Source organism: Anopheles stephensi, chromosome 3 (genome assembly GCF_013141755.1).
Source record: "Anopheles stephensi strain Indian chromosome 3, UCI_ANSTEP_V1.0, whole genome shotgun sequence".
NCBI lineage: Eukaryota > Metazoa > Arthropoda > Insecta > Diptera > Culicidae > Anopheles > Anopheles stephensi.
Genome location: NC_050203.1, coordinates 38,815,592 through 38,887,680, shown reverse-complemented (window position 1 = coordinate 38,887,680; position 72,089 = coordinate 38,815,592). Strand labels below are relative to the sequence as shown.

The 72,089-nt window shown below is 42.3% G+C and overlaps 1 protein-coding gene across 3 annotated transcripts; it reads left to right on the top strand.

Moving 5' to 3' along the window:
- The first annotated feature begins 25,830 nt into the window (after positions 1-25,830).
- On the top strand, positions 25,831-58,578 carry LOC118511891 (lachesin). 3 transcript variants are annotated; one of them, XM_036055519.1, is made up of 13 exons: positions 25,831-26,195; positions 27,358-27,584; positions 36,929-37,298; positions 48,352-48,458; positions 50,466-50,673; positions 51,430-51,591; positions 52,204-52,332; positions 52,718-52,808; positions 54,554-54,637; positions 54,738-54,847; positions 55,140-55,199; positions 55,678-55,875; positions 57,237-58,578. In XM_036055519.1, exons 3-13 carry the CDS (start codon positions 37,184-37,186, stop codon positions 57,347-57,349), a joined length of 1,377 nt encoding a protein of 458 aa, XP_035911412.1. In that variant the 5' UTR covers positions 25,831-26,195; positions 27,358-27,584; positions 36,929-37,183; the 3' UTR covers positions 57,350-58,578. The 3 variants fall into 3 exon arrangements, with proteins under 3 accessions (XP_035911412.1, XP_035911413.1, XP_035911414.1); XM_036055520.1 differs by having other exon boundaries at positions 25,831-26,221; XM_036055521.1 differs by lacking the exon at positions 27,358-27,584.
- Positions 58,579-72,089: the final 13,511 nt, after the last annotated feature.

The following is a 72,089-nucleotide window of genomic DNA, read 5'->3' as shown; positions in this document are numbered from 1 at the left end:
AACACTGTTTCTACCGGAGCTAATTCACATGACAGAACAGGAGAACGACTCCCATCCGGATCTATCTAGCTATGAGGAAAATTAGTCATGCAAGCCAGTTATATGGCAGGCCGAGACCTCTCGAGGTTGGAAAGCTGCAGAAGAAGAAGAAAAGTAAGAAACACTGTATTTTTGTCCACTTCGTCAACATTGATGTCCCATTATGCCTGAAAGCAAAATATTCCACGTTTGCTCTCTAGACTTTAAAAATTAAGGTAGGTTTACTCGACTTGCATTTGTTAATGTATCACGAGATTCTACTTCAAGACATGAAAGTTATCTTAACTCTATCTACACCGCTATTCACTCTTAGGTGTACAACTTCATCGAATCGTAAGACCTCCCAGTGGCGGATCAAAGTTTTTGGAACCCGAGCGGAATAGCAGTTGAGGTTGACTCTAATCTCACTAATTGTGACTCGTATGTGATTAAGACCAACAGGATTTACCTTGTCCACGTCGGTGCCCCTAACCGACAAGGCCCTGTGCGGTTGCTCCTTGCTTTCCTTCATTGATCCGTCACTGACACCTGCACAACTTCATTATTAGCTGTGTGCAAAAATAATATTTTATTTTTTATGCTAATAGCATAGCCTAGCCGTATTGCTATAAATATATTACTAAGAAAGATAAGAGTGGCTTAGCAATGCAAAGTACGAGCCAATGACCGTTCAGGGTTCAAATCTCATCCGGACCGCTCCCCAGTAGTGAGGATGGACTACAAAACTACGTGGTACCATTAAGTCTAGTAATCCAGAAATATAAGGGATGACCTAAAGGAAGGTTTGGCAAATAAGAGACCGCTAACGAGAGATAGCTGAAAAATATCCTTCCTTGTCCTTGCCCATGCACAACTCTTGGAGAAAATAACGGATCACCCGATACATTTTGGATTTCTTGATTGATAAAAGGCCGCATGTGACAGCATCTTCATCTTATTTGACTTTGCATCTAGATAATTTAGTCCTGGGTAGGCCGGTTTCGACACCCTGCTGTGTGAAGATCGGCGTCACTAACGCCTCTGGACCGCTGGACTGCCCGATTAGCGGACTTACCTGTCTTCTTTTAAAATATGGCTCTAGATGAGGCTTCCCTAAGAGGGAAATTTCGGAGCCTATCCACATCCTGGCATACGATGATGACATGAGATATAATTAGTTTGAAGCTAAATATATTACGGAAAACGGGTTCTGTCGAAAATTGAACAATTTCTCTTAGCCGCACTCGAGAGGAAAATGCTCAATATTGCCAGATGATCTCGCTAATACGACTCGACTGGTTACGATGGACTGGTCATATCATGAGAATGACACCATAGTCAGAATGGCACATAGTCCAGACTGTGGAGTTCTTTTAGGTCTTGCACGTATACAGAGGAGGCCTAAATTCAGATGGAACGAGGGTATTGATACAGCGCAGTAGTAGACCGTTATCACGAAGTTCTGCTTCAGAGCAAGGCCGCGAAACGGCTGTAACGCCTAATAAGTAAGTAAGTTTCTTATTGTGTGAGTAGACTGTAGTGTAGTGCCAAATAATACAAATACAATGCGTTCTAAGAGTAAAGTTGAAGCAAACATCAAATCATATATAAAAGAACAAAAAAAAAACGATTCTAATGCATCAAAAATGAAACAAACAGAATAATACAATTTCCTTGCAAAGTAACACAAAAACCGTGTTCAATGCGCTTCCACCTCACTGAACTCGCTGAACTGCTAAAACAATCTTCGGAAAACATGAAAACTTTTTAATTTAGCAAACGTGCACGAATCTGTCTCCAGCCGGCATGATCTAGTGTGACAAAGTACTTTCAGGTTTGGTGGTGGTGTGTGTGAGAAAGAGGGAGAAAGAGAAAGAAAGAGAACAGAAAACGCGTCTTTCTTCTATCGTCACAGTTCAGGCTACGCTTCTACCGCAATCTGCTCAAACGCGACCGTTCTGTGAATTATGCTGCCGGAGTAGCTAAGACGGTGGGTCGTAGGTGGCAAAGGTTAAGCTTATCCAAAGATGAGCATCTCCTCTCCAAAAAAAAAACGCAAACGTGAAGATGCGAAATCGATGGGGAAAACTTTTCCATTTCGTCGCCCATTTCGTCGGGATTCGGTTTATCGATAAAAGATAAAATCATCATCAAAACGCCGCCCTCATCGAGGTTCGCAAGGTACGCACCGCACTTACCATTACCGATTCTGCGGATTCATCCCTTTTTTAAAGTTGCTCTTGCCGCCGGCGGAAAGGCTAACGTCTCATTCTGCCCCTTTTTGCGGGCTTCGATGTTTGGCTGAGAAGAAAGGTCTCACCCTCATGCTTACGACGAGTGGCGCAACGTTTGTCGCTCGCTCGGAATGGCAAAATTTCTGCCTCCGTCCAAATATTTACTTTCAATTCCGCGGCAACCGGTGGCAACCGGCCTTGTCTTCGAGGTGCGTGTGGAAATCAATTTGCAGGTAGTCAAAGTAGTCATCAAACGTCACCGGTTGAGCCGCCAGCGGAGGTGCTGGTGGCGTCGGGACGGGCCGTTTGGGTGCCGTTGAAGTTTGAGTGGTTGTGATTTATAAGTTTAGATTAGTTTACTTGGCGATGGGCTACGGTAGGATCCCCAACACCGAGTAAATGTTGTGTTGGTTGTTTTTGTTGTTGAATTTTCGTGAGAAATTGATACATGCTTTGGGACGTGAAAGGAAGATAGATGGAATTTAAGGGAAAGTAGCGAAAGCGTTAGACGAGCTACAGCTGGTAAGGGATTCGGAGAAATTTTGGAGCAGTTAATATTATAAACAGAGCCTTAAACTGACTACATAACTAAGGGCCAGATGGCGTTCCGATCATCTCCAGTATTGATAATCGATACAGTATTAGTAAACATTTATAATACTTTGCTTTAGACGGGAATATTTTCCAGTAGCAAATTGGAATACTGGAAATCGGTGTTGATGGATCCTGTTCATAAAAATGTTATCGTTAAAAGACCACAAACTATCGGGGCGTGACGTCACTTGGTGCTGTGTCAAAGGTGTTGAAGCTCATGCTCCATGAAGCAATGCTTTCTGCTGGTATACATTGCATGAGTCCCACGCCATTTACATTTGTGCCCAAACATTCCACAAAGCTCATCGAATTCGTCAATTACTGCACGCAGATTGATACTCTCTACAGCGACCTAAAGGCAACCTTAGACTAAGCGTCTCATCACATGGATTAGAATCGGTGGATGGATTAAATTATACCGGAGAGATACGTCCGGTCGATCATATCGTGTAAAGTTCGGAGCTTGGGACTTCAAGTAGCCTCCTACAGCAGTTCCTAAAGGGATTCCCCAGGGCAGCAACCATGGTCCACTGTTGTTCCTACTTTTCATCGATGATGCCCCCATATTGCTGGCTTGCTTCAATATGCGGTTAGAGTATTCAGCTCTTGGTTTTGCCGTCATCTTTTGTCGATGTCTGTTCAAAAATGTCAAGCAATGTCCTTTTCGAGATTCTGCCGTCCAATATTATTTCAGTAAAAAATTGACAAATGTTTTGCTACAACGTACTGAAAGAGTTAGAGTTTGAGGAATCCTTTTTTGACAAGACGCTCAGTATAAGACCTCAAATAACAAATATAATTGACCGTGTTATCCAGATGCTAGCTCCTATCTTTGGAATTATCAAAGATTTTCGCTAGTTCGATCAGAGTTGCAGTCTGCTAGTATTGTTTGGTGCCCATCAACGCAGACCTTGACCTGGATCTGGTTGGTGGCTGTATTGATAAGAAGCACTATCACTCCTTACCTCCGCGAAATGTTTTGCACTCTCTAGTAGTTAAAGGCCATGGAACATAATTCGTATAAGACACTCTAGAGCACTGATACGATAGTCAGATTCCTTAAATGTCAAATGCAAAATATCTTGCGTTTGCTTCTATCACTGCGTTTAAATTGGCATCCGAAACAAAGAGCACACTTATTAAGACATACGATTACCAGCAAATTGATCTGTTGTAAAGCTAATATTCAAAGCGCATAAGACACAATAAGGCTTGAATCAATTTTCCGAAAACTCCAATAAACTCTCATATTTGTAATAAGAGCTCTCGGGTTTTCAATAAACCAATTAAATTATTAAAATGGTATAGGCCTTTGAGGACTTAGGGGAACAGAACATCATCAGAATAATGATGCCAAACTATAAAATTATAGTTTATAGTTTATAATCGCTTTAATCAATCTGTTTAATAGAGAGTCAATTTCCGCTTTAAGTTTAGCTTTACAAACCATCCATTGAATGCAGCAGGACACAGCTATAAACGAAATAATGGCAGCGAATTTATAGTGATATCCAAACATCGTAGAAACTTATCCCACTTACAAAGAACCTGTACGTACTGACCACTTTACTTCGCAACAGCCACACAGACGTTAACAAATTGTTGACGATGTTGGCGGAACACAAAAAGCAAAAAAGCCGGCAAAACCTCCCCCACAATAACGAGGATTGCACTTTGTTCGGTCGCATACACACGGTCGAAAAAATGCAAAACCCCGACCAAGCTTAAAAAGAAAATCACGATTTGGTCCATTGGAGATGGTTCCTTCGCGAGTTTCGGGTTAGAGCGATGCATGGATACAACCGCCGGCATTGTCTTGCTTGAATCCTGGCTCGCTGCAAAGCTTTGCAGTCATGAAAATGGAGCATTGTAGACTTTGTTGTCCAATTCTCGTCGTCGCAGCTATCCGTCCCAGGGCCGCTTCGCCCGTGAGATGGAGGCCTTCGCTTTGTGATTGTTATTCTGGTTCAGGTGAGCGAAGCGGTAAAACATCATTATTTATACATTGGTCGAGTATCGATTTTACACAAGTATCTTCAGGGTATCCGACTCGAAGTTGTTTCGCTTGAGAGCGGTGGAGCTTTGGGTGGATATGGGTTAGCAGCGGTCGCATGGGAATCCAGGAATGCGATGGGTACAGGAAGCGGCCAAGAAGTTCGCCCGGTTGGAATGTGGATGGCTGACAGAGCTGCCAGAGAGAGAGAGAGAGAGAGACAGAGAGAGAGAGAGAGAGAGTTGGAGGTGAATGGATATTAAAGCGTTTTATTTGAGATTCAGCATCAACTTTAGTCGGGAGCGTTCGGATGGTTCGGGGCAACCCCGGCGGACGGTTCTGCTCGTCCGGTGGATCGATTCTGTGTGATTGAATTTTGATAGGGGTCAAGAGGGATAGCCTTATCGCAAAGTTTGATCTTGGGATTAGCAAAGTGTCCAGCCAAATGATACAAATCGACGCTGGTGCTGTTAGGATATTGAAAAACTTTAACCCAGAAAAAAGGGGACACTGTTGTGCGTCCCGTTTAATATCGTCAAAGTAAAACAATTGCAGGAAGCTGATCGACACTCCCGGGCGGGCTCGGTGGTAGTTATCAACCGATGTGTTGTGTTAGAATTGAGCAGGTTATCCACTATTACTGACGCCAACTTTTGATTTAATTCCACCCGTTATCGCAGGACAGATTATGCTGCTTCCAGAGCTCCGTTCATCATTCCACCACCAAGGCACCAGGACGAGCCTGAGCTGACGAGGCTGACTCGGGTCATCTTTCGTGCGGATATGCATAAATAATGCAGCCATCGTGCAGCTTCGACGGCACACAAATAACATTACACGTTTTCCCCGATAAGACCGGGAAGTGTTTCGAGATGATCCAAGTTTTATCGCTCCCGCCGTACGAAACCCATACGGTGTGCATACTTTAACGTTTTTAAGAGCCCTGACAGGAGTAAACTATCAGGACACGTACTCCCCGACCGTCGATACATAAACCTTAATGTTGGCTGCCAGAACTTTCTTCGCTGGCTGGCCGGTTTGGGGAAGTCATCGCAGCGACGTGACGTCCGGCGACCGGGCCCGGGCGGCGTTGTCGATGTTGTGTTTCGCAGCATTTATTGTACAACCAGTGAGCGATACGAGCGCCTGAAAGTTGCACACTTGCAGCAGCAGAATGTTCATCCTGTCGTAAGTGCATCGATGCAATAAAGAAGAGATAACACGTGGAGTGCATCATGCTGCTGCTGCTGCCACTGCTATGGCTCTGCGTGCTGTGTGTGGAAGTGTTTGAAGCTGTGCTCGTCCGGACACGTTTCGGCGAAGGATGCTTTCGGAGTTCGAACCGCAGTCATCGACGTCTGCACGGGTCAGCGTATATAGAGATGTGTGCCGGTGTCTGTGTTGCCGTTTGTATGTTTGTGTCCGTTGGCTGAAGTGCAATTATTTGCGACATGAAGTGACTGTCGCTAGCCCGCATGTTGCCCATGTCATGGGTAGCTAACGTGTTGGAATTAAGGAAATGTTCAAACTCGACATTTATCGGCTAGGGCAGAGAACAAATGAAATAAAAATCCTCGCGCCCCTCCCTCCAGCTCTTACACCGCCCATCTTGTGATCTCCAACATGTTTTTTGGGATTGGTATCTTCGTTGAAATAGCGAAGGACTCACAAAAAACGCTCTTCTTGCTTTGATCGTTACCGCACGAAAGTGGCGCCCTTGGTGCTACATGTTTGCGATTAGTATCAGATGCCGTGTGGCGTTCTTAGACAATCCCGGGAGCAAAGTTTCTTCAGCATCATCTTCATCATCATCATCAGCGCCATCATCGTTAGAGTTATAGACGTCACAATATTTTGTGTAAAATTATGTGATAAATTCATCACCTTTTTTCGCCCTCTTTCATCGCGCCGCTAGAGATTAATCGGAACGACGGTAGGCATCATCACCATGGTTGATCCATATCAGATGAGATAAATTTTAGCAATGCGTCGCACGTCCAACGAGGTCCGGGAGCGTTTCGTAAACCCACTTCCGTGGGACTCTTCCCATTACCCTCGGGGGGTTGGGACAGGGCGTGATATGGTCCTTTCCCGGGCAAAGGTACCATAAATTAGGCTTAGCCGTGTTCGCTCGTCAGCAGGACCACTTTTCTTGGATTATCACTCACAATGACAAATACGGCACTAGCGCAGCAGCGCTCTAGCATAGCAAATTAATGCTCATTTTATCTTGTCGCGGGTCGCTGCTAAACTGGCTGGGCGATGGGTTTTGTCTTCCGGTTTGATGGTACACCGCGATGAATGCTAGGTGAACTGTGCGCCACTAACATCAGTATCAGTAATCGCGACGGATGATGCTGTACAAATGAGTGAAATTTGGGGTGATTTGGGTGCGAACAAGTTGTGCACCTCATCAGACCAAGTGTTTAAGATTATTTTAGTTTGAGAAGTACGCTGTAAAACAATAGCATAATTTGTTAGCGAATGTTTAAGGGTACAACAGAATTCTACAGTTGAACCAATTACTTTTAGACTTATGAAATTTGTGCTTATAAGAGATCGTAATTGCTGCCTTACGTTAAAAATTGGGTGGTCCGGTGGCCGAGATGACAACGGCGCCAGTCTTTACACGGCAGGACCTGGGTTCAATTCCTATCCAGGGTACCCTCCCGTACGCAGGGGAGTCTACCTTACTGCAGGAAAAAATGGTATGTTTTATTAGCGGATTTTGAAGTCAAATTCGTTCATTTTAACCACAATTTTCTGATGAAAAACTCTAATGATTAAGTATTGGTCACAAAATTATTCAGAGGTTTAGATCGTACCTTTTTAAGAGCTAATTTCGGGGTTAGGGCTGAACATATTTTGCAGCGTCTGATAAGTTCCGCAAATGGAGTAATTTTGGAACACTCTTTCGCATGCTTTTTATGAACATACCACTCACCATAGACTCTCAATTCTTGTGTTATACTGATTATATTTAGGGGAATAAAATAGTTATACGGTAGTTGCGACAGTGACTCCAGTTTTCATGAGGCAGAATCAGTGTTAAAATCTCATGTAGGACGTTCCCCCGTTGTGAGGATTGACTCTCCAATTAAGAGGTATCAGAAAGTCTGGTAAATCAGGAATGGCAGGCCTGACCTAAGAAGCTGTTAAGCCAAGAAGAATGTTGTAATTCTCCTCAGTCTGCTGTGAATAATTACTGTGAATGTAATGATATGAAGCCCTTGATAGAGAAACGTTTTTAAGTTGTTGTCGCTACAAATTTAGGTATACCAAATTTAGGTATTTGATACTGGGTGATCAAAATAAGAAGGATACCACACTATCCGGGATTCCAAGTACTTTACTTGACTTTATACTGACTCGTATTTGGTAAGACAAACTAGAATCAGTACTAAGGAGATAACTGCACCCGAAAGGATTGTTTGATCTAATCAATAAATATAGCTACGATGCAGCCCATAAACCATTGGCAGACATGAGCAGGGGTTGTAATAAATACTATAAGTTTTTCAATTTTCACTCCATTGTGAACAGGAAGAATCGGGTCCACTCAGAACAGTTTCGTGTTAATTTTAGTTAAAATAAGGTACGGCTAGGGAATATCCTCTAGGATAATATATTATACGATATGTAGAACAATTTTTTACTCACTTACTTACTTACTTATCAGCCGCCACAAGCCACATGGATCTTGGCCTGTTGCAGAAGTTCTCGATACCGCCCAATGTATAGCGATAGGGTCTATCAATTCAATATACCAGTATTTCTGGCGGGCTAGGTCTTTCGGGACCATTTTCATTAAATTACCAGCCAACCGCATCCTGTAGGAAAATACTTAAAATACGTAAATCAATAACTTAATAATAAATTTAATCATTAAAGAATAACTGACAGGCACCTTTTCATATCTATCTCGAACAACAATAGATATTTTATTCCCATGATTTATTTTTAGCCATATTAAAAACTTCTGTACCTCATTATCACATGCCAGCGAAACTTTGCCCATGTCCAATTTAGCATCCACAACACAACACGAGACGCATGGAATGTTTTGTAACGCAACCTAATTAGTCATCGGGCAGATGATAACAGTGTTAGGTTGATGTGTGAGCTGACACACGTGAATGGTGTTCGTTTTGCCACCTGTCCGCTATGATTATGCCCATATTTAATCTCTAAATTTTCCCCCAATGGCCTCCTTGCGCTAGGTCACGTTTCAGCCGCAGGGTACCAATAATGCGAACATTAATCTCATAATGCTCTCAAAAAAAAAGGCATTATGAAAACATGCGGCAGCCCTGTAGGCTGCTGATGTAATAAAGCTAGTTAATAGTTATGACAACCGATTAAGTTTCATCGGAACAACATTGTACCTGGTGGGTTGGAAGGGGGTTTAGGGTATGAAAAAAAGCTCTAAATTCTCAACATTGTAATATATATTTTCAACAACGAGAGACAAAAACGCAACACCAAAAAAACAATGGCGTCACTGACAATGACAGTTAGTAAATGCATCATGATTAGAATAACAGAGAAACATTTCTAGTAATGAAATTCACTGAAAGAAAACCTCTCCATCTTACCATTTGCCCTTTTACCGAACGCGTGCGTTTCGAATTCAATTCGTTTGTCATGTATGATGTATTTCTCATCATCTTAAATGTATGTAAATTTCCGTATACATGCGCTTTTTTTTGCCCGTTCCCCGTTCTCAGCCTACCCAGTCTATTGGATTCCTCGCACAATTGTACCTGTCAGTTGGGGCCGAATTCTACAGCCGACTCCTGTCTGAGAAGCTCCGGCCCGATTGCTTCGGAAACCAGCGAAAGGAGCGTTTGGATCGTTCGGTTCGTTGCCATAAGTGCAGCGTAATGCCGCATAATCCATTCTCACCCTGCCTTGACGCTAGCCGAGCGATCATACTCAAGGTGACGTATCGTGACATTCAAACTGACACAAACCATCAATCATGAGGCCCACGTAAACATATGCTCCCGAACCCAACCAGCTCGCTCTTGCCCACATCCGCCAAGACGGACTCGCATCCCGGTCTCCGGATGCTGGGAAGAAACGGTTTTGGGCTGAGAAAAATGTGCAACCGGGAAAGTTTGGTACGGTAGCGGGTGAGCCGTTACGCCTGCAAGGTGGAGGAGAGAGTGATTTTTTCAACAGGATAAAAGAAGTGTTTCTTCCATTTTATAGCCGGCGTTTGTCGAGGTTGGGCTTCCGTTACACTACGGAGACCGGTTGCCGGGAGAGTGATCGTGCACGCAGCCGAAGCACGATAGCGATACATGGGGCGTAAATGTGCTCTAGATGACAAAGCATAAATCATAAAATGATGTACGCCTCCCACATCAACGGCGACAAAATAATCATGATCACGAGGTTTATCACCGGTGTACAGTAGCAATAACGTCAATGCCACCGTTCTGCCGGTGCTGTGGCCACCTACCGTTTGCTGCTGGAAGAAACGGTTTTGACGTTTGTTTGAAGCGTTTGGGTGAAAATTCGCTGACTCCTCGTGCTCGGTGGAGTGCTCCCGGGGCCGGGCTAGAACGTACTGGTGTTATGGCTTTTTGAAACGTGCCCTGTGTAATGTAATCACCTTTCTGTGGGTGTTTCGGGCAAGCAAAGCTTCGTGGACCGGATACGCAGCGAAGGAGAGTTGTTGGAAAATGAGCATAAATATACGTTCATAAATAGGCACTTTAAGACATGATTGTTTGATTAATCTGGTTAACGATAAGAAGTGTAATGAGTTGAGTGACTGTTTGACGGGGTTATATGATACTGTACATTATTGTTAAATATAGTCAACTATTTGCCAACACATCCGTAAACAAAACAATATCAATTATTTGTAATAAATATGGAAAGACTATAAAATCATTTGAACGGATAATACACTGACACCAATTCGTATAGCTGCACCTTGCATATTCACACAATTCTTTGGGCTTTTATGACACTTCTTACCATCAGTTTGTTTATTCGTTTTCCATTATTAAAAAAAATCTTTTAACTTCGTGACATTAAGCTAGCTTTTAATCTATATTTTCCTCAATTATAGAAACTGTTTTTCTTTTGCCACCCTCATAGACTTTATTGCTGGAAGCTATTTAATTTAAAATAAGTCATTTATACTTGACTAAAATATTGTTAGAATCAGTTTTGAAAATAAAATGATTCAGACCAATTGGTAAAATAGCGAAAAAGAAGGTGTATTCTGTTTATTTAAATGAGAAATAGAATCTAATCGCTTGGTTTGAAGAACAAATATGATCAGTATTTGTACTAAAATGAAGCAGGTTCCTCAAAATTTAAGCATGTTTTTTCAGTATTTAGGAAATTTTCAAAAATTTACAGTTGTCGAACCTGAACATGCCAGATCAAGAAGGTACCTTAGGTTACACGATTTTCTCTACGTGGAAACTCATCAGATGTTAAGCCTTTATTTACTGTTTTAAAGGTTATTTTTTACCAGTCTGGCTGATCATGAATGGTGAAAATATGTTCATTGTGGATAGTCGAAGTGAATCTGTAGACTAAAAGCTTTTTTCTGAGCAAGGTCCAGAGCAGCTCTTAAATATTTGCAATGTGTTCGAAATATTTTCCTGTAAAATAGACTAAAATGGACCAGGTTGTGGACCTACAACTGATGAATTGTATTTAAGACCAAGTACTATCTAAACAAGCCCTCCCTTTTTTCCAAGCATTTCAGCAATTTTTCCAACTATTATGTCTAGAGGGAAAGAATCTTAGGAGAAAAATATTAAATTGCTAAGCTGTTCTGGTCGTTGTTTGCATCAATAATTAGTGGAAAATATCCATAGCATGATGTTGCCTCGAAGTTGCACAATAGACCATAATAATAGAGCGCAGTTTTAACAGTTTTGAAAGAAATGGATATGGAAATGATGAAACATGCAGACTGAAGCATGGTAAATCTCCATCAGATCATTACATTGATCATAGCTAAGATGTACGTCACGCTCTTTACATTAATAGGCCTAATAAAGCTACAGCCTGCAAAATCTCTTCTATTAATTCGCTTTAAATACTTGCTGAACGACAAGAGTTGCTTCTGACGCACTTTGCAGCATGAAGCAACTCGCCTCTTCATCGTTTCAAACACTCAGTAACAAGATTAACAGTATGCTTGTGGAGGAAAATGATCACTTTTCATTTCCCGGGCTGCAATGTTTCAGTTTTCGTTGCCGTGCGGAATACTTTCTTCCCCCCCCCCCCCCCCCCCCACGTTGGCCCGAGCCAAATGGAAAATGACAGCTCATTAGCCAGTCAAGTTTTCACCGTATCACGTACGGTCGTCGATGAGTCTGCCATCGTCATTTTATGATCCGCGCACAGTTCACCATCGCACCAGGCAATGCCTTATAATAATGCACGGCAACCGTTTGACTTGGCCGCGGTAAGGTTTTGTGTGCAAAATCTCGCGCTGATATCCTTTATCGCCTGGGCTGTGTGTGTGTGTATCACATCATTGGGGTGCGGGTTGGGACAAGGATCCCGATGATGGGTGTGAACGACGCCCGCGCTCGCTTCTTGACAGTCTGTCAACTCAACCCTTACGATGACTTGACTCAATTTCGCCGCACCGGTCTCACGCCACCTTCTAAGGGAGGGAGAAAGAAGGTAAAGTGAAATCCTATCACTTTCCCCGAGAATAACTTCCTCCGATTTTAGTGTTCTTGTGTTCCGGAAAATCCGTTGTACCGTATCGTGTTTCTGCGTGTGCGGTGCGCCGGCACGGCAATTGCGAATCCCCGTTCCCTCGCGTGTGTGCGTATGTCCTTGTTGTGCCGGCTTCGGGGAGCGGAGTTTTGTGTCGTTTAAGAGATTGGGTTTTGTAATTGAATCGTTTCGCCGGAGTACCGGAACACACTGGGTGCGGGGTAGGCGTGCGCAGGCAGCAGAAAAGAAACAAGAATCCAACGCAGCTTAAACACGCCATCAGCTCCAGTGCCAGTGGATGAATTTCAGGCCCTGTTAATTAGTGCGATATGCCTCGGTATCGAGTTGCGAGAATGTTTTTGATATTATCCTACACGCAAGTCATGAAAAACGGGTGAACCGTGCAACGCTAATGTGTTTGAAACCAATCACGTGCCGCTAATGTGCCGTTTAAGAAATGTTGCCAGCGTTACCGGCGAGTTGGAGCACTGCGTGGAGTCTCAGCATATTTTGCATAAAGGCTCACTTTAAAGCAAATATTATTTGAGTGCAAAAGTACTCTCCATTGGCAGGCATCAATCATTGCAAATGATTGTGGGAAAATATGGCCAAAGATTGCTTGTGTTTGAGTACTTTACTGCTCTTCTGCTTGGAGACATCGCTGATAACATTCCAGTTTTAAATCCTCATACTTTGAATTCGTGATCAAACTTTAACCTGCCAACGAAAGATAGTAAATATATATGAAAAAAACTTGCTAACGAGCAGTGCGAGAAGGAAAAAGTTGGACAAGACCCACCAGAGATCATTTTCACACGTGCTCCAATAGTGCGCCACCGTTTGAGCTCTTTGTTCCCAGACAAAGTTGCGATCCAATTTTACAAACATACTGTTTTTTTGCCAATCCGGGCTTGATGTGTCCTTGTTGCGTGAAACTTGTTGGTTCCGTTCCCTATTCTCACTATCACCATCCGAAATCGGACCGGACCTATCAAATCAAACTTGTCCAAAAATATCAAAATCCAGCCTGGCGGCAATGGCCACTTGCAAGGCTCATCTTGAATAGCCGCATCACCCCATGGCGGCACGGTAAGGTGCCGGGCGGTAGGGTTCACCAGAAGGAAGCTGAAAGTTTTGCGTCTTTTGTCGAAACAAGACCATTGCCAAAGTTAGCCTCCGGAAGGCAGTTGCTTGGTGGCCCCCTCCCCCCTCCCTCCCGGTCAGCCACATGAAGTCCCTTGCAGGCGATGAGGAAAAGAGTTTCGGCCACCCGTGGGGCCGAGTTTCGTTCGGGTTGGGATATTTCCGTCGAGCCTTGCTTGGTGTAGCTTGGGCACTTGCCACCCTAATGATGTCCCGAGACGGCGGTCGGGGGGGTTGAGATGCTCCTGATGATTATGATGATGAAGAACAATCTAATTAAGCCTGCCTCATTTTACGCTTGTAGGGTGGCTAGCGAGGAGGGGTCCCGAGGCTTGGTTTTCCCCTTCCACGGCGAAGGAGGATTGTGGAAGGAAGAGAGCGCAAAAATTGGGTTACTTTAGCGTGAGTTTTATGTTAAGTGCTTCTTTTGAAGTGGCAGCGGCTCGAAGCCAACCAGCTCCAGCCGGGAGTTCTAGTGAGGTGTGAACAGTTTTTCTCCCCACCTCACAGGGGGAGTCGATCGTTGGGTTCGGCGGATGGTGCGAAAGTTCTTAAATGAAGTGCAAAATGAAGAGTATTAATTTTAACTTACCCCATCCCAAAAAACGTCCCAACGTATTGTTGAGCGCAGAAATGGTGGGGGGTTTTGTTTTGTTTGTTGTTGTGGGCAAACACATCATCGTCATCGTCAGCAGTTATTGTTTCAGAGGACTGTGGAAGATGTTTGGAAGAATTAAAAAAAATAGAGAGATGTACTCCAAGATAACTGCATTCTTGCACATCTTGAGGTGAAAGATGGAACGGAAGGTTAGAAATAAAAATACATGGCAATTAACATAATTGTTATTCCAAAATAATGTAACAGTCCAACGCTTGTGTGTTGACAAACAATTCCGATTGGCAACGATAACGAGCCCAATAAAACTGTTTCGACAATTACTAACGAACCACACCGGCGAACCACAATGCGTGCCCCGGTACGTGTCAGCTAAATGGCATGGTCCGCATGCCCGCCAACGATGCGTTTTCGAACACGTGCGAAGATTATGGGCATTTTCTTTGGGACACGATACCGTGCACGATACGTGCGTTTCGTTAAAATCTTTCGCCATCATCATGACCGAGTCGGTCCTTCGGTTTGGCAATGGCCGTGCTGATGGCAAGGCAAAAACAATTCGATGTTTCAATTTTCATGGAAATTCAAACAATGGGTCGTACCGGAGTATCATTGGATGGGTGGATGCGTATGGTGAAAAAAAAACGAGAGAGAAAGAAATGGAATTTCATATGATTGCTTTCACCGGGAGAGTGCAATAAGAAATGGCGCATGAAGCAGAGGAATCGATTATTCTTAATTTATATGTGTGCTGACAGTGCTGTTGCTTGCTTATCATGAGTGATTAAAAATTGACTAAAGAATTAATTCGCTTCACAAACACATGAACAACGGCTTGTTTACAGTGTGGGAAACTGTTTAGCTTTACATCATGCTGTGATCATAAGCTAATGATAATTGATTATGTTGGTATTGTTTTTGGCTAATTAATTAATTACTGCCAGTTTAAAGTTTTTTGCTCATTTTGAAGAAAAAATCCATGATCCATTTGCAAATATAGTTGTTGATTTTGCTTCGGTCAACATACAAAATTAAAAAAAAAACTTGTTGGAATTGATTTTGAAGGAGAATTATTTTTAAATTTAATATGCTGAAGAGCTATAACTATTGTTAATTTTGGTAAAACTTTTCATTAATTATATGGTCATAGTTAGGTTATTCTTCTTCTTCCTCTTGGCCTGTTCTGGTTAGAGCAATATCTTTTAGAGAAAGTCATGCCAGCAATAAGTTCCCAGGAAACTCTACCCAGAACTGCATTCCTCCAAGATTTGCTGCATCTGACCTTCGACGGATTATGCTTCATCTGATCTAGCCAACTGATCAGATCAGTCTGATCTGGTGGGGCATGAGTTTGGCATCTGCGCAACGTGCTCCAACGATCGTGTCCTTCCAGTAATATTGTAGAGAATTTACTGGATGTGATATCGTGATTGTAGAGCGATAGATGAAACACGTCTGGTTTCTTTGCGAGTGTGAATTCAATTGTCCTTTATTCTTATGCATTAATTAGAGTTCATTACAAATTCATCATGATTCATTTCTACCCTATAAACATTTTCGTAATTCGAACATTCCGGCCACCAAGAATGAAATTCTTTAGAGTAATTAACAAACAAACGTGTTCGAATTATTATTCAGGTGAGGTAGTAGGTAACAATGCTAGTCGTGCTGTCGGTCGCACGATGTACTTGTCAGGTGCCGTTCGTAAAGTGACGACACGGATGACGTCGTCCTTGCCGGGATGGAGTTTAACAATGCGCCCCTTTGGCCACTCGGTGGGATGAGCATTATCTTCTCGTATAAGGACTAACTGATTTTCTTTAAGCTCAACTACTGACCTGCTACCGAACGACGATCGTGCTTGTAATTGTTGTGTATATTCCCTTTGCCATCGTTGCCAAATAGATCGTACATAGCGTTGCACTAACTGATACTCGTTTAAACGATTAGACGCAATGTTAGTGTAATCAATATCGGGAACAGATTGCATGTTACCTCCGATGAGGAAATGGCCTGGTGTGAGCACTTCAAGATCACACGGATCTTCTGACATTGGAACTAAGGGTCGCGAGTTTAAACAGGATTCGATCTGTGTTAATAATGTAAGCATATTTTCGTAGGTTATACTTGTTGTCCCTATGGTTCGCAGTAAATGATGTTTTGCTGACTTGACCGCTGCTTCCCAGAGCCCGCCGAAGTGGGGAGCTCGCGGTGGTATGAAACGCCATATCATGCCGTTCTCCGCACACCAATTGAAGATGGATTTACGATCTTCCTCATTCTGCTTCAGCATTTTGTAGATACGATGTAGTTCATTTGCTGCTCCTTTAAACGTTGTAGCGTTATCTGAGTGCAGCTCCTTCACCATTCCTCTGCGTGCTACGAAGCGACGAAGTGCTGATAGAAATGCGGTTGTTGTCAAATCGCTCACCAATTCAATATGTACAGCTCTGGTTGAGAAACAGACGAAAATTGCAATATACGCCTTGCTTGGACCGCGATTCCGAACATTTGATTTGATTAATAATGGCCCACAGTAGTCAACGCCGCAAATGGAGAATGCTCTGGTTGGGGTCACTCTTGACTCCGGTAGATCTGCAACGCTTTGTTGGACTAATGTTGGTTTGGCCTTGAAGCATTGAAGACAGCGATGGTAGATTGATTTCACTAGACTTCTTCCTCCTATCACCCAAAATCGTTGTCGGAGCGTTGCTAGCAAAAGTTGCGGTCCGGCATGTAATAACCGGAGGTGATATGCTGTTGCTAAGAGAACTGCCATAGGATGGGTGGCAGTTAACACGATGGGATGTTTAACCGAATGCGATGCTGTCATGTTGCCCAGCCGGCCACCAACCCGAAGCACTCCTGTTTCGTCCAAATATGGTCTCAGCCACTTCAGTCTTGATGCTCGGGATACTTGTCTTCCTGTTGTTAAGGCGTGGATTTCGTCGTCGAACGTATCTTGTTGGGCGAGTTTACATAGGGCGATTTCGGCTTGATGAAGATCTTCAGTTGTGATGGTTGCTTGGACGATATCTGTATCAGCTACATCTCGTTTGTTTTCGGCACGACACCCCTTTGGATGTTGTGAAGAATATGCCTTGGTTCTCAGGCACCGCACGTATTTGAATATGTATGCTACCACACGGCGAAGTTTGTGGTAACTTGAATACCTAGCGAAGAGTGTGTTGGAGAAGGCTCGTGCGATAGTGGTGCAAGTGATGGGTTGAGCAGCCTTCCGCTCTTCATCTGCCAATTCACCTTCATCGTTAGACGGAATAAACGTTGGCCAATTGCTTTCATTTTGTGCCAACCAATGTGGCCCGTTCCACCACCGGTGTCGATTGATCAGATCCTCAGCTTTTATACCACGTGATATATCGTCTGCAGGATTGTCCCTTCCAGGGACGTGCTTCCAGCTCATACCGTCGGTGTCCCGTTGAATCTGTGCCACACGATTAGCCACAAACGGTTTCCAGCGACTCGGCAGTGATTGCAACCAGTATAGTACCGTGGTGGAATCAGTCCAGAAATACACCTTGATGTTGAATCTCGTTGCGTTGATGATCTTCTTGTAGAGTTGTGTGGCTAACCTTGCGGCACAAAGTTCCAATCTTGCTATTGAATGCGTATTTGTCAACGATACGACTTTAGATTTTGCCGTTATTAGTTGTACTGAAACATACTCCTTCGTTTCTGCACGAATGTACCCGCACGTTCCATAAGCTGACTGTGATGCGTCTGCAAACATGTGTAGTTGAACGCTACGTGCTTGCACCAGTGAGACGAATCGAGGTACTCGGACCTCTCGCAATCGGAATATTCCTTGATGGTATTGATTCCACTCCTCCTGAAGCTGTGGTGGCAGCGTGCTATCCCAATCTAACGCCGTTCCGTTCCTCTTCAGAGTCCTTAGACGTTGCATAAACATTTTTGAAATGATTATGGTGGGCCCCAGTAGCCCGAGTGGATCGAAGATCTTCGCGATGAATGATAATGCTTGGCGCTTGGTTAACGACATTGGTGGAGGTGGTAAATCTACTTGAAACCGAAATGCGTCGTTTCTTGGTTCCCAAACCAAGCCTAATGTTGAGACGGAGTGATCTTCTAGCTCGTGAACGGATTGTATTGCTATATTTTCTGCCGGAATGCCTTCTAATGCCTCTGGACAGTTTGATACCCATTTTCTAAGCACCATTCCTGCTGAATTCAGCATTGCAGTTATCTGAGTTACTTTTTTTACCACATCTGCGATATTGCTTGCTCCAGATAGAAGATCATCGACATAGAAATCGTGCAGAACAGGATCGACCGCATCAGGAAAGCTCTGCTGATGATCACGTGCAATTTGTTGAAGTGTTCTGGTGGCTAAAAAGGGTGCTGATGCTGTACCATACGTTACTGTAGCCAGTTCATAAGTAGAGATTGGGTCTGTGGTGGATTTTCTGTATCGTATGCGTAGCAAACTTCGATCTTCGGGGTGATGTAGTATTTGACGATACATTTTTTCGATATCAGCGGCTATAGCTATGGCATGTGTACGGAATCTCAGGATGATGGAAAACAGATCTTCTTGGACAATCGGGCCTACTAGTAATGTGTCATTGAGGGAGTAGCCGGACGAGGTCTTGCATGATGCATCAAACACTACCCTAACCTTGGTAGTGGTACTGGAATCTTTGACGACAGCGTGGTGCGGTATGTAACAATGTGCGATTGTATCATCTACAGGCTCGGGAAGCTTCTTCATGTGACCGAGGTTTTCGTATGCTTCCATGAATGCACTGTAAGCTTTCGCCATTTCAGGATTGGATCTCAATCGACGTTCTACACTCAGCAAGCGCCGATCCGCAATTTCTCGTGACGCACCCAGGGTTGCACCGTTAGTAACATTTCGGGGGAGTCTGACCACGTACCTGCCCGAAGGTTCTCGATTTACTGTTGATGTGTAGTATTCCTCACAGTAATTTTCCTGTACTGAGAATGCTGGTCCGTCATCAACAGTTTCTAGCTCCCAAAAACGTTGTATCATGGCTTCGAGTGGTTCTGATACGATGGCGGCACTCAATAACGCAGTCTTATTGGATGGTGTTTTCTTGTGCGTTGCATTTCCGGCAACCACCCAGCCAAACGGTGTTTCCATAAGCCATGGTTTGCCTGGACCAAGTGCTCGTTTGCGGCCTGTATGCAGTTCCCAGAAGGCCTCCCCACCAATTACCACATCGATCTGGCTTGGAGTGTGGTAATTTGGATCAGCCAGTGTAACGTCAGGAATCTGCCATGAAGAAACATCAATTGGAGCCGAAGGAATGTCTGCTGTGGGTGCCCTTAAAATAAAGAATTCCATTTTAGTGCTGAATTCTTGATTTTGAGATTCAATAGTAGCCACGATAGAGTTTTTAACTTGCTGTACTGCTTGCCCAATGCCAGTGATGACGATGTTGACCCTTTTCTGCGGCGTTTGCAGACGTTTAGCCAATGACTCCGTGATGAAGTTTGAAGTAGATCCGGAGTCTAGCAGCGCTCGTGCTTTGATTTGCTGGCCATGGTCGTCTACAATGGTGATTATGGCGGTTTCTAGTAATACCATGTCGCCTTCCTGGACCTCATCTGATTGTGCTGACATGCTGATTTTTGCCGGAAAATTCGGTTGACCGAAAGGTGTGGTTGTTGGTGCTGGTGATGTAATATGCAGCAGTGTATGGTGACGCGCGTTGCAAAACCGACACGAATATTTTGAATTGCACTCAGGAACCTGATGATCCATTGACAGGCAGTTGAAACACAACCGCAGCTTTGCCACGATGTCCCGACGATCCTTCACCGACTTTCTATCGAATGCTGGGCACGTGCGCAGTGGGTGTCGGTCCGAGCAACCCAATGAACACGATGTTGGTTTCACTGTGACTGTCTTCTCACGCCCTGTGGTCACAGCATAGGATTGCGAACGACGATGTGATGGGGATGATGTAGTTCCTTTGACCACGGCACTCGACTTGTGTTTCACCCCGGCCACCGTGATCGCAACCAGCTCCTTGCTCCTTTCCAGGTTGAGTGTTGATCGTAGAATGCGAACTCTGTCCTGTAAAAAACTGATTAGTTCCGAATACTTATCTTGAGGCGACGTTGACGAGTGTCGTTCCCAAGCCAATAGTGATTCGGAGTCCAGTTTTAAGAACAGGATGTTTATCAGCGGCACGTCCCAAGAATCCACGGGTTGATCCAGTTTCCGAAGTCCATTCACGTTTCTCGTGAATTCGTCCACGAGTGAGGCTAGGTCATCCACGTTGGTTCCGTCCACCGATGGAAGGAAATGTAGTCTCCGGTAGTACTCGCGACACAACATGCGTTTGTTGTCGTATCGTTTCAGTAGCATCTTCCACGTTACGGCATAGTTGTCAGCCGTCAACGATGTGTGCTCGAACGGCCGAGCAGCATCACCTTTCAAGGTACCGAGCAAGTACTGCAGCTTCATGATCGGTGGGATTTCGGGCGAAGAATCGATCATAGCAACAAATCGATCTCTGAAAGTCAACCACTTTGTATCATCACCGTCGAAAGTCGGTAGCTCGACTTTGGGAAGACGAATGTTCACTGTGCTTGAGCTGTTTAGAGCTGCGGTGCTCGAAAGCAGCAATGAATTGTTCACTGTATGGTTCTCCATTGGTTTATGTTTGAGGAAGAAACCACGCAACTTTCTATAACGTTCGTCCATATCACACCTATCGTTGATGCACGCTTCAATAGTATCTTCTTTGTCATCTAGTTCCTCTAGTTTCCCGATCGCGTTTATGAAACTATTATGATGTGAGTTCAACTGTTCTAGGCATGTGGACAACTCATCGACTTGATTTTCATCGTACCTCAACATAAAATCCTCTAATCGCGCAATATATGCTTCGGATTGCCTTTTCTTCAACAGAACATTTTTAATTTTTTTGTCCATAGTGAAATATGAAATATTTCGCACTCGATACGCACTGAAAGCTTTGTTGTATGCAAAATTGTACGCAAGTCCAAGTACGCGATTCACTTAGCACGGTTGCAGTAGTAACAACACCTTTACTTTACAAGATGGTGGTGAGATGACGCTATGAAATTGGCGCGCGATGGTGATGAGGTTGTCGACCGAAGCTTGGATGAAGCGACGCTTCCACTAACACAATTATCGAAATATAAAGCGGATGAGAAGGACGATTGTTCACGGAAGTCTGCGTTGACGGAACGCGGTTCACTTTCACACGCGAGCACGGATGACACAAAAACACACTAGTAATCGGCTGGCAGGAAGGTCCGTGATAATGATTGTTCACAATATTGTTCTATCACTGAGCACAGCACTAACGATGTACGAAAGTTACACTCACACGCATATACATACATGCACACTCCGTGGGAATGTTTCGATCTCTTGATGCAGAGTGACCACACACGGATGTTGAAACGAACAGACGCGATGATTCGAAAGGAATTCACGATGGATGGGTATCGTGAATTTCACAGTAGAGTAGGATACTCAATGTTCGTGCCCTTGATAGCGGGGCGATGATTGTACTACACCGTAAGCCTAGTACAACCGGAACTGGCTTGCACAAAACTGGATGAGAATTGGTAACACGTAGTGCCCTAATTCACTATTGTACAAGGATACAAGTCACGACACACAATCCGGTTCGAAGGACCAAAATGTAGAGAATTTACTGGATGTGATATCGTGATTGTAGAGCGATAGATGAAACACGTCTGGTTTCTTTGCGAGTGTGAATTCAATTGTCCTTTATTCTTATGCATTAATTAGAGTTCATTACAAATTCATCATGATTCATTTCTACCCTATAAACATTTTCGTAATTCGAACAAATATTTTAATATTATTCAGACACAATGTATTGTTCAATTATCTCGATTGCTTGATCGATACATCCTTCAATATTTTAGCTAATGCCAGTTTAAACTTTATCAACCAGCCAATCGGCTTGAGTCAAACAAGCATTTTCGCGAAGTGTTATAGTTGGTGTAAGAAAAGTTGATAAATAAAGCAAACTTTCTAAAAAAGGCTTTCTTGCAATAACGATGAGCAAGTGAACAGTTGCTTAGGCTGCTCATAACACACCGTTCACTCACACACCAGGAAAGACAGATGCTCAATTGGCAAAAGCATGATGCTCCAAACATGGCGTCGTTCGTCGCGAACGAACCTCAAATTAATATATTCTTAAATCTGCAAGTCCTGCTTACAATGAGATAGCTTAACAAAAAGTTAGGATGGGTCTCTGCAGCGTTTTGTACCATGCCTACATACGTAGAACAATACCCGCTCTTATCTTTGCTCAGCTTACTGTTAGCTTTATTCTGTTATGTTATTATTTAATAAATAACTAATCAAAAATGCCATGTAAAAAACTTCTATAGCACCAACAAGCAAACGAATCTGTCTCACGTGTCAAGAAAAGCGGGACTTCTCTTAAACTCAATTGAAGGCACTGCTTTTTCAAAGCAAATCCAAGCTAATCTACACAACCATACGATATAACAGAGTCGTTATTTTTTAATTAATTTTCAATAATCATAATTTAAAGTGAAAAACAAGTAAAGAATTAATAAACAAATTTAAAGGGGACAATGGCCTGAGTGAGTAAAATAATAACATATTGAGTTTATTGTAAAATTTGACAAAGCCAAAGACTACGATTTTTCTTGAAAATAGGCTCGAGGAAAGAATCGGAGGCTTACATGATGAGTTAACTTTAACCCTTTACCTGGAAGTATTCTGATGCATGTGGTTAAGATTGAAATGTCGCTTAGTAATAGAGGCGGTATTTGAGATCTCGTGATATCTAAGACTTCTTCTTCTTCTTCTTCTTTCTTGGCCTAACGACCTCGTTAACCATGCCTGCCATTTCTGGGTTACTAGACTTATTGATACCACATAGTTGGATAGTCAGTCCTCACTATGGGGGAACGGCACAGAAGGGATATGAACTCCGGTCTCAGCGTATGAAGACCGGCGCCGCTGTAGCCTCTATCACCGGGCTGCCAAAGTCTACTTGTCGAGGTCGACGGAAGATAAGAGTTTTCCGACTATGAATTCTGGCTTGTACGAGTAGATGGTTTGAATGACAATACCTTTATGACTGATAGAGAAGGGTAGAGAAGGCTCCTTGGAAAATGAAGCCCTTTAGACGAAGCGGGGTCTTGGATAATGTGTTTAAGGCGATGAGTTCCCTGGCAGCTATTCACTTCGCCCACTGTTGAACTAAGGACACATCAGTTGCTCTACTTGCCTGATCAATACTTTCATAGCTTTTCTTACTGTTACTTGCTAAAAATATAAATATAACACATAGAAAAAGAATTTTGTTTAATAATCAATTTTTTGTTTCGATTCGATTTTTTTTTCAATTCGATAGGAGCGTCCGGCTCGTATTGTTAGAAATTAAATTTTAAACAGAATGCTTTTTTCTTGATATTTCTAAGCAACGGTACGATTGAAACTGAAAATTTAATTTAAAAATACATTTAAAAGAACCAGCAATAGCTCTCAACGACTCTGCCGGCGTGGTTATGAATGAAAATCGATGAAACAAAACCTCCTCTCCTTCCTTCAATGTGCTTAATGGCCAACCGTCCTGTACAAATAAAATGAGCGGGTTAAAGCTTCTCCTTTTGTTTACTATTTACACACGGCACCTTCGCCGGCCAAAAATCGCTTTCAACTCAAATTTCACTCACAGAAAGTACAACCAAAAATGAAAGAAACATTGAAGTACGCAAAAGGTACTTTTCTTCCTTCTCCTAAAGGGTTCCTGTGGGAAGATGCGAAAAACACATGCAGACATGCTGAATGCGCTGGCTCAAAGTGCCGCTTAGTTCGAAGGTTGTCGCTTCGAACGCTTCATCTTACTCGCTGTGCTTACTTCGGGTCGCAAGTTGGCAAGCAAGTAAAGCAACAATTCGATCGAATCGGACAATCGGAAAGGAAAACTCTTCCGGTTTCGTTTCGTACACTTTTGCTTTAAACTTCTTCAGCCGGGCGAACCGGGTAGCTGGTGGAGGTGGGTTTTTAAATTGAATCTAAAGCTTTTTAGACGCGCAGCAGAAAGTATTGTGTTTGAGTTTTTATTTTACCGAGCAGGCGAATGAGAATGCCCTGATTTGATCACCGCAAACTTATTCGATTGCGAAGCACTTAGTTACGGTACTGGCTAAGGGGGTGGGGACCGCGAGGGCGAAGTATGTTTCCAGCGAAACGTTTTAAAATAATGGCTTCTTAAACGGATTTTGCCTTTGTTACAAATATTATGACTTAAAAACGATGTTGTTTTAAGTTTGTAGCTCACAGCTCACGAATGTGATTACAACTGTAAGCAAACATTGCTTGGCGGGGGTGGTCTCTTCTTAGTAGAATTGAAAAAGCTTTGAAGAGCATTTTATTTAATATACTTGTTTAAACTTATGGCATCAGAACCGATCTGACCATCCAGCTATGTGGTATCAATAAGTGTTGCAAGCTATTGCATAGCTGGTAAACCTAAGAAGGTCTTTAAGCCAAGAAGAAGCAAGACGTTAGAGATGAGCTGTTCAAGAGTGGATTGTTTGAGTCATTTATGTACTCTGATAATGTAAGACATTCTTAGTATTGGAGGGCGGAATCATAAAGTCTAATAACCCTGAAATGGGAGACATGGCCTAAGAGGTTGTTAGGCCAAAGAAGAAGAAGAAGAGTCTTAGTATGAATTTTATTAATTTTATTGTCGTTGTGACATGTCTTTGATCAGGTCTACTAATAAATTATAGGAAATGAATGAGAAACCTCAGAATGCTCCATTTTATCATAAAATTAGTTTATAAAAGATAGAATTATCAAGCTTAGTTTATCCCGAAAATCCTGAAATAAGATTTAATTCATAATGAATTCTCGAAAAAATATTAAAAAACCAAAAAATACATGGAAATTATTGTAACAGTTTAAATTATACTTTAACAGGAGAATATCAACTTCAAGTTGTTTTTGGACCTGTTCTGAATACTCCACGATCTGTTGTTTGAATTCTGAATTAAGTTCTGGTGGTCATTCTAAGCAATTCATTCACTTCATTTTATTCCCCTGTCGTGAGTTCCATCGGGAGCCTTATTCATGCCAAATGAACACACATTCACCGATTCAAAGCAATGCATTTGTACGAAATCCGAAAGGCGCCTGCGCAACGGCGGATGCTGTGCTCGTCAGGACTCCTTCATTTCTCCACCCAACGAATAGGATTGTGCACGACGCGATTCCATGAACGTTTGCCGGTTTGCCGGTTGTTTGAATCCTTCTCGACCCGGCACATCTCCGACAGTGTACCGATCGCCCATCCAGTCCCAACGAATCCCGACGACGAACATTGTGTTCCAAAAGCGCTTGTTGTCCTTTCGTTAGCCGAACAGACACATCCCGTCCCGCGTTCGGCACGCCGAACGGAAGCGATTCCGTGTTATCTGTCTGCGTTCGGGCCGAACAGTCACACGGCTGTTGGTAAATAGCTTTTCTTGGTCAAATTCTTTCAGTCGTCTCGAAACTTTCACCGTCGCTGGGAATGTTTTTCGCCGAGCACGCACAGACACCGCGGCTGATGCGTTCCTCGATGATCGTGGTTCGGCCATGCACTTTGTTGCAGTATTAGTCGGTCGGTGGAGTTAGCGCTCGTGTATCCGCTTTTTCAGTGACATTGGAGCGTGGTTAGTTTCACACTTTGCAGCTCGAACCACAGTTCTCGCGTGGTCGTGTAATGTGCATCTGAGTGCAGTGCAAAATGAATCCAACAGTGAGAAAAAGTGTTGTGCTGTGAGGATTGTCCGTGCTTTCGAGAGTGTGTGTGTGTGGGAGTTGGTGTGAAAAGCGTTGATCGTGAGTATGCTCGTGACTTGCGTTTTGTGCGTACGGGTTTTGGATACCATCATCATCATCATCATTTGCATCCTTTTTTTGCTTTTTACCACGGCTGCATTCCATCCTTCCGAGCAGCGCGTTCGATTTCGAATTCCGAATCGAGCAAAAAGTGCATCCTCATCGCGCGCGCCATCCTGCATCACCGTGCTGGATGCATCGTTTCGTCGCGCACAAATAGCAATGACGGTAGTTTACGCTGATGACGCTGTGATTTGTTGCTGCCGTTGCCTTTTAGTCTTTGGTCGGGGCCCGGTTTGCTGTTTTTCCCTCGCGTCCGCCGTTCCACGCCGTTCGGATGCATTTTGTTTATTGCTGCTATTATTTATTTGTGCTTTCTGTTTCTTTTATGTGATTCTTTGCCGATTTTAAATGTTTTCCACTTTTCGGAGCGCTTTTTTCTCCATTCCAAATGAAAATTTCCCTCCCCACTGGCATGGCATTGCGTGGACGCTAGTGCGTGTGGATGGGGGAGGGGGGAGGAAGAAAATGTTTTCCAAACTGAACGAGAGTGAAATTTACCGAGAACCGAAAAGTTGCACTTGTGTGGAGTGTAAGGAAGATGAATGAAAATGTACATACAAACGACACAAAAACGCACGCAAGTGTTTGTGCAACACAGCCCCGCACAGTGCAATGTCGATCGGTGTGCGACGGGAAGCGGCCGACATGTGCGACGGAAGGAAACAGCGAACCGCCAATCATAATTGTTTCCGGAATCAAAACTGTGCCAGACAATGGGAAAACGGGGCTGTGAGAAGGATGGCTCAGGAGAAAAGTTTTTTTTCCCTTCTACCTTGCTTTGTGCCAATGTTCTATCCTTCAATTGTGACTGTGCGCGACTGTGTATGGTGGAAAATTAATTACAATCCAACTACACTGTACAATAAGCGTTTGTGTTTGATTTAAAGTGAAACAACCAACCAAAATGGGAAAAACAAAGAGCAATGCATCCCGGTACAACGCCGGAGCAATCGAACCAAATGCTGCTTGTTTGTGCTGTAGAAGTGAAATTGCGTAAAACAAGTAAAGTAGTCAAACTAGAGAACACGTCAACAAAGCTGATATTCAAATAGTGTACGATTTTCCGGTATATTTACTTTATTTCGTTTGTTTACCGCAGTGATATACAGCGTTTCTAAAGTGCAGTGTAGTAGTGAATGAGAAAGTTGGTGCGATACCTTGGTAAACGCACGCTGCTATTCAGCCTGCCAGTATGCAAGTGAATGTTTGTTGAAAGCTTCCCATGAAGTAAAGGAGAACAAATCTCAGTTGCAGGCGGGAGTAAAGAAGTGTTGAAAAATAATTAAATTGGAATATTGGGTGCATTAAAACTTTTGGTCATTACAGGTAAGTTAAAACAGTTCCAGTAGTTGTTGAAGAACTTTTTTTTTTATTCATAAAGAACGGCCTGGCCGTATTGCTTGTTGAAGAACTTATTCGAATTGAAAGTGTATACTGATTAAGTTGAACTCAAATTAACTGATTTGTTTTATCTGCTCTCCTACTAAGGGTAAATAAATAATTTAGAAAGATAAGATTGGAGAGGTAAAGTACAGAAGTACCAAAGAAAGAGGCAATTTCTTTAAAATGTTGAAAACAAGATGAGTAATAAAAATAATAATGATAGTAACAATAAGTCCTGTGGTAAGAGAACAAACCAATAAAGTTTAGTTTTGGTCATTTGATCATATTTAAGACTGTCTAAGTTTTTTTTTTATTGAGTATTATTGAGTCCAGCAGTTTTCCTTTTAAATTTTATTTATTCGTGACAAATAAAGCTTGGACTGTATGGAGTTTTGGAGTCCTAGTACTTATGTTGACATAAAGATTGTCCAACAACGAAACAAATGAAGTCTTATGACTAGCAGCTGACCAACCAATCGATCAACTTTGTCCAAAAATTACAATACCTCCTGAGCCATTTTATAGATGATGCTCAGATTCCATTTTTGACTTTGTATATGTGGAAGAACACAAGGATAAAAATTCATGAATTGTACGATGTTCTCAATATTGTATAGCGCATTAGAATCAGCAGGTTCGGCTGGCGGTTGGCTATCCATGCCATGAGAATGACACTGGACGACCCAGGCAGTAAAGAATTGTAAGGTCGCATACATGGAGAAACGCGGCGAGCTTGGTCAAATTAGAGATGGAGCAAAGGAGATAATGTGATCGTCAGAAGATCAACAATATCAACGATCCAAATCAATTGACGCTATGTATTATTATGCATTATTACGTGCGCCTAAGGTCATCTCACACACTTATGTCAAAGATATTCCTGAATCAATTAAAACTATAAGGGTTAACAAATGTGTGTTCAATATACTATGTGATAACATCACTCCAGAGATGAATCAAGCCCTGGATGCCATTTTTAATTCGTAAGGGACGGCCTGACCATATTGCTCCCGGAGGCCCTTACGTAGAACAAAAAAAGGAGGACCTAACACATCAAATCTGCTAATTTAGTCAAAGTTAGAAGCTTAGCAGAGATATTATGAGTGGTCCTCTGATAAAGTTTGGAGCCCTTCAAAAGATCGAGGTTCTCAGAATCCCACAGCCAGCTTACTAGAAGATGCGCCTAGGTCGGAATTAACGGGGATCCTTGGAAGCTCGCGGTTACAACTATCAGCTTAGTTTGCTAACACTACGATCTGCCGAAGATTTCAACTATGTCTGAAAGGATAATTTGTCTGTCATACATTATACATGCGGAGGAGAACAATTCCTCTTTTGTAAAAAAATGGTCAAACATATAAGCTTATTGGATTTCAATATGACCAAACCATTCTTCACGAATTAAAAAAAAAACATAACTTTCACTTGATCTCCTCTCGTTGCTCTTCTTTATTTATTTATTTAAATAAAATCGTGAAGTACAATAATAATGATGCGTGTAGTGATAAAAATAAAAAATAGATTGACAAGCTACATAAAGCGAGCAAACGACATTTTACAAAAAGGTATGCTTGAATTTAAAACCAAAATGTTGGTGGCACCACCAGCGGCCTTGCTAACAAACACTGATTTACGCAAGGGTAATGTACAGATAGGTGACCGCACCTTCGAAGTCTTCCAAAACTTCACCTATCTGGGGTCAAAAGTCAGCACCGACAACAACATTGATGTTGAGTTACGCGCAAGGGCTACGACCGGTGGGCTGGTCACGTCATGAGAATGACACCGGACGATCCAGCCCGTAAAGTCCTTTAAGGCCGTCCACACGGACAGAGGAGGCGTGGTAGGGCCAAATTGAGATGGAGTGATGGCGTTGATGCGTCCGCGAGAACGGCCGGGATAACGGATTGGCAGACGACGGCACTAAACCGTGAGCGGTATCGAGGATTGTCGCAGCAGGCCAAGACCGCAAAGCGGTTGTAGCGCCTGATAAGTAAGTATGCTTGAATTGAAGACAATGGCATGCTCAGATCAAGCATGGGCGGCTCGGTAATAGATGCGACAATGGGCCGGTCTTCACACGGCAGGACCGGGATTCAAATCACATCTAGACCAACTCCCCGTACGAAGGGCTGGCTATCCAGCTATGGGTAACACATGTAACAGAAAGCCATAAATGGCAAGCATGATCTCAGATAAGAGGTCGTTAGGCCAAAAAAGAAGAAAAACCATTGGATCATTACGTCAGAAAACTTTGGAACGGATATTGTTTGCTAAAAATTCTAAGGGCTTAAAGATCTTTCCGGATCAGTGAAATTAATCTTACATTCGCGCAATAGGGTGTTAGTAGTGTACATTTAAGTATAAAACCAATCATAAACTAAGCTTATCTATGAAACATTAAATATCAGTGTTCACATAGCAGGACCGGAGTTCAAATCCCATCTGGTCCTCTTTCCCGTACGCAGCACTTACTCTTTGCTACGGGTAGAGCTAGCCAAAAAAAAGCCAGAAATGGCCGAGATCTTTCGAGGTTGTAGTTCCAAGGAAGAAGAAGAAAATTCAATGTTTAATATTTGAATATAAATGCATATTTATGTCATTTCTTTAATAATTTATACTTCTATGACATTTTCTTGTGACAACTCTGTTTTACTCTGAGTCGTTAGTGGTACAAGTAACGTATTATTAATACTTGTTTGCTGCATAGATTAAACAGAATAATAGTTCTAGTAACAAATCCTGCTATCCCTTCATTGCATTATACACCATATCATCATGAAGTAGAAACACATCAGTTTGGTTGCACATCGCCTCCAAAAACTTCGAATCTGGAGGCTGGTCTGTTTAGCAAATATTCCACTAATGAATGAAACCAGTCATCATAATGCTCTCCTAAACTACTCCGCACGCAGATTACGCACCACGTGCAACCTTGAATCCAGCTCACTTAAGCACCACCATAAACAATAGCCCTGCTGTACAGAATGGGAGTATTGGGCGATTGCGTGCATCTCGCGTCGGAACAGCGAGCGAGCGAGCGACCGAGCGTTGCTAGACAATTAAATAGAATTTGTTTTCACTCGGTTCGTCGAGCCCGACCCGTTGTTTATTCAGTTATTAGTGGTGGTAAAAACAAATATTTCCGATTATTATTCCAATACGTATACGGCCGTTTATTGCACCCCGAAACGGAACCGGAATTCAAGCGCCATCGCTTTTCGGACCCGGTGCATTCGAGGCTCACTCGGAGCTTAGTGGGGTTTGCCGCGTATTACGGGACAAACTTCCGTCAAACGAAACGTGGAACTATACGGTGGGTTGGTGGTGTTCGATAATTTGAGATACTTTTTGTGTGGTTTTGTCTATCGTCGACGGGTGCTATCGCTAGCTATCCCACCATCGAATGGATCAACGGATTTGGGGTGGCCTAGATTTGGGGAGGGGAGAGGTTTTATTGTTTTATCTTTCCTCAATTATGGAAATAAATGTAAATATAAAACTTCAGCTAGTACCGGTGGGAGATTATAGCTCGATGCAAGGAAGGAAGGATGCGTCCAGAAGTGGCACGGTATCGAAACGGTGCGATGACCTGTAATTGCACCAAAGTCTAAAATCGTTGCTTGGGATGGCCTTGTGTGGCGTTGGCAGGCGATAAAACTGGTCGTATACGGGTCTCGAAATGTTCGTGTAACCGGATGGAAGCGACCGTGTGTGCGGTTGTGTGGATCGATTTGCAATGAAACCGCAACAATGGCTCCTGTTGGCAGGTGCGTTAGTGGCGCTTTTGGTGAGCATCCGATGATGATGATGATGACGATGACGAAGCCAGACTGCTGGCGCTGAATGGGATAACGTTCTGTCACCGAACCGACGTGTTCGATAGATTTCCCGATCGAATCAAACTGTCGGGGCGATACTCGCCGCCATACATTGTCGTCGCAGGGCAGCCTGGTTTCCCAGCCGGGGAACGTATAAAAAGACACTAAGCAACTTTTACACCACAAAAACACAAGGGCGAGCGAGCGCCGGACAGATTGGTCACGAACGGAACGGATTTCGCCACAGCCCCCAAATTTGCAACCGAGATAAAATCCTTTTTTACAGCACACTCCATGGTTAGCTTGTTTGTTTGTTGATTATTACGCGCATCGGATGCTACGCTTCGATCGAAATGCCTTTCAAGGGATGGATCCATCGAGTTGCTGTCGGGGTTGGGTGAGCGTTCCCTCGGAACGCCATGCACATGGTATGAATAATTTAAATTTAATGCATCAAATATCGATTTCAAACCCTTCGAATGTTGGATGCGGAGGCTGTGGTTAAACAGACGGGGCGAAGATAACCGGCAGGGACAATAAAGTAGGAGTCAGATGTAATGTTGTGGAGTCTGAGACTGAACACATTTGGCTGTTTCTATCGAGCTTTGAAACATCTAGAGAAAATCTTGAAAGAGATCTTTGAGCCAAGGAGTAGGAAAGGCTCACAAGTTAAAATTTCACGGTGAAATGTTTGCATGATCATATAGGACATATAAGAAATATTTAAATAAACCGTTACATTTATAAATGAAGCCTTTATTAACTTTGTCGATAATTTTAATAAGTTTTAAGCGATAATATGATTTTGGGGCGGTCCGGTAACCGAGACATATGCGGCGCTGGTCTTCAATACGGTAAGACCGGGGTTTAAATCCCACCCAGATCGCCACCCCGTACGCAGGCCTGACTATCTAGCTATCGCAGACGGAGACCTTTCGAGGTCCTAAAGCCAAAAAAGATGTAGAAGATGAGACTGGATATTTACAGAATTTACTCAATAGTGATGCATATTTTTAGCATTTTTACAACAAAATCATTTTTATAGTTAAGACAATGAAAAAGGTTTATTTATCTTATTTATTTATTTTTTAATTATGAACGCTTGAAGCCGTAATGTCAGAAAAAACTTCATATTAAAGTATTTTTTAACTAAAAAGTGAACAAACTTGCTTAAACATCGCACAAATTTGGAAACTTATTAATTTTTAGGATTTATTAAAACAGTTAAATCTGAGTTCAAAATCTATAGAAAATTATTTAATAACTATTACTTGCTTTCACAACACCAAATGGGAATAATTTATAATAAATTAATGATGATACGTCATAATACGTACGAATTTTGTTCCAAGCAACTTGTGGGCCTTTTATATCCTTTTTGCTTTAGCCCATTTTTGATTTTTTTTCTCGGAAAATAAATTTTTAGTATTTATAAACAAATATAAGTAGATTGCGGGTGGTTTAATTGTTTCATAAGTTTTAAGGAATTTGATAAATTATGATAATGACATATATAAATTACAATATCATATGAAACGCACAAGTGATTGATATGTTTTATCAACTTTAAACTGATCCTCGTCCTTGTCGCTTTCGCTTGCTTTTCACCTTCAAACCGGTCAACACTTTTCCCTAGCAAGAAGTTTGTCGATGTGTTTTTGCGGTGCAATGAAAAATGTTTGGTATTTTTTAATTAGTTTCCATCGGGTTACTCTCCTTTGGCTCACCACACCAAAGGCAGAAAGCATTATTTGTATGCGTGTTATGTGCAGTAGCAGTAGCAGCAGCAGAAGCACATAACTATGGTATGGTGAACCGTTTCCAGCAGCACCTGAAGATAAATAATTAAAATTTCTTTTTTTTAAGGGATGATTTGGTATTGCTCTGTTATAAGCATGATTTTGCAAATAATGCAACCCGAAACATTGAAATGCAGCAATATGGAATTTCACCTTTGACTTTCTATTACCACGAGAGAGAGAGAGAGAGAGAGAGAGAGAGAGAGAGAGAGCAGCTAAAAGGTAGCGATGAATTTTTTCTTTTACAATTTTGCACATTCACGGCAATAAATTATAAATTCCATGTTTGTTTGATGCATAAAATCAACAAAGCGGGTGGTTTTCTCTCAAAAGAACCGGCCCAACGGAAGGCAAACTCTAATTCGAATCGTGTGAGGTTTGGTGGGATTCATCTTAAAGAGATCTGATTAAAAATATCTTTCCCATCGATCGGAATCGGATTCGCAAAACTGGGACCAACACACCATTTGTGCCGGAAGCCATTTCACGCTTCGCATCATCTCCCCGGCACTGCGTCACCTCGAGGGAAGAAGCGAAAAACGGAAAAACTACTAACACAAGCTAAGCTGCTGCGCCACGCCATGCGATTTATGAAATATTCATAAACTCTCCGGCTGGAGATCCTGCCGTAAACGGGCACGTACGGTAACGCTGGTGCTTTCCTTTTTGCTGGCTGGCTGGCTAGCTGGCTGCAGGCTGCTGTGCCCCCTCGGTTTGCCCAGTGCCGGAAGATATTTAAACCTGCACATTTACATATGTAAGCGAATGGAACCGATGTTCTTCGAATTGTGTTTTCATGTCCCTTGTTTTTTTTTCTGTGTGTGCATTCGGCAAATCGGCGAGTAATGTTCACGTGCGTTTTGTTTTAGCAAAACCCTTTAGAGAAATCGATTTCGGTTCGGAGCCCCGTTCCGGCCTTTTCTTGCGTCCTGGGTGTGTGAGTGTGTGTGGGTCTGTTTGGCAATCGAATTCATTGTCAGCTTGATTCCCAGTTCGGTAAAGTGATGCAGATGAGGTTTGGATCCACCGATCCATCCACACAGCGATCGGGAGGAATAAATGAATAATATTTTTTCCGAGAAGAGTTTTTTAATACTAAATTGAATAGCATATAGGATATGTGAAGAAGAATCCTTGAAGTTGTTAAATTTACAGGCAAGTCTAGAAAACAACAAATGCATACATTGCCGGGAAATCAAAATTGACTTTAATCTTCAACTCACTTAAATTTTATAATGTTTAATTTAATTTACGTTAATCAAATAATGTTATGCATACCTTCTGATTTGCGGCATTATAGCTGTCAAGATATTGAAAACTTCTAAAGTGCTCAAGAATAGTTTTGAAATTTTTCGGGCGATGGCCCTATACCCGGTCAATCCATCCAACTATCAATTGAATCATAATAATATGTCTTACAATCCTTGCCTCCATGTATTACGTCTAAGTAATCAATTGTTGACAACGCGCATCAATTTTTGTCTGCACGGTATCAATTTTAAACAGGGTGCATTGGGTTTAGGTTCGGAGATGCATATAGAATTTTTATATATTTTTTGGATGGTGTAAGATACTAATTTAACCATTTTGAAAACTATTTCAATGATTAAAATAGACTAAATAAATTGAATTACTAAGCCGAATATGCTTTGTTTGATGTTGTAACATGTAGTTTTCCATGTCTATGAGAAAAATATTTGTATTTTAAATTTGAATAAAAAATTAGGATTTGTGCTGAAACTATTTGGATTAGAGACAGAAATCGATGACTTGTAGCCAAAATTTGATGACAGGATGTTTAAAATATATAAGAGCTGGTCAATCTTGTGCATGCAATAAAAAAAACTCATAAATTAGGAACAAACTTTGATCGCAATCACTATACGTAGAGCCAAAATATAAGAAACAAATAATGAAGTATAATAAAATAGTCAAGAACTGCAGCTTAAAGATAAGCTATGAGTTATGAATTTAGAAAATGCATATATTGAAGCAGTTCCTAATGGCTGGCTGTAATTGAAACCGATTTCGGCTAATGATCAGAGTCTCCAGAGGGTCCTTCTAAAACAACAGAAACTTACGAAGGTTTAAGAACTGCAAAGGGATGACAGTATCCATATAAACTTGGAAATCCATACTAGGCAAGATAAAATATTCTGGACTAGAAAGATATTGTTATACTGCCGAAAAAGTTTAAGCTGTAGTCGTTCATGAGACAAAACCTCTATGTAATCTGCTGATTGCGCCTGTAGAGCATATCTCGGCGACGGTGGGTTCGTCGTTATCCGAAGAGACTTCCAACTGCCCTTAGTAGCGGCCAATAGAATGTTGGCAAATGTATATTTGTTCTGTGTCCAAAGCAGAGCACTGTCTGATCTCTGAATTCCAAAAAAAGAGCTTAAAAATGCAAACTATTAGTTTTAAAACAGCCATGCTTAAGGTTTGAAAATATCTGTCAGAAGGCCGTTAGGGAGAAAATAGGATTATTTTAAAAAAAAGTTCTGTGAACGTAGGATTAGTTACTAACGTAGGATCGTGTTACTGGAACACCAGAAAGCATGTATAAGAACCACATAGATTTAAAAAAGATAAATATTTATAAATTAATATTGACAGCAAGTGCCGTATTGTCTAAATGAAAATTATATTGGATTATATTAAATTGCAGTATCATCCGATACGATTTTATCAAATATTTCCTTCAACTAGCTTCAACAAGTCCACCAATCACAGGCCATTCGGATGCTCTCTGTACAATCCGAGGTTAGGTATTTCATTTGAATGTTTTATTAGACATCAAATTAGATTGAAGGCACTATATTGAGATGTTATAAAGAAAAATATTTAAAAAAAATGCAAGAAAATTATAAATTTGAGCGAAAAACCAGCATGCACTTCGGGTAGAATTTGAGCGAAAAGCCAGCATGCAATTCGGGTAGAATAGAAAATAATCAAATTATTTAAAAAATCTATCAATTTCCCATATGAGCAGCTGAATTCGAAGGATACTGTTTCGCACTAACTGCAAAACCACTTTACGCGAGGCACGTATTCTAATTTTAAGATTTGGATTTTACTTCAATTGCTTTTCTAATTCCTACGTTGTGTTGCTTAGGGTTTTGGTTACAGACTGTTTTGTTATTTTTTTTACTCTTTCTTTTCTCCTAAGCTAAATTAGGCCTACGAATGTGTGTAGCTTTCAATTACCGTAGGGAGATTCATCCCAAACTAGAATATAAATAAAGAAGAACGACTAGCCCGCTATTCGACAACGGTGGTAGAGACGACAACGTCGCAGATCTTCATACGTCAGAATCGGGGTTCAAATCCCATCCGGACCGTTCCCCTGTAGTTGAGCACTGACTATCCAAATACGTGATATCATTAAGCCTAGATAGCCAGAAATTGCAGGCATGTCTTTAGGCCAAAGAAGAAGACTAGTCCACTAAGTAAGAAATAAAAATCTGCAAGCTCAATGTGCATGATTTTCCTCGAACAAACTGGGCTTCCTCCCTTGCATTATCTTAATTTTTTTTATTCATAAAGAACGGCATGGCCGTATTGCTACATCAACTTCATTCATTTAATTAAAAATATAAAACTCTTTAACGAAAAAAAAACTATCTTCCACTCAAGGTAATCCTGGCTCATCTTTTTCTCTTTCCAGAATTAAACTTTGCTGCCGCTTCCGTTAACACCGAGTAATTTTCGCAGTGAATGTACCCAAAAACTTTCCTCATCAGGAAAAAAGGAAAATGGAACTCACTCAGCGGGCAGTGCGCACAAAAACGTGATCTTTGATCTGCAGTACAGCGTAATCAATCGCAAACTCAACCAAGTGCATAGTGCCAGATGCCAGTCGGCTCGGATGCTGGGTGAAATTTGTGTGCATGTGACTTAGTGGAAAGCGACCGTTCACAAGATGATAATCCTACAGACAGTTAAACTAATTCTACTTGCCCTGAAGCTACTACCCAAGCGATTTACGCATCGGAATGTACTGTTTATGATATACTTGGTTACTCTCGTCACTCACGGTAAGTTCTGCCAGTTCGAACACTAACGTCAACTCATGCTCCTCAACCCTCCGTCCGTTGGGTTCGTTCAACCTCAGGTCGTTTAATGAAGATGGAAAAGCCCCCGTTTACTGACCCGTGACAAGAAATCTTCCGTAGCATCGTTTCGTCCCGCGCCGGGGGAATGTTCTGTTAAGCCCAATTATTCTGATTCCGTAATGAATTCGGCACTCTTCAAACCATCTGTTGAAATTCCGTGCCATTCGTTCGCTGCCGGCGGCGCAAAAGTTTTGTCCGAAATTTGCTCCCATCGTGGCACAATCTTGGAGAATGACCTCCAAGTCGGGGCATCATTTGGGCGAAAGGGAAGCGTCAAATGCTGCAAACTTTTGCAGAGTGAGATAGATTTAATTAGATTCCTTCCCTACTGTTATGCTCGGCTTGCGCTGGCCGAAGAATATAATCATCTTCTGCAACAGCATCATGATTGCTCTCGAGACTATCATCATTATGGTCAACTTTCGGTACCGTTGGACTTACAGTTGGCGATGCGATGCGGCTCGTAATGGAACTATTCTTAAGCAGTTTCTACTAATACCTTTGTTTCTGCATCTGGACTTTTCGGTTTAAGCGGCGGCGATTCTCGCAGAACATTGTGCATTGTTCAGACCATTTCGGAAAAGAGAACTTAAAATGTTTAAACAGAACCAGATAGTATTGAAGGTATTGTCTTCCTTTTGTAAAAAACCAATTCATGGCACAATGTAACAACTCAAGCTGAAGCAAAATAATTTAGAACTACTCAGTTACTATAGACTGCCTAGACCTAGAAACTCCTAGAACAATACTAATTAAACAAATAAGGTTGGCTGGTCTCTGCGCAGCACTCAGACCAACACCTCCTAACAGAATGTGTCCAGTTCGAATGCATTACTTTAGCAACTTAATTGTAGTGCAAACTAATGTACTCATTAGCACGACAGAGTGGCAAGTGGCGCAACAACAAGCAAGAAAAAACTGTAGCCAGGAAAACACTGAAAATGGCGACTAAACAAACGGAAAAAAGTCCCGGCCAAAAAAAAAGCACGCTTTGAAACACCTGAGGAACTAGAATTGGGTTTGGGGGTTCCACCTTTCTATGAATTACCACTTTTCCGCTTTACGAAACAAAGGCAAGCAGAACGTGCAAAACCGAAGCAATTCCCGGTGAAGAATGGTAACATTTATTCATCCTAACGAACCTCTCCTGCACGGTTTGCCGGTCATCAGACGACTACACACGGCACTAGGCATATTTGCTACGAACGCCTTTTCGTGATGTTTCATTCGAATCGTCGAGCGGCTGACCAACGGAGGGGAGAACTGGGAAAGCGTGTGGCGAGAAGACGACACTTACGTTTACCCTACAAGGGTTAAAGCGAGGAGGGCCTTCACCAAAAACCGGCCCGTTCCACCAACCAAACCTAGGGATTGGGAGATAGATAGTGGAAAATATATGAATTCTGGTCGAATGCAAATGCAGAGAACATAATTTATCTTCACCAGTGTTGGAAGGTGAAATATGTTTGGCCGGAGGACACCAAAACCAAAACCTTGTGCCCACTTGTTGTCTGGTAACAGGTACCGTCCGGGCCGTTGCCGTCAGAGGACCCGCTTCCACGCCAAGATCAACGATTAAATCGTTAAAAGGTACACCTCCGATGTCTAGGTCTAGGCCGCACGATGGCCCGAACCACGAAACGGTAGTGATGCATCGTACGACCGCTGCTCTTTATCTATCTGAAGCTTTCTATCGCTCCATCATCGTCATCATCATCTTGAAGCGAAAATACAGGCGTTGGTGAGGTGAAAATTTAAAGGTAAACACGCTTCCATCCTCCAGCCAGCCAGCCAGCCAACCAGCACTCGTTCAGCCATCGGAGCAACAAGAAAATGTGGCCATTCTCGTGGAGGTCGCTCTACGCTCTATGGGAACGTCGTTGGCAGGATGCCGAACTTTCAGCCCAATGAAGAAGCGAAGGATGTGCCAACGTGCTGCCGGTGGAGGTCGGTTCTGGAAAACCTGTTTGCTATCACCGCCACAATGATGAGGAGAATATTTAGTATGTACATAAATGCAGAACAGCAGTACCGTAGCATCGGCATATGTACACTGGTGCCTGGGTGTAGTATCGTCGCACCGGTTCCTCCTCCAGCTTTCTTGTAGCCGTAGTTGTACTGCTGCGTTGATTGCAGAGAATCACTTTTGTCGCAGCAGAGCCGGCCTCGTTCGCCCTTTTCCTGGGCAAACAACGGCAACCGCGAAACCGTTCACTTTCCCACTTTGGGACTGAGGTTTGGCGTGTCGAACGATTCGAAAAATTATCACCTCCATCGGCTGAGATGCTCGACTCCTGGCAACGGTCGGTCGTCCCTTTCGGCAGGAAGAAAAGCGCTCTCACAGTTGCTGCACCGTACAAACTTACCACCGCAGCCATGGCTTTTGACAATTATGAAAGTTTTTGGACGGGCACAGCGACACGATAGCATTCCGGAATCTTCCGTTTGAAGTGGCAAACTCTTGCCACTCCGAACGCGTTTGGCACTTCATTAGCGCGATGGCACTATCACGGTGGTGAAAAATGATCCTTCCCGAAAAACAAACCGTACGGGGAGGGCGGGTGGCATGCAACGATTGCTGCCCTGTGGCAACGCAGCCCGGACGCTGGGAAATGGAGCTGGTAGCCGGTAGGGCATTTATAAATTCATGGTACTGCTCTTTCGGTGGTCGTTATGCAACGCGATCATAAATATTGCAGGCAACTATTACACGCCGGTCCAGCGAATGGTCGGCGGTGCAGAAGCTTCTGGTATGATTATTTCGTTCTTTGAAGCCGCTCGGGGAAAATAATGGAATTTCAAATGTCGAAAAGCTTGCCTTTCCATCTACGGCAGTATTACGCACACGATAGTAATGGCAAAATGGTGGATTTGTTTTTTTTTCTTTTTTTGATAAAACAAAGAGCTGCATTCTCAGGACTGAAATGCTATTGTTTTTTGGTTTTGCCCGGTGAATTGTACGCAAGCGAGCAGTTTGGCACGGTTTATACGTTGTGTCTCATTGGTGACTTTTCCTTTACACGAGTGACAGCACAAGCACAAGAAGATTATGGAACGAGAGAACAGGAATGAATAACAGAATAATAACGTGGCTAGGTAAATACTAAGAAAAGGCAATATATGAGACAAAAAAGAGGGTCATTTAAAGACACGTTGTGTCTGGCCGAACTGTATCGTAGGAAACAGCTTGCATAGTTAATTATCATTTTTAAGCTGTGTTGTTTCTTCCACTTAAACTTCATTTAATAACAACTCCAAATATCACAAAAAAACATAATTTTTCTAACACTATAACAGACATTTCAAATGGCAAGAGTGTACTCGATGGTAGCTGCACCAGATATTGATTCCTAAAGGTCGGTATCAAATCCAGCTATGGAAGTCAGAAGTGACATATCATGACTTCCTGAAGCTTTAGTGCCAGATAGAAGAAAATGAAGAAGCAGAATCCCTTTTTTCTTTTCGGTCTGCTTAGGGTAGAAAACATCTCCTAGACAAGGCCAGATCGGCAATCTTTTCCTTGGAAACTTGGTCCAGGCCGTTCTCCCACACGCAAGACTCATCATTTGAAAAGATCACTTGTTCCAGCTAGCTGTGCTCCCCTGCGCCTTACGCCGAACAGGTCGCTGACGAGCACCTGCCTGGTGGGGCATGAGTCCTCAACCATCGTAAGTTTCTGACTTTGACCTCCGTCAGGATATCTTCATCCCCAACAAGCTCAACACACTCCGCTGTATATAGAGTTTATCACTCAACGCAAGGGTATGGGTCGAAAATGGCAAAGAAAATTGGCTTCAGCAAGACTTGAATCCGCAGATCTGTATGATATATCGTGCATTTCGTATGTTGTTGGAGTCTTCTGGATTTCAGAATTAATATAGCATTGTTATCCGAAGATCTCTTTCATCTCGAGATCATCACCGTCAACTGATACTCTACTTCAGATGCGAGCTGTATCAAGATAAGGCCTTCAGCAAGCAGATACTACGTCTTCGTTGCATTGATCCTCAATCCAATGTGATGGGCCTCGCGCATTGCCGCAGATGTCCGATAACTTTTCTGGTCGGGATACCGCAAGTTTAAACAGAAAATGCAATTCAATTTAGTTTGCAGTCATTTCCTCCTCAAAACTGCTGAAGAGCACCAGTATCGATGTTGGTTCGACCGTGTAGATAAGTGTAGTTTCGTCATCCGACACGCTGAGCCCTATTTCTAGCGGGAGCCACTCTAGAGTAGAGATGTACTTGAAATTGCCTTTCAATTTCCAGGCTGCTCAACCGAGTCTCTCAAGTTTGAAGTTATGTGACGCCTCCGTCCTGCCTGGTCTATTTTGATGATCGTTTCAAGAGCAAACATACTTACACTGATCTTCTATAATCGAGAATCGATCGAGAAGAAGAAAAGAACTTACCTACAGTTCAAATATACTTAAGAACTTTTAAAAGTTGCATCACATTTTCGACTTATACACAAAACACATATCACATTAAAGCAAATTGCTATTAAGGATGTTAAGTCAGCTTAATTGTTTTAAAAACGTCACGTTTATCATTGTGATCGTTTCGCTTTAGAAAAACAGATTTTCTACAGTCCAAATCTAGTGTTGATTCTCCTTCCATGGATTGTTCTTGAGATTTGTGTTCCAAGACGGTCACCTTCAACGCTTCTCGCTAGCATTTGAAGCGGCAGCGAAGATTAATGTATCGATGTTTCGATTAGATCTATCAATTTAAATGCCAATTAGTGAAGAACGCTCGCTCCACGGAGTTAACATAATGAAATGTAAGACTAACGACTGCACGGAAAGCCGAGACAACAACGTATCCAATTTCATCGCAAAATCACGATCGAAGGGGTTGAAAGCGAACGGGTAAGCAGCTACAGTTGGCAGCTGATTGATGTATGAATTAATCGCGCGCTCAAACACAAAAAAACAACGGCTTGAGATCCAGTTTCGGATAATTCGATTATAATATTAGTATACAATTAGTGTTTGAAAAATTGCCGTTTTACTTACATGAAAATGTGAAAATCAATGCTCACATCAACCTCCCCATGAACGGGAAAAGATGGCGGCGAAACGATTACAGACAACGAAGCTAATAGAAATCAACCACAATGGCGGCAGATGCATCAAAGAACCATTTTGCTTCTCAGCTCAGCTCTTCGTTGTCCCTTCGTTGGCTTGGGAAATATCTTTCAAGAGCCCCGATTGTTTAGCCACCACAATGGATACACTTCAGCACAACAACAAGCCAAAGCGAGAAATAACAATTGTGATTTCTGCTCCTTTGTGCTTTGTGCTCAGTCTTTGTCCCACCAGCACAAGAACTGGCGGTCATTGTTCTTGAGTTTCAGTCGTTTTTGAACAAACTACAAGAGCGATATCTGTTTGGGCGCAAAAGAACAGCGCGGAGAAGAAAGAAGAAAAAAGAAACAGATACAGATACAGACGGTGCTGCTTGTTTGTTTTCGGTACTTTTCCGGGGCCGAAGTAGACCTCCGCGTAAGACTATCGCAAGAAAGGCAGCGCATCTTGTGGAAAATGTTCATTTAGAAGTGCTAAAGAGTCCTCGTCGTTTGGCGGGAAAGAATGCAAAAGCATCATTGACCGAAACATAAAATAGTTTGCTCGGTCTTGTGCTGCGCTCGGTATTCGCTGCTAATAAGACATTTTTGCCCGCGCGAACACAGTGGCGTCCTCCATTTCGCCGCGTGACTCGTGATGGCGTTTTCATAGAATCCGGAACACAAAGAGATCTATCACGCAAAGAGTTTCATTCAATGGCCGTTGTCAGACCATCAGCGTTTTTCATCTTCACCAGGAGTGTGTTTATGCATTTTTCAGCCCACTTTGGAAGGCTTATTCTGTTTGGGCGGCGGGTGTGATTGGAGCTCAGTGCGTGTGTGCAACATCGATCACATCACTTGAATGTCACGGCAATCGAACTGGCACGGTCTTAACATTCAATTTAGGCGTGCGTGGGTCGGTTCCGGGAGGCTTGGCTGTTTATGCAACCGTAAAAGCAATATCAATATTTGGACTTGACTGGCACCCGTGTTGAAGCACGCTTCCTGCATGACACCTTCGGTGTGCAAGCCCTCACTGGAAGGCGTCCGGATCTTATCGGAGTACATAAATCATGCGAGTTTCCATTTTACGAGATGCAATATATTTCCGGCAATCCGACACGCCGACTGTGTGTGAGAGTGTTGTTTATTGGTGGTATTAGCGGGTTGAGAGTAATGCAACATTTCTGGCCAACAGTGCTCGACCTTTCCGATCGCCGGTACGCGAATGTGCAGGGATTGACCCAGATTAGATTTGTTTGAAATGGTATCTCAGTCAATAATCGATTACTTGCTCAAACTCCATGATCTTTGGTGAAGATGGGTGGAACTGTGGAGAAAATATTTAGACCACGGTATTAAAGTGTTTCTCCTATCTAACGCATGAAATCGTGAGTTTTTAAACGGCAACCAACTAGACCAAATAAAATCCAACCACGACGGTGCGTATGTTCTTGGTAGCTTAACCGCTTTCCTTGGAAGCATCCGGACCAAAGGCTTGCTTTATCTTCTCACCCATAAATAATAGGCCGACAATCCGTACCGCTGCGCACCGTGCACACATCCTTTACATCATTTAAATGTGTAATCCGTGTATGTGTGACATGGTCGCGCACACAGTGGCAAACGGTGCGCCGTTGGAACGCCAATAATGCATGATGCTCACGTACGCCCCATAAAGAGCAGCTGTTACCGTTTGCGCTTTCCGGTGAAGAGATCCCTGCTCGAGTGCTACTCGGTTTAAGTCCTTCGTACATCAGAGCAGGAAGCTGGGAACACGAAAAAAAAAGGAGAACAAGGGAAAATATGCAACTGATGTGTAGGGGCATCGGGAGGATAATGCGAGTACCGTTCCCCCGGTTGTTAGATGTGGCCGGAGGTTGGACTATTATGATGTTTTCGGGAGAGGTTAAATGCTCGCATGAAATTTGCCTAAAACTTCCGACAGCGGGGTAAAGTATCTGTGAAAGTTTGGCGATATATCAAGTGGGTTGGTTCTTACGCTTACCTTCTGGGTGTTGCTTATGCATCTAAAGCAGGCATGTCAAAGGCCATTCAATGGGTAGAGCGTGAACAACGATTTTCAGAACAATTTAATTACAGGATAATACGAAGAAATTGTACATTGTACACTAATGCAACATTCTTTAATGCCACCCAAAATTCTTCACTAACGCATTGATTTTATAATACTTATGCTGATCAATTTTTTCATTTGTTTCTTGTAGTGAAATAAAGATCTTCTGAATGATTCATGATGTTTGACTGGCTGGATAAACCAAATAAAGACCTTTTCTCATCAAATTTTGGGTGGACATTGATTATTCATAAGCTGTTGGAACTGGTCCTGTATGAAGAACATACGTTTTCTTTGGTCGGTTAAAGCTAACTTTCAGGCTAATGATCGGCTTCATTCAAATACTTTCAAACATTTATTTGCATGGATATCTGCTATACTGTTAAAAACGATTGTAGTAATTACTGCTTTGTTTGGCGATCCCAATAGACTACTCTGAGGTCCGTAAATACTGATTCAATGCATTGAAAACCAAGCTTGCGCGAATATGCTGCTTTTCTATATCTGTAACAATGATTTTTATTACGAAGTTCTAATGAGAACAATATTAAATTGCTGAGCGGCCACCAAGGGTCTGCGCTAAAAAGTTCTTGCGTCAGGTAAGGCCACCTTGCTAGTGTATCTTCTGGAACCATCTTCTGTAAGTCATTCCAGATCGTGCCATTCGTTGATGGCTTGAACATAATTGGTTTTGAGACTCTTCTACACAGTAAAAGCTTACCAAAGAATCGAGCAAGCGACACTAATCCTCTGCAGGTGGCAGCAATGACAGCCCTGCTAAACAAACATGCCTGATATGCGCAGGGATGATTTAAAGATAGGCGATCGCACCTTTGAAGTCGTCTAAGATTTTTACATTTTTGGGGTCAAATGTCAGCACCGATTAACACACGCTCAACACAATAAAATTTTCCACTCAAAAAACTTATCGGGTATAACATAGAGCAATAGTCTCAGTATATACATCTCTGTGACATAGACTCTGTCAAAATCTAACGAAACTCTTTTAGCCGCACTCAAGACGAAGATGCTCAGAAAAATGTTTGGTCTCCGTGTGTGTGGAAGGACAATCATGTCATGAGAATGACACCGTTCGACCCAGCCTGTAAAGTCCTTTAAAGGCCGTCCAATTGGAACGCAATTTTCACTGTCACGTCACTTCACTACGGCGTCGAGCCGTAGTACTAAAAATATTAATAAATAAAATTATTAAATTTTTAATTTTTAAGGGTAGAATTTAAAGAACAACTAAGTATCTTTTGAATTACCAATTACGTCGGTCGTGGGATACATATTAACAATAAAGGCTCTAAACACAAACACACCTAAAAGAGTTTGACAACACTGATCGCAAGGTTTGCCTTTCTTTTTAATTTGTATTTTCATAGCACACATTTAAACATATAAATCACAACCGATTTGATATGAGGTGTTTCTTTTAGGAAAACATGCTATAGGGCATCACAGAATATTCAGAGTAAAGATTGTACTTGGGCAAGGGAAAAGGATGGAAAATTGCATGCATTAAGCTCCTGCGATGCTAAAATATTAAATTAAATTTGTTTGCATAAGCTTTGCCAATGACAATGTGCAAGCGAGCGGAAGCCTGTGTCTCTCGGATCGAACCAATTATAGCCTACGTAAGCTACGATAATGCCTACACGAGCGAGTCGCCTCAGATTGCAACACACCGACGGTTGGTATTTAGATAAATAGTAAAGAAGCTGGCCATAATTAAAAAAAACATTCCATCTGTTCGGAGCTTCGCTCGAGCTTTGGTGTTGTTCGAAGTGCTCCAAGGCGGTAGCAACCGGTTTTGCCGGTTGCGTCCGTCGCACAACAACAATGGCATATAATTCTAGCAACCTTATTGCAGCAAGACGCAATAAATTTCAAATCATCCGTGAATGATTCAGTTTCTTCGAATGAACAGGCCGCTTGGCCTGTCTTGGCGATTTGTGTGCATCGCTCTAGCTTCTTGCTTTGTTAGAGAAAGCTTTTTTATTTGGTGGTGTGCGGATAAATGCAGACACAGAGCTGTGAGTGGTAATCCCACTGGGAGATTTGTTGAGGCAAGGTCCTATCTACCAGCACAAGCCTCGGGATGTACGATGCAGCTTAGTACAGATTTTTGCAATGGAGAAAAAATATATATTTATCCCATTGGCTCGAAATGATTTGTATTGTTTTACAGATTAAAGTTTTCGTTTTCTTGCTGCTTCTTGTTTCGTTGTTTTCTAAGTTGGTTATCTTTAACATTTGCATGTAAAGGACGTTCTTCGTTGTACTTCTCCCGCGCACCAGATCCGAACGTGGTAAAGATATTGAAATGTAACTTTGGAAGAAAAAACGAAACATGACGAATCCGCCTTGAGACTCGGTGTCCAACGAACGGGTTCGGGTAGTTGTCACTTGCAGACAGACAAAATGTAGACAAAACATGGTGGAAGTAGGACAAAAAAACTAACCCCCTTCTCTTCACAGTTCCACACGCACACACACACATTCCGCAAGCGCATAATGACAAGATTGTCCCGGTGTGATGGAAAACGAACCCGAAATGTGTCACATCGCTCTTGTCACAAAACGGTCGGACAGGAGCACAGGAATATAAGCGGAATGGAATTATCCTGCAGCATCATTCGGGCCGGGTTTTCGGTGCAAGCGGCAGATCAACGGTTGGATTGTTGTTCCATGCTGTTGTTCGAGTTGTGCTCCATTTAGAGGTAGCTGTCTCGGTTCGCTTTGGTGTTGTTGCCACCACATCAGCTGGCCAGCGTCAGGGCGGGGCGGCTGCTGGAGGGCTTTTCCGGCGAGATAAATGGACGGGACACTTCGCTTTTGGGGGCCCGGGCTCTGAACGCCCGGATGCCGGTTGCAATTTCGAATGCAACTAACGAACTCGCACGAACAAGTTCCGCTCGAGCAGTTGGACCATTCGGTCGGTCGGTCGGGCTGTCCATTTTTTTGTGGCACGTTCGGCCATGAGACACAACGCTTGTAATAGGGAGGATGGTGAGCGGTGCTTAGAAGTGTTTGAAATAATAGCAGCAACAAAAAATTACTTTAAATAAATCATCCTCAAAACAGTTGCATAAGTCCGTCCGTCTGTCAACCGGCTCAATTGCCGGTGTGTATGACAGTGCATGCAGGATCCGTTCACAAGGCACACAAACAACAGGGTAGCAGTAAGCATCCGATGTCAGCACTTTCCTGCTCTGGCTCGCCTCCTTTTCCAGGGCCAGTGGTTGGGTGTTGGTTTGTTTTCTCCTATCACTATCCACCCGTTGCTCGGTGTGTTCTTGAGGCGCAGAGAAAGACATATTTCTGCCCAGCATCCGAATGCCGCCCGGGTCTTCGCCACCAGTGGAATGGTTAACAATTTTTATTCGCTTTATAGCAACCGGCGTACCGGCGCACCATCTGCCAGATGGGTAATCTTTTATCGTGTACCCTTTTTTCACCCGATGCACGGTACAAATGTTCATTCGTATCGAAGAAAGCGTTCAGCACAGCCACACAGACGCCTGGGTCTTGCCACAGCTGGAAGGATCCGGACTCGACACTACCTTCTACCTACCGTCCGGGGGGGTGTTTGCAACTCTTTCGCCCGCTTCAATATAAATATCGATTGGCCCGTTGGGGGTGTCCGTCCGTTCGGGTTGGGCGGGATGGAATAATTTGGAAACGATCGGTGACCTTTGATATGTTATTTCAGTATTATCCCTGCTTTTCGGATTGTTCCATGCTATGTGTTCGTAGGTGCTTTTCTTGCCATTTTTTTTATCAAACTTTCTTTTTTTTTGGGGTTTCTCTTCTTTTTCACAGTGATGATGGATGAACCAAGATTTGCTCAACCAATTCCGAACGTTACCGTTGCCGTGGGACGGGACGCTAACCTGCCCTGCGTAGTGGAACATTTGGGCACCTACAAGGTAAGTTTATTGATGTGAAAGTCATACCCGAAAGGGTCAGCATGACTATTAATAAACAGCACGGAGTGGGCCGAAAAATAGAACAAATTTTGTTTTGTTTGGCTGTTGTTGATACATATTTTTTATTTATTTTGTTTATTAAAGTTTTCTTACATCAATATTCATAGCGAAGGTGGTGGAGAAGAGGGAAATATCGCTCCTTTCCCTTGGACAGCCTAGGGCCAAATCCAAAATTTTAAAGGTGTTGGCGGGACGTATTGGATTTTTAGTTACTGTTTTTAAGAGTTTCTGTAAGATGAAGTTCATTAACTACTTCTCTACTATTACTAGAGAAGAAAAATGTAGAGCTTCTTGGTGAGATATTTTTATCAAAGATATTTTTTCTTTTAAAGATCTTTTAATGGTATGTTTACTTAATTTTTTTATGGCAACACATTGAGCAACCGTGTGCAAAAAAAAAAAAAAGTTAAACCAACCAGAGTAATTAGACACTATCTTTCTGTCTAGTAAAACTCAAAGTCTTTGAAGATTGTCAATAAAATTTATGTAACCTCCTTAATTTTTTATATTATTGTCAAGCTATACGACTTTTAAAATTAACAAAACCCAATTTCAAATGAGCGTTAGATATGCGCTTTATACGCGATTCTCAATTGGTGTGCTACAACGATAATTTCAAACGTTTTTAGTGATTGAAGAAACTACAGGTCTTTTGAAATTCTTTGCTTTGATATCTCAAAGGCATTTGCTTACCTCAATTTATATGGTAGTCATGATTGGGAACAGTTGTTCACAGCTATACAGTAATGGACAATATAATAAGACCACAACATCTTTAAAAAAATAGAGGTGGCTCTAAGCTAGATGCGACAGCAGCGCCGGCTTTCAAACGGTAGGACCGGAGTTGAAATCCCATCTGGGCTGTTCTCCCATCATAAGCACTGACTATCCAACTATGTGGTGTAAATAACTCTTATAACTTAGGAACCAATAAAGAAGAATGTTTAAAAATTATAATTTTGACATAGTTTTTTCTTTGTAAAATTTAGTTTAAGATGCAGGAAAAACAATACTTGCATTGGATTGGACAAAACCTCTATTCATCAAATTCCAAATTTCCAAAAAATTTTCGTTATTTTGGGCATCTTTTCTTTTTAGCTTTAACTTTAACGTATACTGAATGTTTGTTATTCAAAAAGTAAGATTTTTTGTGACAGATATTTGACTTTTTTATTTATTTATTATTTCTAATAAATAAATAGGCTTGACGACAAATTTGACTTCGTGTGCGTTTTTCATTTTATTCTATTCGTAATACAAACAAAGATATTCATAAACTGTATCATGAAATTAAAAACTAAAACTTAATAAAGCACAATTACTTCACGGGCCACATGTTACAGATTACTTATACGTGAAGCCTGATCAAGAGAAGCAATTAAGCTCTTTTATTTAAATAACACTGAAACAATGGGTCGCATCATTTTCACGGAAAATTAATACCGAAATCGCCTTTAACAGCTATTTTAAACTCTAAAAATAGCTCTCACAATGGCGTTGAAGCTGATTTTAATTACCAAATATCAAGAATTGAGCTTACCATGATTTCTGCCAACTATTAGCTTCACATGCATCACGTGCATTTATGCATCACAGGTAGTTAAAAGCTTTTCTCGTATCATGCAATAAAACCGAAAATCGACTAAACTAATAGCATAAGCAATTATTAGCTTTTCGATCAAATAAAAAGTAAACCGCTTTGATATAAGCTTTTTATGACGATGCGCCTGGATTACGTTGCATGAGGGTTTTTATACCATTTTGATATTTCCTGCAATCCAGACAAAAAATAAACACCTTTTAAGCTAGATTACTCATGTTCAGTTTGTCTGAATAAAAAATTAAAAACCGTTGGCCCAATTTGAAACCAATTTCCAATAAGTAAATAAAAAAATTAATAAGTCCCTCGCCGTGTGTGCATGTTGTAATAATCTATTTACTCAACAGGTCGCATGGATACACATCGATCGGCAGATGATTTTGACGATACACCGACACGTTATCTCGCGCATCCCACGGTACAGCGTGACGTACGATAATTCCAACACATGGCTGCTTCACGTTAGCCAGGCCCAGCAGGACGATCGGGGCTATTACATGTGCCAAGTGAACACAAATCCCATGATTAGCCAAGTCGGTTACCTGCAAGTAGTCGGTAAGTGTGCCAGAATGTACCTCCCACCCATCCATCCCTTCGAGCCTCGTTCGATCGGAAGGGGCAGCAGCACCAACATTCATAATGTAATCCAATCGGCTTCCGATCGGGTGGGTTTCAATGGAGAAAACTTTATCGTATCGCATTTAGTTCGGTTGTATGGCTTTTGGCGTTCCTTTCCGTTGCACACACTCGCTCACACACACACACATGCCCTGTACACATTGAGATATGTTTGGCTTGGCTTCCCGGCACAATGTGTCGATTACATCTTGGGCGAACCCGTGTCCGTGCCGATGGAGTGAAGCTCGTTTCGCGGGTTGCAATATTGCAGAAGGGCTGTGAAATTGCACATCGCACATCTTGTTTTTGATCAAATTGGAGTGCACTTTCACTTTAAAGTGTGCCTCGTGAACCACTTTTACGATGCTGCTACTGGTTGGAAACTGTAGCGAGCGGTACTTCAGACAAATTGGCCGAGGGAAAAAGGGAAGTCATGCAGAGGCCGATGTACGTTGAAGTTGGGCAAGTATAATCAATGCCTGGAATGAATTAAATGATTATGAGTAGGATTGTTTTGGGTTGCGGGAATCAATAGAATCATCAAATCTGATAGAGAGCTTTAAAAAATCAAAATATAGAGTAAATGTTGGGGTTGAGTTAAAGCGATGGAAAAATATCTCCTTGAACCCTTGAAGCTCTCCAAAAACATACTGAGCAATTTTTTTGCTTCATTTTACGGCTTCCTTTACACAGTGCCTCCCAATATCCTGGACATCGAAAGCACTCCGTCGTCGGTGGCCGTGCGAGAAAATCAAAATATCAACATGACATGTCGTGCCGATGGATTCCCCACGCCCAAGATCATCTGGCGACGGGAAGACGGCCAAAGCATTACCGTCGAGCGGAAGAAGAAAGGTAAGCGAAGGACAGCAGACGGACGATGGTGGCCGGGGACGCGAAAGTATCTGTCGAATGCAGCATTCACCTCTAAGCAGCTTATCCACGCTGTACGAAGATAACATCAAACGCAGCGCCGTGGGGACCAAGATAAATGGGTTTTTGATTGTTTTTACAACCAGTCTTTGACGGAATGACCTTAATCGAAAGCTAACCGGCTGGCGGGCTGGCTTACTCGGTTGATGGTGAAACGTTTAGCTTTGCGATCGATTCGCTGCACTCTAATCGATTCGAGAAATCCGACGGGAATCCTTCAGTCTCGCGGCAGAATGTTGAATGGAAATTGCTTGACGGATAATGTCCGCGCGATTGGGTACATTTACACGATCGGATCGGACCGATTATCGGTGGCCGGGGAATAATCTCCCTCAACATTCAGAGAGACCCTATCGTATCGTCCGTACCGAGGTCCGCGGTGAAGAACCTGCAACGACATCTCAACGGTCGGGCGCTGTCAACATCCTTTGTGCTGTTCTGTACGCGCACGGTCGGAAAATACGCACTAATCTTCAAATAACTTAATTTCTCGTCTCTTCCCGTACTTACGCATCGTGGCCACGGTAACCGCAGTGATGGTGTACGACGGCGAGGTTCTTCATCTGACGAAAGTAAGCCGCAACGAAATGGGCGCTTATCTCTGCATCGCCACTAATGGTGTGCCACCGTCGGTGTCTAAGCGGATTATCCTTGATGTGGAGTGTAAGTATGCTTTTATTTATTCATAAGTGTATTAGCAAATTAAATTCATACGCCAAACTTAGGCCATACCGGCAGTGGCGTAATACGTAAGTTTGGTGAGATTTTCGCGTACGTTCGTGGGGCCAGATCTTTCACCGCCAGTGCCGCCCGAATGATGGGCAGGAGGATCAACCATTATCCTGTACAGTCACGTGGCACTAGATTCGGTTTCGGTTAATGGGCGCTTGGCTGTGTTCTGGAAAATTGCGTTAACTTGCTAAGCGTCTTAGAACGTACTATGAAAGATATGATGGGCATAGGAACTTTACTTTGCCAGCTGGTAGAGCAGCGAGAGAAGGTACAATATGAACGTTTCGAGTAATGCGCTTCCTTACTTTGGTTCCAGTTTCACCGATGATTTGGGTGCCTAATCAACTAGTTGGAGCGCCACTCTCGACTGATGTTACCATTGACTGTCACACCGAAGCTCATCCAAGGTAAATCGTTGTTTGATGGCAGTATTATTCTACCGACAAAGTTTTACATATTTTTCAAATTAGATTTTAGATTTATCTTAGTTTAGAGTGTCCGTAATCCAATTAATTATGATAAAGCTCAGTGTATCCAAGGTCTCGAATTATAATTTGAGTCAATTTGTTGACCAAACGATAGATTGTACCAGTCTGCGATGGTTCTGTTTATGCGTAGAGAAAATTAGTGGTGTTATGGTTTTTTTTCTAACACTTTACATGAAGTTTTGAACCGTGTTATTAGCAAACTAAGCTTTACTACGATAAATAGAACAAACAATTAAGTTGTACACAGCCTACCTACACAGAGAGTTCGTGGCTTGAGATCTTATACTTGACACTATGTAGAAAGGCAGCTGAGGGCTTGTTTTGTGGTCTGTAAACAGCTTAAATATCTGGAGAACTAGAATAGTATTAAATTTCAACTTTGTGGCAGATTATTTACTCTAGGATATACTGCTTTGCTTTGCAACCAACAATGTTGCAGTTTTTGGTGACTAGCATGTCATATGCTAGAAGAAAAGTACTCATGTCGCCCTAAATGAATAAAGTTTCTCTAAGGCTTGCAAGTTGTGTCAGAGATCTTAGAATAATGTTTGAAAACATCCCCAGCTTCTTTGGATTAAACTTATATAAAATACATAGAACCAAATACATAGAACCAAGCATTTTAATTTTCTAAACATGGATTCTATCCCGTAATGATCAAGCTGCTGTTTCATAAAGTTATTAGTTATAAAATATTTTTTTAAATTAGTTATTAAAATGAGATTATTCGTACAAGATCTATACATACCCACAAGTTTAATAGACTGATGGTTAATAAAAGTCATCATGAAATTAACAGTCCCATTCGTGTTATGAGCTGTATACTAGAGACGTTTGTAATAGTAAGGCATATACAGACAATCGTTTATAACTGCATTAGAGCTATATTAGCTTCTAAAGAGATTCTTGTTAATCTATTTCGTCAGATTTCGACTAAATTTGTTGACAGTAACATACCATAGATGCTAATAGAGAAACCCGAGGCTTATCCGTCTAGGTCTAGGCAAAACGATAAAATACACCAAGTTCCAGCTGAAGTTCGTCTTCTGGGTTCACAACCTGGAAAGAACGTGGTATCCTATTTAAAAGTTCCTTGACTTCATGTGCTTGTAACAAGATAATCAGGGATACAAACATGTAAACGATGAGATTTGAAACATAGCGGCATTGCTACCAACACAATCCTATTAAGAGATAGACATTGTCGTACAGCGCACATAAGATTGTCAGTTTAGCTTAAATCGTTCATGTGACAATCACTCGGTATGAGCTGCGAACGGTACCTGTCAAGCAAATATTTGTGATGGTGAGCGCCTCGTCGATTTAAGAGGTTTAAAACTGACCTCAGCAGTCACTAGGAGATAACTACGTCTCCTACCGTCGTAGTAGTTCAGGTGAAAATGATACAGCTTAAGTGAATCACAGCTTAAAAGTACCAAAATCAAAAGGAAACAAGAAATGTAAAGCAGTAAAAAACGATCATTAAAAAAAGTATAGATATCATCTGATTGCAATCGAACTATTTAAAAAAATATTAGTTGACCTAGTTATTCTTTTTACACCAATTTTAAACGATCGTTAAACACCCTTTAATGCAATCCCGCACTGATTAAAGCGATAACAGTTTAAAATTACGCAACGGCACCATTTTCATCCATTTGCAGGGCCATCATCTACTGGGTTTACAACTCGGTAATGGTACTGCCGAGCAAAAAGTACATCATTGACTACAACGAAAACTCCTACCGGTACGTATGCCCCCGAGCAGGGTGTTATAATGAGATAATCGCTGCAACTGATAATCGTTCTCGTTGATTCGGCTTTTTTCCGCCACACCTCCACCGCCAGGGCGCACATGAAGCTAACCATCAAAGGCTTATCGATGGGCGATTTCGGCAACTATCGCTGCATATCGAAAAACTCACTCGGCGAAACGGAGGGTTCGATTCGCGTTTACGGTAAGTGTCTGGTGGTCCCTCTCGCGTGGTGGCCTCGGTTGGTGGTGGGTTTTAATTGCTTTCTTTCGATGGCTGTTAATCGACAATCGGTAGTGTTTAGCAGGTAATTTTGAATATTGCTCCCAGGGTCGTCCATGAAAGATTTCAACCAACCAACCAACCAACCACCAAATCTCATCTCAGGGGCCACAGAACGATCCACTTGGCGATGGTGTATGCCCTTTATATTTATGGTTCTGTACTTAACAACGCCCATTTTCCGTGGGTTTTTCTCCTTCCACTTCCCATCTAGAAATTCCACTTCCATCAACACCATCGAAGCAAATTACTCACGTGATGGAACCGAAGGAGAGTAAGTAGATTGAATTAAGTGCTCGCCCGGGTAGTTTTGGATAAGTTCCAGACCCCAAACCACAACCTCGTTCGCGTTCTCGTTCGTTCTGATGCACCATGCTGTAGTATTGGCACTCTGTGTTGACTCTGTGTCTCGAAGTACATTCATTTTTTTTTTATTCACCTATAGCCTCCCCACGCTTTTGTTTGATTTTGTTTCGTGCATTTTTCGACACTTCTTCGGTGGAAGCGGTTTTTTTTCCTCTGTACGTTGCTCGGTCGTTTTTTTTTTACGTGTGTCACGTCGATTGGTTTTGTTTGTCGGAAAAACTCTCCTTGTTGCCAGCACCTCGGGTGTATTAATTTGTGCGATAACTTCGGCGCACTTTGCGCTTGTGTTTGCTGTGTGTGTTTGTGTCCCTGTTTTACACTCATTTTCTCTCTCTCTCTCCTGTTCTTTCAACTTCAAACTTGCGTTGGTGGCCAAAAAATTGCAGCGAGCCCGGCCGTGGTGTCACGTAATGAAACCATTAAGGTCGCCAGCCAACCTGAGGTCCTGTTTCCGATGAAGAACGACGAAGGCTACGCTCAGCGCTCACCGAACGGGATCCCTTTCGAGCGCAAGGGATCGCTTGCCATCGGGCAAAGTTTCTCCTACACCGACATGCCACCGAAAGAGTTCGGTGTATCTAATGGTAAAGTGTTTGTTGACTTGACGTTGGGAAACTCAACCCACCGTGTCTGTTTTCCCGGTGTTTCCCCCCCTTACATTCACTTCTGTTTTCCTTCCATCCCTGTCGCGTGGTAAAACATTTCCCTTTTTCTTTTGCTTTATAGAGTTTCTTGTGTTCATTTCGGGGCAATTTTTTTTTTCTTCCTTGGTTTGCGACTCATACTTTGCTCCTCTTTTGCGCCCTTTGGCAAGGATTGCGTTTGTTTTTGTAGCATCTTTAGATTGGAGGGGTTTCGGATATTCATTTTACGGGATTTCGTTTTTTGTTCGTGCTACGTTTACTCATCTTGGTTTATTGGTTTTTATACAATTTTCACAAATTTTTCATTTTTCAAAACAAAAGTACTTTAAACTCGTTTCACTCGAACCCGGCGGGCACCTGGAGAGAGTAGCTTTAGGCGACGCGCGAAAAAAAATCTACAGGGTGTTCCAGGTAAATTTGACAGCCACTTATGGAAAAGGAGAGCAATGTGGGCGAATAAATGTCATTGTTTAGTGTAGAAAAAGTGCTCTAAATCTAGCTATTTTTCTCTCTAGCTATTATTTTTTATCTAGCTATATCTAGAGAAAATCTAGCTATTTTTTGAAGTTATTGAAAATATCATTATTTGATTACGGCCTCGGGCGGGACCCTAGAACCTGGAGCTAGTCCCGGACAACCGTGTCCCTGAGTCTGGCCACAAACACGAATATTATTTTTGTGACTAATTCCATAAACAAAATAGTTTGAGAGGCTAAGGTCTGGAGTGTTAGAAGGCTTTTTTACGGAAAATTTGACTTAAATACGTCGGTCGAACGTAATCCGAATCCGATCCGATCGTGAACTGATTTCACGATGTGCAAGAAACACTGCCCAATTTTAATGATGTCCAGGTTCTGCTTTCTTTTTTCCACAATCCGGGACATTTTTGTTTGAAATGGGGTCAATGATGAGTTGATCCATCTTGCTCGTGATATAAACTGATAGGTAAAATAAGGCAACACCAAAAAGTACTTGTTTTTATCCAGCAGAAACCCAAAAAAAGTATCATTGATTTATTTTATTTTTATTTATTAAATTTTTTTTTTATTTATTTCTAATTTTTATTTTTTTTTAAATTTATTTATTTAACAAAAAAATAAAAATTATTTTCTTCCATCCGTTAGTATGCCACGTGAGCTTTTTTAGGCTTTAGTTGATACGTCAACGCAATCCGGAATTATAAAAACAACCATAATTGTCAAATTTACCTAGAACACCCTGTGCATATTCACGACTGATCATCAGTTAGCCTGGAAGTCGCTTTTCACTGATGTGCCCTTAATGCATTCCATCGATTGCAGATGCTCGCAGCAGCTTCGGTGTGCTTTCGCTACTATCGCTAACGACGAGTGTGGTACCTTCGACGCTGCTAGTGCTGTGTCATCAGCGGTGCGAGAGTTGGCTGTTTCTGTAATTTGCAATTCAGCTGCACCAAGCCACGGACCCAGACAGCTTTGGAATTCTTTCTTCTTCTGAAGCTGTTGTAACTAGCGGGACATATCTGCACGCCAGTGAGGACGGGGCCATATCGCGGTATGTCCCTGCCGTTTTGCTCATATCACTCCCGTCGCGGGACAAACATATCCTCGACTGCAGAATCGTTCGGCACTGGGAGCTATAAGGTGAGCGATAATCAACGCAACGTTCACCCAAAAAGGCTGAGAGCAAATCTGTAACATAAAATTAAACTCACGATGTTCTGCTTAGATAAGGGACGCTGCTAAGATAAACAATAACTAGGTTACCACCATTCATGATCATCTGAGTTTCTGAGCATTTTTTTTGTTTGTTTCTTGATAAATGCTTTCCTACCATCATCTCAATCACACTTTCAACGATACAAGCATTGTTACATACTGACACTATCGAATAGCTTTAACGAAAGTAAGGAAAAAGGTTCCATTCAAGTTGATAATATCTACGCCTTGGTTATGCTGTATGCTTTGTATCGATTCTGTAAATTATATTTAAACCCCTACTGTTTCCTTGTACGGGTGTTCGATTGATCTAGTACGGGCTAAGGAAGAAAAAACAAACACGCATTGTTCGCTCATAGAAGAGATTATAGGAAGGAATGTTGTATAATAGCGAAACGGCTTAACTCTTTTTCGAGTTTGTTAACCATATCGAAGAAGCACATTGGGTGTGAAGGGATAGAAGAATTATTTTATTCTTCCCTGGTGAACCTGTGAACCATTGATCGGAGCTGATGTTGATGAAATAGAAGAAACGCTATAGCAGATACATAACGAGAGCGAGAGAGATTGATTAGCAACGCATGAAGCAGTGTGTACATATTTTAGCCCAACTTAAGGAGTGACCATGGTTCGGATGGATGCTACAAGGACCATGCGGCGAAGGTTGATACATGAATATATATACACATATACACATGAGGATAACAAAATCTACTAGCGAAATGCATTAGCGCGATCGAGACAACGCACCGTGTAAGTATCAGCTGCATAGGCGAGCATATTGTTAGGTTATTTGTTATGTTAATATTTCGGTCAACCATTTAGCTCACAAAGCGCTCACCGGCTCAATGAGGAACAGGTCCGGGGGCGGGCTCATGATTGCGCGAAGCGATGCAAAATACTTAGAAATATATTTGAAATAATAAAAAAACCCAATTATAGACAATTGTTTTTCTTATTATTGGTGTGGTTGGGGTCTCTTCGGTCGACGAAACGACGAGGGTTATTTATGCAATCAAAGGTAAGTGATCGAGTCCTTACAGAAAAACTGACTATCCGGGTGGTCCGGTGGTAGAAGTGACCTCGCCGCCGATCTTCATAAAGTAGGACCGGGGTAGGGTTCATATCCTATTCGGACCGTTCTCCCGTAGTGAGGATTGACAATCCAACTACGTGGTATCATGGTAAGTCTAGTAAGCTTGCAATCGTTAATCTAGTTATCTAAGAGGTCGTAAGGCCAAGAAGAGAGAGAGAGAGACTATCTAGCTGCGGGTTGGATCAAGTCAAGGAAGTCAAGGAAGATGAAGCTTATATTAGTAGCTTGGAAGGTAAAGCTCAACAAATTGTGGCTCGCATAACATCGTTGAGTGGTTATCGTGAGACAGTATTATTTTAGTAGAATAAATGCATCACTTATTCACTCACAATAACCTTTAAAACACTATGAAAATGCTTCGTCTGTTGTTGCAAAACAATACCAAACAATGGGAAAATCATCCCCCATTTAACCATAAAAACAAACTCCATTCTCAGCAAAATGCAAAGAAAATGCGAGAGATGGAAAAATCTTTCCCCAACAACACCACAAAGAACAATGCACCGACTTGGAAAATTGAATGAAATGGAAACGTTTCGAAACGCGTCCACGTGGTCGCACCGGGTCGTAACGGTTGCCCGGACCGCCGAAGAAAACAGGTGCGAAATGAAACGAGTTTTTCAAGGTTCGTTTCAATTCAAGTGAAAGTTTTTCCTTACGGCAAGCAGAAGGATCGGTTCGCAATGTTCCGCAGGACTAAGGTGCAGAAGAAGAAGAAGAAGCGAATTAAGTGTCTTGTTTTGCCTCGATTGCCATCTTCCTGCACACCATTCGCACGCCGGTTCGGGGCCGGTGTAGACGAGTAGAAAGCATTTCCATGTCGTTTTTCTTCGGGCAGGCTTCACTGAACGATGGCGCTCGGATGGGGAGAGCCAAAGAGAAAGCGATCTGAGACACGCACCGTCGTTGAGATGCAAACTTTAAAGTTTTATTCGCGGTTCACTGCAGGCTGAGAACTAGGGCGAATGCACTTTAATTCGATTCACCGATATTGATTACACTGCTTGCTTGCCTTTGCTCGCTCGGATCGGTGATGGTAATGGTGATGGGGCTGATGCTGATGTGTTGCCGTTGCCGAAGGTTGTGTGCTTATAAATTGCGTTAAATATTGATGAAGCAGCGGTGCTTTGGCCCAGGCCACGGAGAAAATCAATTAAAACGTAGGTTGGTGTTTAAATTTTAATTTTCCCTTAAACCCACTTTCTTGCCCAAACCCCCCCTTATCTGTATCGCTTATGAGAACTTGAGTAACCGGTGAGGTTAAAAACTATTTCGAACAAAAAATCAAGAAAGCGAGTCTGTGTATGTGTGTTTTGAACTCCTCTTTTCCAGATGGTAGGTCCTGGTGTTAATATGATTCTTTGCCTGAAAACTCCAAATTAAATGTTTGGCCGGCTTCAGCCAACGCCAACCACGAGCTTTCTCTCTCTCTTGGAAAGTTGGAAAGTTTAGAGGAAAAAACATTTTTAAAAACTTTCCTCTCAACCCCCCATCCTCTCCCGCGCCTCCGCCACACCGCTCCATAGTGTGTAGTAAAGTGCTCCTCTCATCCAGCCGGGACAGAAAACGGAGGAAACTTTACTTTACTAAAGGTGAATAATTAAGTAGTCGAACCGTTTTGCTTGTTCTACCGCTCGGGCCACCTTGCGCTCAAATTCCATTCTCGTGTTCGGTTACTGGCGTACAGCGGTACGTGTGTTTGTTTGTTGGCGGTGTGAGAGTGTGGATGATTGTGCTGTTCCCGGTGCGTTACCCCACTGTTGAAAGCTGCCATTTTTCCCTTAAAAGCTGCCAGCACAGCACACTAATGCTACCGTGCAGCACGCGCTCGAAAGGTTCATTCGTTGCTTTTTTAAGTTGCACCATCTTCGCGTTCTGCTCTTTTGAGCTGGGCTAAGAGGCAGGAGCCAATCTTGCTTCTCGGTGATGGTCCCGGTAGATGGGGAAAGCAAGCAGGGAAGGAAGAAAGGAAAGAAAAGAGCGAAGGGCAGAAAAAATGGTGCTTTTATCCGTGCCAGGTTCGAGGCAGTCGAACGAAGTGAAGAGTTCATTAATCTAAATCTCTTAAACCACAGTACATAAATAAAACATTAATACCGAGCTGTGGCTGCAGTAGTTTGGCTGCTGGTAACCAGCCTTGCAATCGAGTTTTGGGATTTGTTTTGGGGATAGGCAGGCAAGCAAATTGGTCGAGGGGGGAGGGGGGGTAAGGAGAGGCACAGGAGAGAAATTGAGAATTTCCACAGTTTGAAGCGGCCGGCTCGTTTGCCTTCCGAAAGTGAACTGCTGTTGTTGTGCTACTGTTCTGCGATTCTTGCACGACGAGGGAAAAATATTTATGACTCTCAAGATCGCCCCCACAACCACTTACTGATTGTTTTTAGTGTTGCTTTTTCCTCTCGGTGTTGAGTGAGTGCACGGCAAGGAGGATGATTTGTGTGATGTTGCCTCTGGATAAGGTTGAAACGATGCTGTTCGAACACCGGCAGTGAATGAAACTGATATCAGCTTGAGTTTCATCCGCTGAAGCTGGTGTATTGGTGCATTTTATTGTATTTGTTTGGGAAATGTGAAAAAATGAAATCGGTGTTTGTTAAATTATGAGCTTAGAGATAGTCAAGTGTATGATGATCTCAGTGGGATAGTGTCAGGAATAACAACAAATTCTATTAGAATGCAATGGTAGCTTCTATTGCTACCTTCAATGGTAGTAATTGTTCAGTTTTCAGTAACGTAATATAGAAAAATCTTGTAAGCCATTATAAGATCGGCATGATCTTAAAGGTCGTTACGGCAAAAAGAGAGAGAATAAGACACCGAAAGAACATTTTCATTTTTGTCATATCTCAATCGTTTTAGCATCGATTAAAAAATTAAGTATGATAAGGCAGAATTATTATAACCGATTGAAATACACCATACTTTTAGCAAAAATGTGAACCATAATGAACATGAAGATAAAATTTACAGTTTAAAACGAGCAATTCTACTCAAAGGGCCAAACATACCATAGTTCATCGGTATTTGTTCAACAGGCACCAGGCGCCTCCATCTACCTTGATTTCTAGGAACTTCCTGAGTTTCCATTCTTTCAACAATTGATAAAACCATTTGCTGTTTTTTCTGTAAATTGAAATCAATAAATGAGTGTGGGTTATTCTTTGCAGCTTTACTATTTATTTATGAAAATGATTTTTAAATTTAAATTTAAATTGCATGCGCACTATATAATTACAGACCCCCTCAGAACTGTCGCTCAGCAGTAGGAATGGCATTTAGCTGATTTGATGATATATATTTCATAGACGACTTTAATAGCTAAAGGAAACTTGTTATTCGCAGCGATAGTATATAAATTCCAAGTTTACATTGTTAATTTTGGTTTCGGTATAGAAATCCTCAAAAATAAAAAAGTTATAAACTCTAGTGGCAAACTATAATTTGGGATGAAAGACACATGGCCAGGTCTCATGTCCTTTTGAAGAGAATTCGATCCAGCGTTGCATTTTTCCAACACTGCATCCGATCTCGAACAGATACTACTACCTTCGATTCAACCAACGAGCATCCTTATCACATGCCTCAACCTTCGGTTTTGACCAGCGTCAGAATATCTTTATTGCCAACTAGCTAAGCTAGCTCGTGGTACATTCTCTTTTTCTATCACTAGTATATGGTGAGTCTCACTAACCCATTGGCTTCTACAGGCGTCATAGTCCGAAATTCGCACTTGTAGAGGACAACCTGGACCAACCAGCAGCGTAGCGGCAGCTAATCCTATCCTTTCTCAAGGCTTTTTGGGATATTGTTGTGGGAAAGGTTCACTTGCACTGCGTTTGGTGAGGGAGGAGGATCGACAGATCGAATTTTTCTTCCTTGGCACTAACAACCTGGAAAGCCTGCCATTTCTGGATTTCGGTGACTGGATTTTACCCGCAGCAAAGTAGTCAGCCCTGCATATGAGGAGGCGGTCTGGATGGGATTCGAACATCGGTCCTACTGTGTGAAAGACCGGCGCCGCTGTCGCCTCTTTTACCGGTACGCCCCGCAACAGAGCGAATTACCAGTATAAAATTCTGGCAGACCAGGACCTCAAGAGGATGAAGAGTCAATGAAGAAGAAGAAGTAGAAAAGATCTAACTGAAGCATAATGTTTGATATGTCGTTCATTTAGTGCGTTGCTGGAGGCTTCAGGATCGCAGGAGTTGGTAGAGCCCATAGTAAGATCAATTCTCCTGGTACGGACTTTGCATTTTCCTTTGTTATACGAAGTTACCATTGTACCAAGGTAGCAGAACTCCTCTACCACCTAGAGATTGTCACCGTCAACTGATATCTGATATCTCTGAGATCTCAATCAGAGTCACATTTGACCCTCAATCCAAGCACGTGAGCCTCTCGTTTCAATCAAGTATAGACCTCAATCACCGCCGCAGATGTCCATTTAATGATATCATTCTCATCCACGAGACCAAGCAATAAGAGAGATCGGAAAAATCGTACCAACGCATCGCATGTCGATTTCAAAGCCCAAGCATCGCATTACACCTTCCAGAGCAATGTTGCATAGCATATAGGAAAGTCCGTTCCCTAGATTCAGTCCACGATAACACCCAACATCCATTCTGATGCATGTTGTGCTAAAGCTCTCTGTTAAATCATATTCAGATACGTGGTATGGACCACATTGAAATCAATGACCAGGTGGTGTAAGGGGATCTGATGCTCTAGACATTTCTCGAGTAGCTGCCATAGAGTGAAGACTTGGTCGGTGACAGATTTTCCTCGAATCAAACTCAATCGAATACGTTAAAAAGTTGTCATTGATGTAAAATTAACAAATCAATATCCACTCAAATATTCCGTTTCTAATTCTATTACTATTGCATGCTTTTACCCTGGATAATTTATTATTTTTCCAATGTTACATTATAGCGACAACAAATCTCAATCTCAATTTATTATTTAGTCCTATCATCGTTGCCCTTTAATTTTTATAAAAACTGTGGCAATAAGTATCGTTAATTGTTTTTTTTTAGTTCTAAATGTCGTCCTGCCATTGCAAATAAATTCTTCAACCTTAATTCTAAATGCTGTTTCTAGGAATATTGAATAAAACAGCCACCCTTCGTACCAAACACTGCGCAACCTTACATCTACTACCAACCAGGTGGAACACACAGATGTATGTCAATGACAATGTCAACATGCGTATTGTGCTGATTGAAGGGTCCTTACATCTCCTTCAGCGTGACTGCATCGCACCGTGCACGTGGATGGTGTCAGCAAATGTTGTGCGTGTTGGTGTTTTATTGAGTTTTCAATTTCGAATCATTGCAGGCCCTGACCCGTAATCGGTGATCTTCCAAATATGACAGCCCAAATGGACATCGGAACAATCGGCTAAAGCATGCATCAAATGCGGGTCTGCTTTGAACACACAGAGCGCAGAAATTTACCCAGGTGCAGCCGTTGCTAGAAGGTGCTGGCTTTCTACGCAATGAGTTTTGTAGTTGACGCCTTTGACGATGATGGCCTGATGTGCTGTTTGTTTCCGGTGTTTCGGCGCCACCGGTAGCGGTGTCCAACCGAAGGACATTATACACCCAGCATACACCGTTACGGCCAAGTGCCACTCCGGGACAAGGCCAAGGTGCGTATGTGTGTGTGTGTGTAAACGCATGCCCCTCTACCACTAGCCCACCTTCATCAGTGTCAGTCGTCCATTCACCATCCATTCGTCCATCGACCATCGTGCAGGTAGATTTGGGGACGATAACGAAGAGTAATGCCCTCGGTGCAAAATCCTCCCATTCAGCGGCGTTGCCAAGTGCAGCCTGGATTTGACAGGCGTACGGACCATGGAACGTGTAACACGGCACGGGAAATAAACCATTCGCCCTCGGGTCAGCTGCATGGAATGGGGGGGGGGGAGGGAAGGGAGACGATCTGCTACGATGACATGTGAAGTGCAGTGTGAAGTGCTGAGCGAGTACAAAGTTTAAATAGGATTTAGGAGATGATTTTCAGACGATGAAATTATCCCCCATCTGCCCGTACCGTGGCTAGGAACGAGCGAGGCCCAAATCTTGAAGCCCAACGAGAGCCCATCCAAGGCCCGGGGCGGTCGCGTCCTAGGTCGAGCATCCCGGGTCGGTCCGGTGAGTGTAACGTGGGCCGGCCTTTGTGTCCTTTTGTTTCATCCCGGGCGGGATGAGGGATTGCAGGCCTCGGGTCGCCCTAGGGTCCGAGGGCTTTGTTAGACGACGAGCATAATCGAATGTCGCTGGTGATAAATGCCAGCTGCATGCATATACGTGTCTTCAAGGAATAGCGAAGCACTCCCCTGTGCCGTTTTGATGAATGGCACTTGAACGGTGGTGGATTGAGTGGTGGGAAATAATTGTTCCTACAACGTCAATATCCGTATGCTGGCGCAGTAACGCTCAACTCCACTCGAGGGTTTGAAATGAACGACCTAACGAGCTTGTTTGGGACAACATCGCACACAGTGCAGCGAAAGCAGATTGGCACAAACGCAATCGCATTTCTTTTGCTAATGCGTTGTTTGTGTAAAGTGTGTATCACTATCTGTTTTACCTGTTTAAAGTCTTTTGTAGGGTCATACAAGTTATAAAATATCATATTAATAGTTCCAGATATTCCAATGGTTTGGTTATTATCAGGTTTACGTAGCCATTAGTTCTTCATAATCATAACCATAGCACCAAAAATTCTTGAAGTTCGAAACATGGTACAGGTTAGCGTTGTCAATATGATATTTAGACAGAATTGGAGATGATAATCAACTAAACATTCCTCAATCTCGTCATAATTCGTTGGATGCTTGTGGTATTGCCGTGATTGGCCCGAAGCGAATGTTTCTAAAGTCAAGTCTAAGTAGAGTTCGGTTTCTTGAGGAGGACCTATTAGCATTATTGTTTCTTTAATATCTCTCAAAAATCGATATTGCCACAAAGTACGTCTGCGACCATGAACATAGCTTGTGTACTTCTTCGTATGTTAGAAAGTGATGCGATCGATAAGGTTGCCATGGCATAGCCAATTACTGTTTTCCATGTATCGGCATATGGACACTAGACAACGGTGCAATACTCCATATGGAGACTGAACCGCTAAAATGTCTTCTCTTTTTTAACATTACCTGTAGAGTAATATTTGCTTATTGACCAAGTCTACATATTGTTGCTTAAAGGTTTATCTCGCGTTAAAAAGTATACCCAAGTCTGTTATCTCGTATTTACGCTAGTGCAAGTTATCATATTTTTATAAAATGATTATAATTATAATCATTTTGACAAGATTACTCTCGACACGGAGCAAACATTTTTTTAGTAGGCATTCCCTTCTACTGATTCGTCTTATCTGGTACATACTTCAGGGCATACATTTTTAATATGAGCATGAGGGAAGCGAGTAAATTGCAGAACCACACATTTTTCAAGTACATTAGTATAACGTAATACGCTGACAAAACTTATTAAACAAATTTAAGACTTTTGGAAGGGAAGCTGAGTCCTTGGCATCGCACACAAACAAAAAGACTATTGATAGTATAGCCTGGAGCTCTTCCGCAGAAATATGGTGCGCTAAGAGTCCCTTGAAATCTGGAGGGATTTCAACTGGGTGCCTTGAAGAGATGGAGACTCGCATGCATCATACGGAGTTAGGTGTTTGCTACTAGAACAGTCAGTTTTGTCGTAAATTGTGTCAATTTTCTTTTTGTATCTTCTCGACAACTCTATTGATGCTCCTTTCATACTCAGATTCATCAATGTTTCGGCACCAATGATTTCGCTTAGACTACGTCAATTACTGCGACAAAGCGATCGAATTTATGCCATCGTATCGTTTAATGAGGTGTCCGAACTATTCGATTGTATTGTGTCTAGCTGTGCGTTTCTATAGCGTCTCTGTTTATAAATAAATAAGGTTAACTTTAAATAATTCATATTCACGACAAATGTCCAATACAACAATTTATAAATTAAAAAAAAAGAAGCAGCAAAATTTTCGTCCTTGGGGAATGATTTGAACCTTTAAGCTGCTTATCCAAGGGAACTCCCAGAGACATATTCTCTAAGGCATTAACCAGTTTAAACATGTATCAAGCATTTACTATCTCACCATTGTTACTATATGCAAAAGTCCTTCATCTAGAGAATTTATGAGGCAAACGTTTTACGATGATTTCATACCGCATTAGAAATCGCAAGCCTTTCGAACGTGTACGCCATGTTTCAAATATGTCGGGAAATATTTATGTTTGTTTCTAATTTACCCACACACACTACCACTAACCATGTCACACAAAACTTCGTTCGTAACCTTTTTCATCGTCTACATATTACCGTGTGTGTGTGTGTGTGTGTGTTTTTTTTTTTGTTTCAACTCCAACCCACATGACAATAAATCATGTAAGAAGGTAATAAAGTCATTCAATAACCGTTTTCCGCATCCACAAACTGACCCCGCCTTTGTTCCTGAGCACGGGCTGTTTCGTTTGCTGTTTTTGGTTCAGAAGGCGTATGCGATACCACTGGTCCGATCTTCGTTAGCCAAGCGTTTGACGATGGCTTTTGATTTAAACCATTCCTGAAAACATCCCCGATCGGTGTAGCGAAAACAGTAGCGATTCGTACGTACCCGAGACGGGCAGCAATTGCACCTCCGTCCAGATTTGGCCGTGCATGGAGCGGGCGAGCTGAAAGGGTTAATAAAATAAATGGATGATGTATAACTATGTTAATAAATGGATTTTTGCGCCTTTTTACAACCTGTGCGAAACCAAACGGGTCCATATTTCATGCGTGAAGCGTTCCAACTGGCGAGCAGAGAGAAACATGGGCACGCAGCGAGGCTCGTGCATTCGGAAGAAAGTTCAGAAAAATTGTACACCACAGTGTACGAGGTACGGGCAGCATGTTAATTCATGTGCCAATTATTCCATAAATCTTCCGACGGATGAATTGAGTTTCGCTGGAACAGACCACCGTATGCGTTGTGATCGGTATCGGTTGCACCATGCTTGCGTTGTGGAATGTTATTGCGGTTGGTTGGATGTTGGATGGGCGAACAAGAACAGTCAATCAACGTGAAAAAAAACAGTACGTTGAGTTTTTTGGTTGAAAGCGGCCTTGGCTGTTTGTTTTTAGCTTTAACTTGTGCATTATTTAGACCTATCATGCTAAAAAATAAGTCAATGAGGCCCGAGCGATCTTACGGAAATTCTTTGATATCGTGACCATCTTGGCTGTCTTAAAAATAAATGTAAACATTTTCAGTTAGTTCTGAGCCTATGCGAACTGATGAAACTGGGGATTAAGATCCTCCTAAACAGGTGTATTATTAAGTTCTATTAGTCACTGAGGTCAGATACAGTTTGAATCTCGTCGAACGACGAAGTGGCGACGACGCAAAAATGTTCTATACAAACGCCTTCAACTGCTTTATTTGATAGTATGTCAACGCATTATCTGACACTTATTTTAATCTTTATTTAGTTATTTTTTTGAAGATTACATTGTTATTCGGCACCTGGCCTTGACGAAATCTCGGCAGCTATACTCGGAGCACAGTGCTGCTTCTATTGCTTTCACCCTTTTTTTAACAAATGGATGAGATGGAGATTGTAATCAACCTCTACAAAAAGCTTTTTGGACAGTTTGATGTTTTGTTAATTTCAAATACCACCAAATTTTGGGACATTACATCGCACAATGCTCGAACTACACCAGCGTTCCTTAGCACATATTCATTCCCAAGCGCTTGACAATTGCCGTTGAATTCTGTCCTTCAGATGTATGTTATATACAAGCACATCAAAACTGCCATTTCTCATTGTTCTACGCTCCAATCTGTTGTTCAAACATCTCGTGCTCGAAGTCCGGAGAAACTGAGCAACGGGTTTATCTAAGCGTGAAAATGAGTTACCACTCTTAGCACAGTATCGATGCCACTCTAAAGGTGACACAAAGGAGCAGACTTGTTTCACAACTCTTCCTGGTCTACCTAAATGACCTTGCGCTTGTTTTTCCCGAACGGTAGCCACCTTTTATACGCCAATGACGAAAACATTTGTTTTCTGATATCCAGCACAGCTGATCAACTACTGCTTCGGGCTGTTCTAAATCCTGTTGGTTCATAAGAGATTATTGTGCATGATTCGGAATATACAAATTTATCCTTAAAAGAAGCTCGGTGAGTGAGAACTAACTGTTCAAGTCCAAGTCAGCCATAACATGGCCGGCATGACCTCGCAGGTCGTTAAGGCAAGGAGAAAAAGGGGAAATTTTATTATGTTCATTTCCCTTTGAATTCTTTTCGCTGTATATACTGCCTGAGACAGCTATCTATACTTCTTAAAAGGCTGTAGACCCAATAAAAAGATCCGTCTTGTCTCATACAAAGTAGACTGATCCTTATTCCACCGTAAGGTCCTGATCGTTATCCTCGTGACCTTTTCTATTAATACGCTTAATGCGAGCAGACCAGTTAATTGTATGTGATGATCATGTTGAGACATTAACCTCAAGCGTGGACCGGATTATGGCGACGATCAGTTTCTTAAAAAAGGTTAGAGTCATTACAATCAGAATTCAGATGATGAATAAAGCCAAATTTCCGGGAATGCTACCAACGACGTCAGAGTTCTCTTCATGAAACAGGAGTGAGGAAACTAAAAAATGTGCGTAAAACTTTAAGAACTAAGTGATGGAACTGAGTGATGATTAGTTGAGTTTCAAGGACCAGCTGGAGCTTCGATACTAGAGCCAACCAGCTTATTGGCTCGTTGATGCATCTTGAACGGAATGTAGAAAACGTCTGCTAGAATACTCTACTGCTCGCTTGTGCGATAGTATGGAGGCATACGGCTGATCACGATTTTTATTTATAAAGGCTTTGAGTCTTAGAGACTTCATTCGCCTCTTTCCGGTATAAAAGTTACATGGCTATTGAGGTTATGTCTAAGTCTTGAGGTTATGTATTGAGGTTATGTCTATTACAAATGTGGCTTGTGAAAAATTATTGCAGTACAAAATTAAATTTCTCGATAAAGGTTGCTGATGTGTAGGAACCGTATAAGACAATTCTGTTGCTGTTTGCCGGGTGGAAGAATGATGGCTAGGTCGGTATCTAGTTGGCAGGTGTTTCGATGTTAAGCGTATCCATGGCAATCGGTAAGGATGTGGTGGACAGAAGCGTCAGAGTGGAGGACAGAATCTTTCGAGGAGGTAGGAATGCGTCAGGCGGGTGTGTCCGATGCGGAGGCGAGAAAGGACTCGTTGGTTGCGGCTGGAATCGGGATCTTCCCATGGTGCAGTGGTGTGTTTGATGGTACGGAGATTCGTGGAGAGGTCTAGGTTGTGCCAGGTGGTGTTCCAATGTTGTGCGACTATTGTGTTGGTGAAATAGATGGCGTCTTGGCGTGAAAGGGAGTTGCATGGTTCGGGTGGACGGAGCCGAACTTCTTTGGCAAGACGGTCGACTTTTTCGTTTCCGTGTATTTCGGAATTTTGGATCCGTGGATTTCGGACAGAAGACTATTGCAGGAGATGAAAGGATGTCGTCTAGAAGCTGAATGTGTAGATCTTTGGAGGAACCATGTTGAAGGGCTGTCAGAACACTGACGCTGTCGGTGAAGATTACGTTCGGCATGTCGGTACGTAATCCTTCATCGGCGGCGTGTCGGATGGCTATTGCTTCAGCAAAAAAGATGGATGTGTGGTCGGGGAGTTTGATGGCGCAGATATCGAGGTTTTAGTGGATCCCACAGCCGGAAGATTTGTGACGAACGGAGCCGTCTGTAAAGAAAAGGTGGTACGGATCAGGCGGATGATGATCACGAGGTTGCCTTGCGCTCCTGGAGAGATCCCGTGGTTGACGAAGGTCGTTGTGTGCTTCTTGGATCAGCGATGCTGTAACACACAGCGATCCTTCATTTGAGGGGTTGTTGACTATCTCTCCAAAAAACGTCTGTTTGTTCCAGTGAGAAGGCTCTTTTCAAGGAGTCATATTTAAATAACATCCGTTCCGTTAGTCTTACTCGTAAGCATTCCAATTTCAGTCCTTTATAAGCCTTTATCGGCCAAGTGTTTCGTTGAAATTTAAGATTTGCTGTTTTTTTTTATATTTCCCAACTCCAAACTTATCCAAAAAAAAAATCTACCACTTAGATGGCTGCTCTGAGTCCTATACTTTAAAATTGTACAGCAATAAAAACCAAACCAGACAATAAAGTTGTGGTTTCTTGGTAAGTTTGTGCTGCATTTGAAGGGTCATGGAACATGACCGGGATGCCAAAATGTGTCTCCATTTCGTTTTTTGAGTCTTTTGGTAAGAATAAAATATGATGTAGATCTCGACGAAGTTATAATCGGTCACCAGCAAGTTCCTCACTATCTTCAACTTTTTCCTCTGTGATAAAAGACTTAACACGAACAAATTTTCAACTACAGTTCTTTGACTGTTTTTGACAGAGCTGCTCCAAATGCCTTAGGATTTTGACTTTAAATAAACAAACATGACACAAAAGACTATGAATGTTTGGGTGGTTCGCTAGAAACATCTCTTTATTTTTTAAACTACACATGGTATCATAAATAAGAAACCACAAAAACACACTACCCCTTGCCAAAAGGAAATCCCATCTTTTAGAAGCAAGACCAGCGCACCTTAAATGCTGGGTTTAATCGAAATGGAACAGTTTGCACACACAAAAAAGAAGCTTGTGATGTGCCACCAGCATCCGGTAACGCTTCAATTAGCAAATATTGCATAAACATCTCCATCGAGCGAACGGCAGAACGCAAATGGAGTGAAAGAAGTGCATCTGACAGTGAAAGGCAAATAAATTTCCTGTAAACGATGAAGATACACTTTTCAAAACATGGCCCGGCTATCTCCGGCAGGCAAGATACGATGCAGAAAACCCCAACCTCCCATTTGCCCATCCGAACCCTCTCCTGACCACCCTGGCCGATAAGAATCTTGTTGTTGAAAGTATTTTTCTCACTGCCCCCAAGGGTGTTGCTGCAGTTTACTTGCAGCTTGCCGGCGTATCTCTCCGTGTGGCTGTGTGCATACTGCAATGGTGGTAGTTTGTGGGTGAGTGCTAGTTTTCAGAAAGTTGTTGATGATGTTGCTTTTACCGATTTTTCCTTCTTTTTTTTTCTCTCTCTCTCTCTCTCTCTCGCTCTTTCTCTCTGCACAACTCATTTTGCCTTCTTTACCCAGAAACGGGCACGCCTTCGCTTGCGAAGAAACGAAGCCGTTTGGTGCATCTTTTTACCCGGTGGTGCACTTTCTTTCTCTGCCCACCACCGGCACGGCACGGAAGC

What these genes read in the sequence shown, in the direction of transcription:
- LOC118511891 (XM_036055521.1), top strand. Translation starts at nt 37,184, where the DNA reads ATGATAATCCTACAGACAGTTAAACTAATTCTACTTGCCCTGAAGCTA. An exon ending in GGTTACTCTCGTCACTCACG is followed by an intron (nt 37,299 to 48,351) that starts GTAAGTTCTGCC and finishes TCTTTTTCACAG; the next exon opens with TGATGATGGATGAACCAAGA. An exon ending in CGGTTACCTGCAAGTAGTCG is followed by an intron (nt 50,674 to 51,429) that starts GTAAGTGTGCCA and finishes TCCTTTACACAG; the next exon opens with TGCCTCCCAATATCCTGGAC.